The 72089-nt window shown below is 38.5% G+C and overlaps 2 protein-coding genes across 2 annotated transcripts; both read right to left on the reverse strand.

Annotated features, from left to right (window-relative positions):
- Positions 1 to 32772: 32772 nt before the first annotated feature.
- Positions 32773 to 33348, reverse strand: LOC141595347 (uncharacterized). The gene has a single exon (XM_074415311.1). It carries the CDS (start codon positions 33346 to 33348, stop codon positions 32773 to 32775), a length of 576 nt encoding a protein of 191 aa, XP_074271412.1.
- A 608-nt stretch (positions 33349 to 33956) lies between these two features.
- Positions 33957 to 48551, reverse strand: LOC141596952 (uncharacterized). Its single transcript, XM_074417234.1, has 5 exons — positions 48246 to 48551; positions 35109 to 35171; positions 34916 to 34962; positions 34555 to 34677; positions 33957 to 34239 (listed from the first exon to the last, which is right to left on the reverse strand). The coding sequence occupies exons 1-4, from the start codon at positions 48438 to 48440 to the stop codon at positions 34590 to 34592; spliced, it is 393 nt and encodes a 130-aa protein (XP_074273335.1). The 5' UTR covers positions 48441 to 48551; the 3' UTR covers positions 33957 to 34239; positions 34555 to 34589.
- Positions 48552 to 72089: the final 23538 nt, after the last annotated feature.

A 72089-nucleotide genomic window follows, 5' to 3' on the forward strand; every position in this document is an offset into this window, starting at 1 on the left:
AGGACGGAGCCGCTGGAGAGGGCTTATCCCGTGATGAGGGATTGGGTCATGTGCCGGACGAAGAGCAAGCGTTCTTCTCACAATGTCTACCGGCGGGACATGAATGCTCTTCAGCTGAGCAGCGTGAGTATCCCATTTGTATTCATTTATTCTTCTTATACTTTGCTTTTAATTGATCATAGGGATGTTCTTTGCCTTATCTTGTCACAGTGGGTGCCCAGACCTTGGGCGGAGTACGCTGGAGCGCCTCCTTTTGTCGCTGAGGTCCTTCGACCTAGGAGCCCGAGTCGAATGCTGTTGAGGACGTCGATGGGTCCTGTGTGGTACTTGGGCGAGCGGTTGGCTCGTCAGTGCTCTCGGGGCGTGTTGCGGTTCCGTCGATCCTCCCAGGACGATGTTTAGGGAGCCTTCTGAGGCTGAGAGGGAGGCGGACTTGGCTGGTGCCAGTGGCGACGACCTTCTTCTGCCTGGCGAGGACTACTCGGCGTTCCTTTACGGGAGGTTGGCGTACTGGCCGGTAGTGGTGAGTATATTTTACTTTTTCTTGATTTGATTTCGAGAATTGCGATGAAAGATCATCGATTAACGAGAGCTATTTGTCCTTGCAGGAGGTTGAGGCGGCGGGCATCGAGCCCCCAGAGTACCCCGAGACCCTCGAGTACACTGACGCGACCGGGAGGACGACGATATCCGAGTTGCGTGATTTTGATGTAGCTGTGACGGATGCTGGCCTAGATGACTGGCAGCATCTGATTCGGAGGGTAAGCCTCCCACTTGTATGATTTTTGTGTAAGAACACATTTGATTGAGTTTGCTCAATTTGCTGAGAATTTCTTTTGATAATGCAGGTCGCGCCGTCCCGGTTCGTGGCGCTATGGAGGGTGGCCAACCGGCTGCGAGCTACTGCCATCGAGGCACTCGTCGGTGGTCGAGGTCGTCAGGTATGAACCTTATTTGACTTTTGATTTTGATTTTTTTTTTTTTATTTCCAATTTTGCTTGAATTGATTGACATGAGCCAATTTGTTGCTGTTTACAGGGTGACCGCGAGCTGGAGTGAGAGTTGACCCAGTCTCGGGAGGAGACGGCTCGCTTGCTGAGGGAGCTCGAGGTTCGGGATGCCGAGATCGCTGCTCTTGTGGCGAGAGTTGCCAAGTTGGAGGGCGTCCAGCCGTAGTCTTGTGTAGTTTTGTAGACTTGTACATTTGGACATTTGATTTTGAATATTTTTTGGATTTTGCTTGGGGCGCAAGCCCCCAGTTTACTTGGACTTTTGGACTTCGTTCGGGGGGCAAGCTCCCAGTTTGCTTGTACATTTGCTTTGTTTGGTGTATATACGATGGCCTGAGTGCCTTTCTTTCTTTGGTTGTGTTGCTTGTACCTGCAGGTTAGTTCTTGAACAGGTTTGGTAGATAACGGTTTACGCCGTCATGCTGCCGAAATTTACATAGAAATCACGCAAAACATACATTTTACATACATAAGGCCTTTAATCAGCGCAAAATGAGACGCAAAAGAACACGAGAAAAGGCAAAAATTTTGCCGAAAATGTTGCCGGAAATGACCGGACGGTAGGGAGGGTTACCCCCTAAAAAAAAAAGAAAAAAAAAGAAATCTATAAGTTTAGAAAATGAAATTAAATAAAAGAAATCAATATACACAAGTCAAAATTAAAGGGAAAATTATGTTTAAAATGAAATATGCAAATGTGATATAACGGCAGAAATGTCGATGTTGCCTTAAAATGCGTGCCCGCGGATCTAGGAGGCCTGAAACATGGTAAACTTCTCGTATTTACCAAAATAAAACCCCGCAGGAATAGGAAATCATGCGTTATAGAATTAGGAAAGATCCAACGCGGAAATCACAGAAGTGAGACCGGGGAAAAGGCGCAGCAGGCGCTGCGCCTATTCCCAAGCTTGTCCGTTCTGGCGGATTTTTGGAAACAGCAATTAGTATAAATAGAAGCGCCGACGAAGCTTAAATTCACGCAAATCTTTCGTCTCTTCTTCGTGTATTCACATAAAACTCCCAAAATAAATTTTCAAAAAGAGAATTGTCATCATGAATACTTTGGAGATCCGCTTGAAGGAATGGACCAACGAGTTTTCGAATATGGAGAAGCACGACATGGGTGCTTATAACCTTGGGTCTTTGTTGAGTTTGAAACTCATTAAGGTAGTAAAACCGTTCTTGGATGCTTGCCTTGACTATTGGGACCCGAATTATCATGTTTTCGCGTTCCCGGGAGGTGATATTTGCCCATTTCCTGAAGAAATTGCTGCTATTGGTGGGTGGGACCCCGAACATCTACCTGCCATTCCTTCCACTTCGCAAGGGTATAAGAGAAGATTCAGAGACTTGCTTGGACTGACTAGACTTGAGGTGGATCGCTTAGTTACCCCGAAAGGCGTGAGAATGTTGGACTTTGTAGACCGATTCATCAACAGGGCCGACCCTACTGTTTCCCATGTTGCTAGGAGGAGGGCATTTGGCTTTTGTTTGCTACACGTGTACGTCTTCCAGGGACAAGTTGACGAAGATCTGAGAGGTGATCCCCGTCTTTTGGGTCTTATTGAGCAAATGGAGCTGCGCAGGAGCCCAGCTTGCTTATGCTTAGAAGAGATCATTTTGGGTTTGGATAATAGGAAATCCAACCGCGATTTGCCGTTCTTGGGGAGTCCCGTCATTTTGCAGGTAAAAAGACATCTTTCTTTTTTTTGTGTTTTCGTTTTTTTTTTCGTTTTTTTTTTTTTTTTTTTTTTTTTTTTTTTTTTTTTTTTTTTTTTCGTTTTTTTTTTATGTCTAATGCCTGCTTCTGGTAGGTTTGGCTTATGGAACGGCTCCGATTGATCGAGCCCCCAGTTCATGCACTTTCTTATCATGCTCGTTCGATTGCGATGAGGACGCGGTTGTACATGGTGGACTTCACCCGGGTCTGTGACTATTGGAAGAACAAGCTGAAGAATGACGATGGTCCGTTGATCAGGTGGGTTGTACCGTGGTGGCACCTCAAGTCTGTCACTGGAGTGTCTTCTTTGGATCCCACTAGGTCCGTGCGCATTCCGGGATTGGAGTTTATGGTATGCATCTTTCCGGAAAGATTGATGAGGCAAGTTGGGTGAAGCGAGAAGATCCCTAGGCTTGATACCGTCAGATCGCCATGGCGCTTACTAGAGAGTCGAAGAGAGTGGGCCATTAAATGGGCCCAAAGATACATGTGGTTCTTGAGCTTCTCCACCAATGCTTTGTGGGTGTCGGATTCTTATCTGAGGTGGAGAAAGGTGCAACTCGGGAAGAGCGAGAGGCGAGGAAACGCGAGCCTGTTGACTACAAGGTGCGCGAGGGAGAGAAAGAGAAGGAGAAGCATCTGACAGAGGGAGAAGAAGAAGCTGGGTTTCAAGTCATTCATCCTTCAAAGAAATTAAGGGCTACTCCTGTCGCAGAGGTGGTGGTTGGCAAGAACGGAAGAGTCAGGCCTCGAGAAAGACCGTTGGTGATTAGGTCTGAAGTGGTGCAAGAGCGCCCGGCTTGAGGTCGTGACGGGAAATATGACAAGAATGACAAGGGCAAGGGGAAGATGGAGGAATAGCCCGAGTCTTTATTATTATTTGACTATTATTATTATTGTTGTAATAAAAAGGAGGGATTTTTAGAATCCTAGCCTATTCTATTTTTATTATGTAACGTACTACTATTATTATTAGAAAGTGAATGAAATAAAAAAAGGTTAAATTGTTATGAAACCGTTGAGATTTTCCACTTATTATTCTTGTCGAATTTCAAATGCAATGCAAATGTCCTTCTATTTACATTTTAGATATAATGGGTTGAATCCCGTGAAGGATTGCCTACGTATTCACTTAAAAAGCGAAATCAAACCCTTGCGCGTAGTTCGAGTAAATGTAAAAGAATAATTGTTCGAAGCAAGAGCTTGTAATGAACATAGAAAATAAGCATGAGCTTTTGCTTACTCTGGAGGTGCGAATTTAGTTTATTTGATGATATGAGGATGACAAACTTGTCAAAATGCAAGAGCACAGTGACATTTAGCTTATTTCAGCTTGGTTAGGGGCCGTTTATTTAGTGCCACAAGAGCGACACATGGGTTTACGCGAGGCGCGTTTTTGTCCTATTCTAGGCTTAGTACCGTTTCAATTGGTCAAGGTTTGTGGGGTTTGAAAATTCATTCCCATCTAGGTCTGTAATTCTAACCGCACCCCCTGGGAGTATGGATTTGACTAGAAATGGGCCGGCCCAATTAGGTTTGAATTTTCCCCTTGGGTCGATAGGTAAAAGAGCTCTAACCGATTTGAGGACTAAGTCTCCTTCTTTGATGTTTCTTGGCCTAACCCTTTTGTTGAAAGCTCGTTTGATACGTGCTTGGTATGTTTGGACATTATGCAAGGCCCGTAGCCTACGTTCATCCAGGAGGATGAGTTCTTCATACCTATCCCTCTTCCAATCGGCCTCCGGGATTTGACTTTCTAGTAGAATACGCAAGGATGGTATCTCTAGCTCGACTGGTTGTACAACTTCCATTCCGTAGGTCAAATAGAAAGGAGTAGCCCCAGTGGGCGTTCTAACAGATGTACGGTACCCCCATAAGGCGAAAGGTATCTTGCTTGGCCAATCTCTGTAGTTGTCGATCATTTTCTTGAGAATCGTGACAACATTCTTGTTTGCCGCCTCTATCGCGCCGTTAGTCTGTGGTCTATAGGGCGAAGAGTGGTGATGCTTAATCTTATATTTGGCTAGCAATTGCTCGGTTTCAGCTTGGAAGTGCGACCCGTTATCGCTAATGATCTCATGTGGGCAACCATATCGACAGATGATGTTATTTTGTATGAACTTTGCCACATTTTTGGTTGTAAGACCGGTGTAGGAAGCCGCTTCTACCCATTTGGTGAAATAGTCAGTCGCCACTAGAATGAAACAGTGACCTCCTGTTCCGGCTGGGGTTATCTTTCCGATTATGTCAATTCCCCATGCGGAAAATGGCCAAGGAGATGTCATCGTGTAGAGCAACGAAGGAGGGACATGTTGTACATTCCCGAAGATTTGACAATTGTGGCAGTGTCTCACGTATTTGATGCAATCGGATTCCATTGTGGTCCAATAATATCCAAAACGTGTGATTTTCTTTGCCATCATGGGCCCACTCATGTGAGGACCGCATTCTCCGTCGTGGACTTCTTCCATCACCTTTCGTGCCTGTGAATGATCAAGGCATCGTAGGACTACACCAAGAGGTGTTCTTTTGTATAACTCTCCTTGCATCAGAATGTATTGGGAAGCTAGTAGGCGTATAGCGCGTTGTCCCCTCTTGTCCATATCTGGTGGATAGGTACCATTAAGCTTGAAATTCAGGATTGCTTGGAACCAGGGTTCCTGTGCGATTTCTTCTTCATTGGTGATTTGATGGACATAAGCCGGCTCTGACCGTCGTTCGATACACAAAGGCATTTCCATCATGTGATCTGGCATACTTATCAAAGATGCAAGTTTCGCAAGAGCGTCTGCAAATTGATTTTCCTCCCGAGGTAGGTGTAGGTATGTTACATGATCAAAGAATTGAGCGACTTGGTCTATCCTAGCCTGATAGGGTGCGAGGCTTTCGCTTCGGATTTTCCAAGATCCTGTAACTTGGTTGATGATCAGTGATGAGTCCCCATGTACTCGGAGGTTTTTGATGCCTAAGCTTACTGCCGCTTGTAGTCCAATGAGGCAAGCTTCTTATTCTGCAGCGTTGTTTGTCACCTCGAAGTCGAGTTTGACAGCAATCGGTGTATGCTCACCTTCAGGAGAAATGAGCAACACTCCTATTCCAAACCCTCTTAAGTTTGATGCTCCATCAAAGTATAGGTCCCAGGAGTCTACATCAGTTTGAAGTATGTCCTCGTCGGGAAATGACCAAGTATCTATGGTTTGTGCGTCATTGATAGGATTTTCTGCGAAGAATTCGGCGGACAGCGCGACCTTTTATAACTTTCAGTGGCACATATTTGAGGTCGAATTCTGAGAGCATCAGAGTCCATCTTGCCAGACGTCCGTTGAGGACGGGTTTCTCGAAGAGGTATTTGACTGGATCCTTTTTGGAGTATATCTTGAGGGAGTAGCTAAGCATATAATGACGTAGCTTCTTCGTTGCCCACACAAGAGCGAGGCATGTCTTTTCGAGTTGTGAGTATTCGCACTCATATTCCAAGAACTTCTTACTTAGATAGTAAATAGCTCTTTCTTCACTTCCTACGGTTTGAGCTAGCATGGCACCCATGGCGGTTTAAAATTCTTGTGAGATATAAACCAAGAGGTTGATCTCGTTGCGGTGGCATGAGCACTGGTGGTTTAGCCAATATCTCCTTGATTCGGTCAAACGCCTTTTGACAATCATCATCCCACATGGTGTGGTCTGTTTTCTTGAGTTTCTTGAAGATAGGCTCACAAATCATCGTAAGTTTTGATATGAATCGACTTATGTATTGTACTTTTCCCGGGAATCCTCGACTTTTTTTGTTTGAGGTTGTGGCATTTCAATCAGAGCTTTGATTTTTGAAGGATCTATTTCTATACCCCGTTGGCTAACGATGTATCCCAGGAGTTTCCCAGATGTTACCCCAAATGTGCATTTCTGGGGGTTGAGTCTCATGTTGTACTTTCGTAGCCTTGCGAAGAACTTGCGAAGGTTCACAATATGTCCCTCTCTTTCCTTGGATTTGACGATCATGTCATCTACATATACCTCAACTTCTTTGTGCATCATGTCGTGTAGGAGTGTAGTTGCGGTGCGTTGGTATGTAGCTCCGGCGTTGATCAGTCCGAACGGCATTACCGTATAGCAATGTTCCCCATTGGGTGACGAATGCGGTCTTGTGCATATCTTCCATGGCCATCTTGATTTGGTTATAACCCGCATACCCATCCATGAAGGATAGTAACGCGTGGTCTGCAGTATTGTCTACCAATATGTCAATGTGAGGTAGAGGGAAGTCATCTTTCGGACTCGCTTTGTTCAAGTCCCTAAAGTCAACACAAACACGGATTCTCCCATCCTTTTTGGGTACAGGTACTATGTTAGCTACCCAGTCAGAATACTCGGAAACTTTGATGAACCCGGCTTTGAATTGCTTGTCAACTTCTTCCTTAATCTTTAGAGCCCATTCCGTTCTCATTCGTCGAAGCTTCTGTTTCACAGGTTTGAAACCTGGCTTAATCGGAATCCTATGTTCGGCGATATCCCTGTCGATCCCTGGCATGTTTTTGTAGGACCAAGCGAAAACGTCTTTGAATTCATTTAGGAGGTCTATGAAGTCGGCCCTTTCGGTTGAGCTCAAGGTAGTCCCTATCCTAAGTTCTTTGGGTTCTAGTTCGGTTCCTACATTGATGGGTTCGGTATCCTCTATTACCGGTCCCCCTTCCCCTTCCTGTAGTATTTCTTTGGCTACGTAGGGAGGTATTTCGGTCAAGTCTGGCTCTTGGTCATCCTCAGTATCATCGTAAACAGAATTGCACTCAAGATAACACAAAGAGTAAGCAGAACCTGATTTATTCATATTAAGATTTGAGTAAAGTTTAAACAAAGAAGCCAACTGATCCATGGTCAGTGGCGGCAAAGGGACGATGGTGGGGCATTTCCGAACTCGTGACTACTCGAGGCTAAGCTAGGAGAAACGAAGGGAGTGGGGATGACAACAGGAGTAGACTCTCTAATGACTTCTCTAGACTCCGACTCTGACTCCGACTCGAACTCGTCGTCTTCTGGTTCTCCTTTGAACATCTCTCCTTCTCCAGTGGTGAGCTTGAAGAGTCTTCCTTGGTTGTTGGTCCATTTGATAGATTTTCTCCATCCTTTCTGCTTTGCTTGGTGTCGGTTTCGTGATCAACGCGGTGGGGTTGAAGCGATCGTCTGAAGTATCATAGTAATGATCTCATCTGCGCGGCCCTAATGAATCGATCTTCTCCAAACAATAGGCTAACAGATTGTTCGTCTAAGCAAGGTGCTTGACGGGTTTTGTGGTAGGAACCGTTTCGGAGGAATGAAGTAGCAATCGTGAAAGATCTCGATTCCGGCTAACTTCCTCTCAAGATAATGCCAAGGTTCGGGAAATCCATGAAAGAGTTCTGAACTTCCTTCTTGAACGAAGTACCCATTTAAAGTGGGGAGATATGGCCTCATTTGGACTCCTACGTGCTTGCGGTTTTGGACTTGGGCTAGCATTTCGAGAACTTCTTCTTTTGTGGGTTTGTACCCCAGTCCAAGTGGTATCCTTGTTGAGTTGCCTTCCTTGTATGGTGCGAATGTATTCTTCCGAATTGGGTTCAAAGGCATTCCAGGGAAGTATCCCTGGGATTTGAGTATGTGGTTGACCACCAAGTTGGAGTAGGGATTATAGTATAAGGGTGCCAACTCACTTTCTATGACGCTTACACTTTGGAAGCCCCCAAGTTCGTATACGGGATCCGCAAGGACTTGATAGTTTGATTGCTTCTCGATTATTGCCTTGATGGGTGACGAAGTGATCGTCACTACTTTGCCATTTAGTGGAATCTTGATCTTTTGATGAAGGGTGGATGTTACCGCTTTGGAAGCATGAATCCAAGGCCTTCCCAAAAGTATGTTGAATGAAGCTTCGATGTCCACTATTTGGAAGTTAACCTTCCGTTCGATCGGTCCCGTGGCTATGGTTAGGCTAGCAAGTCCTACCACTTTTCGTCGTGTACCGTCATATGCACGAACACCTTGATTTGTAGGAGTCCAATCCAACTCTTTCATGCCTAGTTTGTATGCCGTTTTGAGGGGTATGACGTTGACCGCGGAGCCATCATCCACCAAGGTCATTGGCACATTTTTCTTTAGACATATGACAGTGATGTATAGAGCGAGGTTGTGACTAGCGCCAAAAGGTGGCAAGTCTTCATCCGAGAAAGTAATAGGATTACTTAGCTTAGGTGATTCTTGGAAGACCAAGTTAACTACATCTTCAGGAGTGGAGTTATGTGCTACATTCAATTTGGCCAAAGCTTGCAGTAAAGCTTGGCGATGCGGAAATGAGCTTGCCACTAGTTGCGGTGAAAGATCGGCCTTGGTCTTCTGTAATTGCTTGAGCAAATGATCAGTGGGGTCATCTTCGTTGTCATTTGGTGTGATGACGTTGGTTGGACCGTTTTGAGTAGTGCTTTGATATGGGCGACCCGAACGGGTTAGGTGATCCACATCTTGGTCTTCACCATTTTGGACTATTTCTTTGACTAGGGAGTTTTCAATGAGATACTCGTCCTCATCATCATCGGCCCAAACCCCATTAATGCAGCTAGTTCCTTCATTCTCATGATGTCACCTTCTAGTCGTATGATTTGATCGACTAGTTTATCAACCACGGTGACTACTTCTTGCATAGTGGCACTTTGAGAGAAGATCAATGGTACACGTTCTTTAGGTATTGCGTTGGGATTGCGCAAGGTCGTTACCATGCTTTCTAGTTCCCACACTTGTCTATCTACACTCCTTGCCCATGTGATGAAGTCGGAAATGGTAGAGGAGATAGTAGAATAGAGCCTTTCCTTCTCAATTGCATAAATTTCACTTTCGGTGGGAGAAATGAGGTGTGAGCAATCTAAGGTAGATTCGTCACTTGTAATCACTAGAACTCCAAGAGGATTCTGAGTGTTGTTGGGCTTACCTCCTGGTGGAATTGGAAGCCGACCATCTTCAATCATATCTTGAAGTACGTGTTTCAACTTGTAGCATTTTTCTGTGTCGTGCCCTTTGCCCCTATGGTATTCACAGTATGAATTTTCATCCCAAAACTTGGACTTCTTTTCGGGTTCGGGAGTAGGTCCAATGGGTTGGAGTTTACCTTGCTTCATTAACCTTTTTAGAGCGTTGGAGTACGTATCCCCAAGGTTTGTGAATTTCCTTGGTGGAGTAGTTTTCTTAGATGGTTCGAGAAGATTAACTTCGTCGGTCTTGCTAGTAGAGCCGTATGAACGACTTGTGGACCCTTGATATCCTCGACCTACCGTTTTGGACAAGAGTCCTTTACGGATGTCATCTTCAATTCGTGTCCCTAATACGGTTAAGTCCTTGAAAGTCTTGATGTTTTGATATCTCAAATGGTTGGCATATATGGGCTTGAGATTATCCACAAACTTTTCCACAAGAGTAGCCTCATCCGGGCGTTCAACTAGTTGAGTACTAGTCTTCCTCCACCTACTTAGAAAGTCGGTGAATCCCTCTTTGTCATTTTGGGTAAGAACCTCTAGAGTACGGATGTTGACTTGGATCTCGGCATTATCCGCATATTGTTTAGAGAACTCGATTGCGGCGTCTTCCCAAGTAGCGACCTTCTTGTGATCTAAAGTGTAGAACCATTGCTTCGGGATGGTGTCAAGAGATGAAGGAAAGATCCTTAAGAACATCCCGGGTTTGATGCCTTTGATAGACATGTAATCCTTGAAGGCACGGATGTGGTTCAAAGGGTTCTCATGTCCTTTGAACTTAGGGATATCCGTCATGCTAAAGTTAGTTGGCAATTTGGAATTGACGGCTTCATACTTGCGATTGTTTTCCCTATAAATGTCATCCCCCTTAAGGTACATCAATTGCTCCTCTAGGTATTGGAGTCTTTTCTCAGCTGCAGTCGTTCCTATGATAGGATTCTCATCCCTAGACTCGTCATCGGAGTAACGTAGTACTTCACTTTTAAGGGGAGGCAACCTTCCCTCTACATCATAGATACGGCCTTCGATAAGTTCAAGGCGGTCATAGGTTTAGTTTTGGGTAATTTGCATTTGGGCTAGCGCGGCTAGGATTCGATCATTACTATGTTGAATTTGTTGGAGATTCGTTTCATCACTTGATCCGGGCATCTTGGAAACTGGATAAGAGATCGGCGACGAATCAAAACACGATCGACCATTCTATCACACTCGCTAAAAGAGGAAAAGTTTTGACTCGTGAAGTGGGTGTGTGCCACTTGTGTTGAGTGAGTTTTGAAGAAAGACAAGGTCTTTGAAAATGTGTGTCCTAGTCAACTGTAGTGTAGTTGTAGGAGTGGACTCGAAGTGAGGTTTTGAAATGGGCTTGTGGCCCGAATTTTGACACGACAAACGGACAGAGTTTTGACCGGATTTTGCGCTAATTGAAGGCCCTTTTTTTTTCGAAATTTTGTTTTGAAATTGGGTTTTGATTTTTGAAAATTCGTCATGATTTTGTTTAGAAATGGTGATCACGTAAGGTTTACACATTTATACAAGCATTATAACGGGATGCTGAGTGCATTTAGAAGGGTTTTGGTTTAAAGGATGGGTTGCCATACCGAACCATCAAACCCGAAGTCTGTGGAGAGGCTCGTGCCAAACAAGAGAAAGGCCGATTCCTAGTCCATTTCCTCAAGTAGTGAAGGCCCTTGATACAAACAAGAGTAAGCATCATGGTATGGATGACGTCAATCGCTATCCATCCTTAGGCCCAAATAAGAATTAGGACCGTTTAGACGGGACGATTGGTCGAATGGGTTGGGTTGGGTTGGGCCTAGGAAGGCCGAATTAAACGGTCTAGGAAGACCGAGTTATGAAAACCGACAATTGTCTTATACAAACTTATTCCCTAACCTTGTTCAAGTTTCACCCTTGGCTACACGTAAGTGTATTATCCCAGTGAGTCGCCAAGCGTGGACAGCGGGTCGCCCACGGGGGCGCTTGGTGAAGGTCGAAACAAGCGTTTGCATTTTGTATGGAGTCGCCACCAATTTTTATGGGAAATTGGAACCGTTCGAGTACCTCGTATCATGTCAAGACACAAAGTAGTGACATGAACACTAAGCAACCGTTACCCTTAGCATTCTATGTCTAGAATGACTCTCGTGGATGCCAATGAACACGGGTGCTCACGGAGATCTGGAGTAAGGGGTGAGGGTACGTATTAGGAAGCTCTTTTGATCGAACACCTAATCCCGCCCGCCTCGATAGCGGCCTCTACTAGTGATTAGGGAAGTTATTCGTACTTGATATATCGTCGGCTATATGCATGCAATGCAACATCCATAGATTAATCCTAGCATGTGAGAATTAACTAAGTCGGTTGACAATTAGTTTAACATACAATTAGGTCGAAGCAGGATTTAATGTTGATTTACATGTGAAAACATACAAGCAATAAAAGAAATACAATAATTATGAATTACAATAATGAAAATTACATTAATTACATTGGATTAGGCGATTTATGTCGAAAGTACCTTTAAAACGGATAATTTGAGAAAAAGGAATAAAGGAATGAAATAAATTAACGAACAGGAATTAGCGTGATATTACGGATAATAGTTAGTTAATACGTACGCTAAATAACTAAGTCAAAGCAACAACGGAGTTCAGGGACAGAAATCAACCAGGAACAGGCGCAGCAGAGCTGCGTCCCTTGGAAGAGGCGCAGCAGTTGCTGCGTCTGTTCCTTGGCTTAGTTCTGGCTGTGAAGCCGGAATTGCAAGTTGTTAATATTCGTTGGTTAAGTTAACGATGGATTTAAATTATTTACTCGGATGAAAGTGATTAATAGGTTATTTAACATATGAATGGGTCATGAAAACAGCAAAACATGGATGAGACGGAATTAAACGAATTAACATAAGATGGATTAATGATAGAAGTGAAAAATATTAACAAGCTAAACAAATTAAATCAATTAATTAGGTTAGATACGATGGATTAATGACGAATATGTGATGAACACGACAAAAGACAGATGAAAACTATATCAAAGACGAATTCCAGAAACCTAATATTGATGAATTGAATCTCTATAACCCGGATCTGAATTTAATGACGAAAACCCGCAAATATTGGATTATTAGGGATTTAAGTCGGATTTGTGATGATTAAAACATATTAATGATGATGGTTAATAATACATGTGAAATTATTATGGCATTAGGACAAAGAATTAACAGACGAACAAGCAAAAGAAAGATTTTGAATACGAATTACAGAAGACAAACGAAGAAGAAAGGAAGCAGGAACTGCGGCAGCCTCACGAAGAGGCGCAGCAGTTGCTGCGTCCTTTCTCGATGGTTATCTACTGGAAATCCGCAAAACAGGTTTTAACAAAGGGTTTTAGAGATTGGTTTTAATGGTATTTTTGACGTAAACCTTACAATTGATGATACGAAAAGTAAATACAATAAATAAATAAGGGAATTATACACCCTCAGACTTACATGTTGACGAAACGAGAAGAACTAAGATATCGATTAGTGAATGCTCGACGCGAATGCAAGGAAAGTGCCCTCGTAAGAGGAAAACGATTGATTAATTAAATTGATTGAGTGTAGTTGGTCAAATTGGTCGGTCATACAACGGAGAGGCTGGTACCCGGAAAGATCCGAGCTTACGTGGTCGAAAGTTCAAGCACGTAGGCGCCAATAAGTAAGAACAAAGTCTAGAATACAAAGGGAGAAGAGAAGGGCGGACACTCGCGTGAGAAATATGAGGAGCGAAGGCTCCTATTTATACAAATCACGTGAAGGAATTAGGGTTTCGGAGACTCTTTGGAAGTGAATCTCGGAAAAATATGAAAAAGATACGTGAAACATGTAGAGAAGGGCCTGGGAAGAGGCGCAGCAGCCACTGCGTCTCTTGGAAGAGGCGCAGCGCCTGCTGCGTCTATTCCCAGGATGTTTCCTCCTGCTGAAGAAAGATTTCCGCGTTTGAGTTATGGTAGGACGGAAATAATTCGAATATCCTTAATATCTTATATGAATATTACGGGATATTGTTTACCAAAAGATAAAATTTATGAAATATGGAATAGAAATATCCGGAACATTCCGAACATTCGACTCGGGATTTAACGATTTATCGAGAAAATGGAGACGGTTTTTGACCGGACTCGAATGTACTCTAATTGTCAAACGACCGTATCGGCGCGTAGATGACAACTAAGAGGTAGACATTTAATATTTGAGCAATCACTTGACGACAATCTTACGAACTGTCACAAATCGTTCCGCGTATCAAACATGCGGCCCAATCATCACCGGGTGGTTTGCGGGAGGTGCAGAAACGAGGTATCTACAACCATATGGTTCATAACAGACCCACCACATTTTTAAAGAGTTGGGTGGACACATAAAAACCGGAAAATATCAACCAACCATGGCTGAGTAAGGAAAATCAAGTTTCGTTACAATATTTAGTATATATATATATATATATATATATATATATATATATATATATATATATATATATATATATATATATATATATATATATATATATATATATATATAGCTAGTAAAAAAATTGTAATAGCAACAATTAAGCTTTAAATCACTTAGCACTTGTAAATTATTTTAAAAAAAATGTATACCATTAATCCTTTATGACGATATCCGGGTAGAGGACTATAGAAGGTTCAGTCAACCAAGTTTCGAACCAAGGATGACCTCCCCAACTATGTAATTACCTGGCCAAAAGTCCCGAGCGTGCACGCCCCTCAAAGAGCTTACCTCAAAGAGGAGGATCAGAAGGCGGGGTTTCGATCAACTTACCCCCACTGGACACCTGTATAGGAGTTCCTGTCCGCGGAAACATCCTACCCCTCTACCTCATGAAATCCATAAAAGAAGTAAAATTTGATTTCCAAACTTAAAGCATTTCACATATCCATCCGCTCAGAAAATAGAAATAAGCGATAAATTTTTCAAAACAATACTCTCCATTAGTTTTATCTACCACTTTAAAAATCAAAAGACAGCTCCAACTCCATTAGTAGTAGATAACTGACTTCAAACCATTTCAACATCCTTCTTTGTAAAATATTATATCAATACATAAATACGGAAAATAATCTCACAAGCACTATGTTATAGTTTTATAAAATGACAAGCATTTTTCTTACCTTATCGGAAAAAGGGAACTTCACAAAAATGACCGCAACTCCTAGAACTCCTCGGCTACAAACTCGGACTCTACACAATATATATATAAATTTCATATCAATATACATAAGCTAAATAATCCAACCTATGTGAAAACTCACGATCTCTAAACCATTTATAAATCCAACCTCCTTTTTTTACAAGAAAGTTTGTATACATTCTTTAAGAAATAAATTAACCAAAAACTTAGCTTTAAGATCCATGTTTATGTCATAGTCATATCAAGCTTACCTTCCATCAATTTTTCATAAATTTTCCTTACTAAATAACAAAGCATGAATAGATAAATCAAAGACTAATGCACACATTTTCAGCACAATTCAAATTATGTCCAGCTCTTACTAAAGCAGCTCCCCAGACCAAACGGTATATTGAAAATTTTCCAAACTTTTTGTACACGTTCTACAGTTCATTACCTAAAATTTCATCTCTAATAGTCATCCCCCAATTCTGCACCGATTAATAACTAAAAATTCATCAAAGTTACAGCAATTTCAATACCCCCAAAATTCAATCAACCATGTTCTTAGTTCATACAATAAATCCCAATTTCGACCTAATCAATCCCTACACAAAATTAACAATCATAAACAAGCAAGTATAAGACTAATTCATATTTGTTATACCTTATCTAACATTATTAACAAAATCGTCACAAAAGCCCTTTGATTGAATAGTTCATACAAATCATAACAACAATCAAAAATCAATGAAATTTTCATGCTTCAATTGACAAATACTACTCTAACTAACTACAATTAACATGTATAAGTAATAGATTATGATTAACTTACCGAATTAAAGAAGATTTAAGAGCAAAAGTGCCAACAAAAGATCAATTAATCTGATTTCCTCTTCTTTTCTAATTTTTCTTCTTCTTCTAATTAGGGTTTGTGTATTTTTGATGTCGATAATGTGTTTTTCTTCAATGATCAGTAAAGCCTATGCTAAAGACACGTTATGTGTCGATTCATTTTTTTTTTTTTTATTCTTACGGTTTCAGTTAATACAATACGGGTTACTTTGTCGATCCGAGTTAATAACTTACGTCACTTTTATTAATCAGTCAGTTTCATGTAATACTAAATTATCTCATTTTATTTATAACCGTAACTTAGACCATTACACTTACCATTAATTTACGGTTTCCTTTATTAATCATTATCAAATTATACCGGGTGTTATAAATGCATACTTACATTGGCAAATAAACAAGCCCTTAGAACCAGTGGCCACTTCAATCCCCAAGAAGTACTTAAGTCTCCAGAGGTCTTTAATTCCAAAACTTCGGTCAAGGAAGCCCTTAAGACGGTCACTATCTATGCCGTTATTACTTACCACAATCATGTCATCAATGTATACCAGTAACGCAATAAAAACTCCGTCTTTATTGTAAGTAAACAACGAATAATCGGCTATGACTGAACGAAGCCATACCTTGTCAAGGAATTAGTCAGTTTTGAAAACCAATTTCGTGAGGCTTGCTTTAAACCGTATAAAGACTTCAAAGCTTTGCAGACTTTTTTTTGGTGAACTGTGAAATATATTACAATAATGATAACATTCAGCAATTACATCAACATCACTACCATTTTATCTGACAGACGGTACGACAAAGCTTAATCTAAACAGCTAAATTGCTAGTAATTGACATGCCCAAGCTGATTTTTTCACAATCTCAATCTTGTTATTCCCTCGAAATCTTGCTTGCAGCTCTCCTTTAAGTTGATGAAGAAGGGCCCAAGGAGCTTGAAGTCGTGCCTCAACTCGACATACATTGCGAGCAAACCAAATATGGTAAATCAGACCCACAATGGCAGCAGCTATTTGTTAGAAATCTATATCTCATTATACTCAACATATTAAAATATGTTATAATTAATTTAGTCATAAAATTAATTCGTGATCTTATGCATGCAAACATAAATAGAAAGAGAAGAAATCATTTTCCTTACTATGTGATTTCGGTTTTATGGGCACCAACAAGATCTCCTTCTTGTTAGTTCTTGAGCATTCCAAATAATGGATGAACAAAGATTCAAATATAGAATCTCTCCCAAAAGTGAATACCCAAGGAAACCTCTTAAAGACTAAAATAATATGGTCTAGTATTAGGATTAGTCTTACATAAAATTTTGACACAAAATATTTTTGTTCTCTCTTGTTTTTCGGTTGAGAGAGAAGAGATTAGTGTGATTATTTCTCTAGAATTTTCACAAATTGTAGAGAGTATAATATTTTCTTACGCTAAAAAAATTATGATAAGAGTGAATGAATATATAATTGTGTAACAAAAAAAAAAACTCTTGGCATCACACTTGAGAAAACCGGGGGGGGGAGGTTTAAGCCCAATGCATGCAATAGTTGCTCTTCTCAAAAGCTATAGGGTTGCATGGCTAGTAGTTAGCTTTCATGATTGTGTTTTCCACTTAAAACAATTAACACAATTTTTCCACTAACTCCCCCAAAATTTCGGTACATATCTATAAAATGCGAGGTCCATTTCATTTTGTCATTTGTCAATTGTGACATATGTGACATGTTACTTGACATGTGAAATTGTAATGTATTTTTAACATATTAAAAATCAACATACTCATAAAATATGTCATTTACAAAATCGACTAGTAATTCGTAATCACTTGTACCAAAATGGTTTATCAAATTATAAATTATAACGTCTTGTATTTATAAAAAATTATTCATTCAATTTCAATTCCAAATTATTTCGTAAACAATAATTTTATCTAAGTAATAAAACAATTCAATTACTTAGACCGTATCTAATTTAATCGAATTACAATAAGACACGTTAACTTTACTCACAAAATCATCCGTCAATTTTAAGCAATTTAATTAACTCGTATCGGCATACGATTAATTAAATAATCAATTAAGAGTATTTCCCTATAGGTATGACCTAAGGGGATCAACTGATCACCACCGTCGCACGACAGTAATGTCAAACTCTAGTCACCCAATCATTACCGATATGTGTGGAGCAGTTGACTGTAAAATATTACATCCCACATGTATTCTTAAAATGAGATTTAAACATGTGATCATCATGATCGACAGTTGTGATCGCATTATTGTCGGAGGACAAAAATTCCAACAATCTCCCACTTGTTCTCGGCAAGTGTGCGTCACCAATTCTCTTGTCCTATTACTATCTCCCACTCAATGCAAGGTGTCTTTCAGGTCGTTCTTGCAAGTGATCATATCGAGAGTGGTTTCCTCGATCTGGAGAATAACTGATTGACCGGAGTTATCTACCATGGATACCTTCCGAGCGTGGCCACGCATTTCCAGTTCATTACTCCTCGAGTGGCCCTGAGATATTGTTATAACCCTGACAAGGGGTGGACAATTCCTATTGCACTTATTCCCTTCGACTAGCCACAGCCATCATAACCCAAAATATGCCCATTTGACCCCATTTACGAAGGTCGTAGTAACACAAATCCAAGTTAATCTGAAACTGTGCCATCTTAGGCGAACAGTGTTTAGTCAAAAGAATCTACTCATTAGAATACTATAGTAGCTCTCGCCACGACCAGGCTATATAAATTTGCCAGAACTCTATAAGCGGTCATTAGCCCGACAAGGTGTTCTTAACAGTCTGTCTATGTGATCGACTAGTCATCTCACATGACTCCATGGCACTTGAACTTGCCATCAATCGCATCACACTCTAGTCATTTCGAGACGTTACCTCATACAAGTGACTATGGGCGAATACAATGTTAATCCGGGTTCACTTTATCGGGGTTCAATATTGTCTCTACAAACCGTTTGGATGTAACAAAGTATAAAAGGAGTTTTCAGATTTTAAAAACTCGAACGATAAATGTTATTATCATATGAGTAGTCAATACTTGATTACTACTTCATATCCAATTTAGATCTTGTATGTAGTTGTTCATCTCAATTCAATTGAAATGACATGACTCATCATGTTAAGCCTATGAGAAGGCTTTGGTTAGTAGGTTTTATCAACTTCTTGTACCTTACTCAACCTTACTACATACTCGTTTTGCTTTGTAATGTATACATTTGCATTACAAAACTTTCTGAGTACGTGTTGAGATCCAATCAAGACATAGGCCCTCTAGCCTTAGAATAGCTCCCACTGTTTTCACAGTGTGCGGGACTCATCCTTCTTGGATATCCCATGATTGCAAGTGTACTCAATTTCCGTTGTAAATATTTCTCATTGTTCTTTATTGCCTAGAACGATTCTAGAAAATCTATTTCTTAAATAACATAGCCATAATGGTATCTTAACCATCCTAATGTATTTTGATTATGGTTTTGTCAGAAACCATGCACAATTCTCAATTGTCAATTGTCATTTGTGTAACACCCTTACACAAAATTGCATCAAAAACACTTTGCATTACATCCTTAATGCTTCTGCAAGTACTTACGGGTAATCTTTATGGCTTACTCAGTAACTATTACTTAAATTCGATTTGAAACAATTCATCATACTCAAAGTATATGAAGTGTTATACATCATTTCCTATTTAATTGATTCGGCAGCGGAAGCAAATGGAATAAATCAAATATGTTCAATTCGATTGAACTAGTCTTGAATCTTATCAACATAAGACTCCTTATTTGACATTAATATCATGTAGATTTATCTCCATAAATATGGATATTAAAGATGTACTATATTTCTCCAAAGTCTAAAATCATTCGCAATGATCAATATGTCATCCATATATAAGACTACTTAAAATTTCCGTAACTCCCACTAAACTCCATGTATAAACACAACTTCTCGACTTATCGAGAAAAGTTTTATAACATGATCAAAACATTTATTCCAACTCATTGATGTCCTACTTAAGACCCTCTCTTAAATTTCACATTATCTTAGGATTGCAAGAATCTACAAAACTCAAGACATGTATTGAATACATTCCTTCTAATTGAAGAAGTGGGTTTTAGATTTACTTGCTATATGTATATTATCATAATGAAACACAATCCCTAAGAAGATCCAAATAGACTTAAGCATTTCAACTAGTGCAAAACCCTTTGCAACCAATCAAGCTTTGATATTTAACAATTCACTTGGAATTTATTTCGGATTTTCATGGCTCTAAGCCTTGTATTGAGTTGTGACTTAAACACTCTCATGTAAGTCATATGTTCATTACTTTCCAGAAGTAATCAACTTGAATCAAACAATTTCTTTGTAAGTTTCAAGCTCTTTACTTTCTAAAAGTAACATTAATTCATCATCTTTAACAAGTGACGACTTTAACCTCCTAGGTTTTGAAGAAACAACGTCTTACACAAAACGTCTCATGTAGCCAAGAAAGACCAGTTTCTTGCGACATAACATTCTTTGTGGCTTTTTGAGTAATTTCTCCCACTCTGTCTTCTAGAAATAAACTTGTATTCTAGAAAGACAGCTTCACGAGCCACAAACCCGTTGTACTCGTGATTATGGTAAGGAAAAATGAGCATTTGTTTCTTTTGAAAAACTTACAAACATGGTACCCTACCATTTCATATCTCATATGACTCGTTTTAGATTTAGTGGAAAAATAATTTAGACAAAATGATAAAATCCCCAAAATAAGATCAAGTAACTTAAAGTAACTTGATTAAAGTCCAAACCATATCGAATAGCGTTTGATTTCTTATCCAACCACACATTATCCCGTAATGTGTGTTAAGAGAGATTTAACTTGTGATACTATATCACATTTCATTTGGCTTATATCAAAGTCTTCACTTTGATAATCCCATCACGACTAAATCGTGATTCCTTGAACTCTTTGAACTTCTTCAAAGATTTCTCTATTTACCTTATTAAGCGAACACATTAGTGTCAACCTAAATCGTTGGTAAAAGAAAATGATCAACCTATTTGGATTAATGATTTACAACCTCGATCTCCTTTTCAACCAAAAGACACGAGACATCTTGCTTTGAATACAAGATACGCATATACCATAAGATCTAATGGTTTCAAGAGTACTCAATAACTCTTTGCGTTCATCATTCCAGAATCTAAGGTTTAATCTTGGGTTACCAATTTGAGTCTTACATCATCTTCATGATATATCATTCTAGTTGGATTTAGAATATAATCGCCTTGATAATGGGCTAGCCATACATCAAATCATGGTGTATAGGGTCACAAAAGTGAAACCTCTTTTGTATCTTAACAAGTTTATATTCTTATTTAGAGTTTATGCACTTAATAGTCACAATTAAGTACAACTCTAAACCCAAAAATTAGATTGAGTACACAATGACTCTATCTCTCAACATCATTGTTGCTAGTCGTCATATTCTAATCATCTTATGTATCAAATACAATGATGAAAACCACCACCGGTTTCTAATATTGACGAAGTAGTACTAGCAAAATTTATGTCAATCAAATAAACATTTAAAGAAGAAGGTCCCATTAGATGTCCCACAACTAACTTGTTGATTCTTCATTAATTTGGGGTAGTTTCCTTTCTAGCGTCCAACAATTAGGACAATGGAAACTTTATCGGTTGGGATTGATAGGTTTAGTATCGTTATTCTCAATAACTTTACTTTTAACATTACCTTGTATCAATTCCATTCTAATTTTACTTCTTTGAAACCTTATCCTTTTTTTAACGGTTTAAGAGAATGCTCCCACTCAATTCAATGAATCTTTACTTTAGAAAAGCAAGGTTGAATCTTATGAAGACTACTCTTCAATTCAATCGTTTTAGTCTTAAAACTTTCATTGAAGTGGTTGCGGTATTTTGGTCAATTTTGATTTCCAACAAATCTAGTTACCAAAATGATTTAACGTTTCAAAGTACTTAACTCAATTAAGCATATGAGAAACAATTCATTGTAAGTAGATATGTTAGTCAAGAATCAAAAACCCTTTTGATCACGAATAACTGTTATCTATACTCTTCACAAGAGATCCTTACAATGGATAATACGAGGTTTTTAGAAGAAAAATTCAAATTTTGTCTTTAGTTACGATGTTTTAATGGAGATTTGAATCAAAAAACGAAATGATATCGTATATGAATTGTGGTAAAGAAATAGAACAATATGATAACGGAATAGTGGAAAACTTAACATTTATCGTTTTATTAATACTTGTAAATAACAAGTAAAGCATTTACATAGTAACCTCTACCCAACTATTATAAATGATTTCAAGATCCAAATTCATATTAACTTGGGCACGGTGTGACCGATACATCCCTTATCAATATAACTCGGTGGATTAACTCTTTAATCGATTCTACTTTTAGAACTCTTGGTCGATAAAATTACATTAACATTTATCTTTAGCCCAAAACACATCCGACAAGGGCACGGTGTAGCCGATTCATCCCTTATCAATACTTTTGTTGAATTCAACCCAAATTTCGAATAAATGTGTCCATGATCCAAATCCACATTAACTTGGGCACGGTGTAGCCGATTCATCCCTTATCAACATGAATTCGGCGGATAGACATTTATCACCCACTTCCCCTACGTAACAAGGTTTGTACCCCGGTGTGGCCGAGCGCACTCCCTTATGAAATAGATTTTCATGGTTTCTACTTTTTGGTAAGGCTAAGTCTCAATTGTTTATTTTAGCGAGAGGTCATGTCAATTTATTATCTATCACGTTTTAAGTGAACTAAAGCGGTGAACTACGATAATTGTAATTGACACGGTCGATATACTCGATTTAATGATAATACATGTTTTAGTTATGGCGATTTAGCGATGCATGCAACATATAAATAAAATGCAAAGCATAAAAATAAATCCTAGTATGGCCTTCCTAAAATAGTAAATTTAATAAACTATTACAAATTCGGAAACCAACTCCATTGGTCCCTTTAACTTCGGTCTTGACACGCATCTCGAGGTAACACCATCTTTAATGGATCGCCTTCTCGAGTGGCACCGTCTTCAAGGAGCTCCGGAATAAATAAATTACATAACAAATTACATAATTTCCTATTATACATTTGTAATTAAAAATAAAATAAATCTATTAAATTACAAAACGGTGATACGAGATCATAATAAATTACAACCGAATCGATATTCCCATACATTTCGGGTAATACCAATTAAAAACTAAGGCCATACTAAGTAAAATTACATAATTGAAAAATTACATAAAATAAAATTATGACAATCATAAATAAAATGCAGCATTATAATATGTATGAACATGCCCAATTTTATGCTAAATTGCCTTTAAGTAGCCAATATCGTATATTAATCGGTTTTTACGGATTTGCGTGATTCAACCTTTTAAAATCACAATAAATTACATAAAATCATATTTATGCACAAGTTAATTACCCTAACCAACTTAGGACTCAAAATTAGTCTCCACTAACTTATTGACAATAATTAACTTATATTTCTTAAAATTGTTCATAAATGGACTCAAAATTACAATAAAATGCCATAAACTTCAAATAAACCACAAAAATTTCAAATAAATTCAAAATTTGAAATTTTAAACTCGTGAACATTCTGGAAAATACCATGACACTCATAATATTCAAAAACTTAGGTTAAAAATTTCGAAATTTATCGAGAAAAACAATGTTGCGGTTTATCGGATTCATCAAATATTATCATAAAAATATGAGAAAAATTATATTAATTTACTTTTCACTTTTAGATCTGAAATAGGTGATAAAATGCAACATGTGACGTTTTTCCTTAGTCATGAAGTATGCTTTAGCAATTTTCACTAATTAAAGTCACTATTTATGTTATTTTTTCATCAAAAACTCATAAATCATGCATAAAGACTTCATTATAGCCAATTATTTTACACACATCTTGTAAAATTGCATGTGACAACATACTAAATTTCTATGACCAGATTCGAAATATAACTCATATTAACCTATTTTTCCATTTAAATCCGATTTTATCATGAAAAATCCATATTTCGAGCATAAAAACTCATAAAATTATGAAAAATTACAGGTCATCATAAGATAATATATGTGAAAACATATCGAAAAAACACTGGAAAAAATGAAGTTTAGCTAATTTTAGTCCAAAAATGACATTTTTATCATAAAATCACATTTTAATGCCATTATTATATAAAATGAACAATAAAAATCCATAAATTAACCAAAATATCCTAAATACATTTTAGGACCAGAAACTTTAACATGCATGATTGATTTCGTGATATATCATAATAAACACAAATTTATAAGTTTTATTTGTTAATCATATAACTCGGAAAAACTATAACCGATTTGCATGCAAACAACCTAAGGCTCATGATACCGCTTGTTAGAAATTTATATCTCATTATACTCAACATATTAAAATATGTTATAATTAATTTAGTCATAAAATTAATTCGTGATCTTATGCATGCAAACATAACTAGAAAGAGAAGAAATCATTTTCCTTACTATGTGATTTCGGTTTTATGGGCATCAACAAGATCTCCTTCTTGTTAGTTCTTGAGCATTCCAAATAATGGATGAACAAAGATTCAAGTATAGAATCTCTCCCAAAAGTGAATACCCAAGGAAACCTCTTAAAGACTAAAATAATATGGTCTAGTATTAGGATTAGTCTTACATAAAATTTTGACACAAAATATTTTTGTTCTCTCTTGTTTTTCGGTTGAGAGAGAAGAGATTAGTGAGTTTATTTCTCTAGAATTTTCACAAATTGTAGAGAGTATAATATTTTCTTACACTAGAAAAATTATGATAAGAGTGAATGAATAATTGTGTAACAAAAAAAAAACTCTTGGCATCACACTTGAGAAAACCGGTTGGGGGGGGGGGAGTTTTTTTTAAGCCCAATGCATGCAATAGTTGCTCTTTTCAAAATCTATAGGGTTGCATGGCTAGTAGTTAGCTTTCATGATTGTGTTTTCCACTTAAAACAATTAACACAATTTTTCCACTAACTCCCCCAAAATTTCGGTACATATCTATAAAATGCGAGGTCCATTTTATTTTGTCATTTGTCAATTGTGACATATGTGACATGTTACTTGACATGTGAAATTGTAATGTATTTTTAACATATTAAAAATCAATATACTCATAAAATATGTCATTTACAAAATCGACTAGTAATTCGTAATCACTTGTACCAAAACGGTTTATCAAATTATAAATTACAACGTCTTGTATTTATAATAAATTATTCATTCAATTTCAATTCCAAATTGTTTCGTAAACAATAATTTTATCTAAGTAATAAAACAATTCAATTACTTAGACCGTATCTAATTTAATCGAATTACAATAAGACACGTTAACTTTACTCAAAAAATCATTCGTCAATTTTAAGCAATTTAATAAACTCGTATCGGCATACGATTAAATAAATAATCAATTAAGAGTATTTCCCTATAGGTATGACCTAAGGGGATCAACTGATCACCACCGTCGCACGACAGTAATGTCAAACTCTAGTCAGCCAATCATTACCGATATGTGTGGACCAGTTGACTTTAAAATATTACATCCTACATGTATTCTTAAAATGCGATTTAAACATGTGATCATCATGATCGACAGTTGTGATCGCATTATTGTCGGAGGACACAAATTCCAACACTATTACCTGCTTCTTAACAATAGATTTACATCTCAATCTCCTATACCAATCACTGAGTCCAATCAGGGGGAACCGGAAACCTAACTAATCCCACAGCAATGACAACCATTTTTTACTGAATTCACACTGAAACAGCAGATGTTCATGGTCCTCCAACTAAGTAGAACAAATTTCACATTGACCATCTGTTTGAATACCAAAAACACCTAGCCTATCCTTTGTCAGCAGTCGCCCTTGTATAGCAAGCCATCCTATATAAGAATGTTTGGGAACAATTGAAGAGTTTCAGATAAGAGGGTACCAGGACACCTTAGGACACTCTCTTTGAATCCAAGTGTATCCATCTGTTACTGTGTATCTCCCCTGATTCTTGTTCCAATTCCCAGCAATGAAACCACCTCTAATTTATTCTTTGACTTGACAGATTTTCCTCCATGTCCTGTTGGTATTTGTGATAGGCTTATAATCCATCCAGACCTAGTTCTTAATATATATATATATAGATATATAGATATATATATATATATATATATATATAGATATATAGATATATATATATATATATATATATATATATATATATATATATATATATATATATATATATGATTTACGCACCAGATCCAAAGTTGATCAGCTTTATCAGTTATCCACCACACATACTTCCCAAGCATAGCTATGTTCCAATTCCTGCAATTCACCACACCTAAACCTCCACATTTTTTTCTCTCGACAGATCTTTTCCCAAGCAACTGTAGGAACTTTCAGATATTGATCAGAACCAGACCATAAATAATTCCTGCAAATCCTCTCCACCTTATCAATTACAGTTAAGGGAATTACAAAGATTCTGGTCCAGTTAGAATGTAGTAGGGTGAGAACACTCTTAACTAGTACCAATCTCCCTGCATAACTCAATTTCCTTGACCCCCAACTTCTAATTCTGCCAACAATTTTTTCAACCAGCCTAGTACAATCACCAATAGCCATCCTTTTATAAGAGATAGGCACACCAAGGTACCTGAAAGGTAAGCTCCCAATTTTGACCTCAGAAATATTGAGCACATAGTCAATTTCCTCCTGCCTCATACCATTAAAATAAATATTTGATTTTTCATAGTTCATCACAAGCCCAGATGCAGCAGAGAAAGTGGAAAAAGCCCTTAACAGTACTGTGAGTGACTGCCTATCCCCCCTACAAAACATTAAGAGGTCATCTGCAAAGCACAAATGACTCAACTTCAATGGCCTGCATAATGGGTGATAATTAAAATTCATACTTTGTGTCACCTGACATAAAACCCTGCTTAAGTATTCCATACAGATAGTAAAGAACAGAGAGGACATTGGATCCCCATGTTTTATCCCCCTCTGCCCCTGAAAATATCCAAAAGAATTTTCATCTAAACTAAGAGTAAACCAAGGGGTGGATACACAAACCATAATCCAATGCACCATTTGATCAGGAAACCCAAGGCCTTGCAGCATTTGCTTAATAAATGTCCATTCAATGGAGTCATAAGCCTTTTTAAGGTCAATCTTCATGATACTTCTAGGGGAACAAGCCTTCCTATTGTACAAACTCACTAAGTCATGACAAATAAGGATATTATCAACTATATCCCTCCCCTTAATAAACGCACTTTGATTTGCACTAATTATATCAGGGAGGCTATCAGCAAGCCTGTTACAAATAACCTTTGAGATAGTTTTATATAGGACATTGCAGCAAGCAATGGGCCTAAAGTCTGCCACACTAACAGGTCTGGTCTTCTTTGGAATCAGGGTTAGAGTAGTAGAGTTCACCTGCATTAACATCTTGCCAGATTGAAAAAATTCAAGGACAGCACCTACAATATCCTCACCAATGATATCATAAGTGTTCCTTGAAAAATTGAGAGGAAAAACCATCTGGCCCAGGAGCCTTGTTTGGAGGAACAGAAAACAAAGCCTTTTTCACCTCCTCATCAGTCAGCTCTGCACATCTCTCTACACTAAATAGGACTAAGGACCTTCCCTTTTCTAACAGTAGGGATATGAACTTGTCTTACATCCTTGATACTGCCAAGTAAGTTTTGATAATACTCAATGAAGGCTTGTTCAATTCCCTCAACAGTGGGGCAACAGTTCCCATTCATATCTTGAATACTCAACACCCTATTGGTCCTCTTCTAGCTTTTATAGTGCTGTGAAAATATTTTGTGTTATCATCTCCCTCAGCAAACCATTGAGCCTTTGCTTTTTGAACCAGAAAACTTCTTTTAGCTCCATCAAGTAATTTATAGCTCACAGCAGCATCTGTTTCACTCTACTGTAACTGAATATTGGTAGGATCAGCATGTAGCTTTTCCTGAATATGCTGCAAAAACATTTTAGCCATATTTGCAATAGCTTCAATATTAGCAAATACACTCCCATTAAGCTTCCTGAGAGGGTGCTTCAGTAGTTTGAGTTTCTTGACTATTTGAAACATTTTATATCCAGCCAGTGATTTCTCCCAAAGCTTAGTCACAACATCCCTGAACCCAGGATCAGACCCCCACATGTTGAAATATTTGAAACTCCCTTTCCTCCTTTCCACAGTATGCCTCATGGTGATAGTACATGGGCAGTGATCAAACAAACCTTCTAGATGGAACATAGTGACAGTCTCAGGGTATTGAAGTAGCCACTCATCATTAGTCATAGCTCTATCTATCCTGCTAAAGACCATAGCTCCATGTTCATGCTTATTGTTCCATGTGAAATATGCACCTGGGCTGGCAAATCAACAAGCCCACACACATCAACACACTCTTGGAATCCCCTCATTTCTGCATTAGTCACTTCAGAACCTATTCTTTCACACATTACAAGAACATTATTAAAATCTCCCATTACTACCCAGGGGCCATCAACCACAGCCTCCATGTGCACAAGAGACTCCCATAAAGAAACCCTTTCAGCCACCCTATTAAACCCATACACCACTGACATCCACCAAGTACTTCTAGTAGGCAAAAACACCACCTTAGTATGAATGACTTGAGCTTCAATACTAAGAACCTCCACCTCATAATTACTATCATCCCATAGAATCCATATTCTACCTCCATCATGAGCTTTATTATTTGTCACCACAGCCCAGTTACTACCCAAGCCTTGATGAACTTTATTAATTGCCATTTATCTAACTCCAGTCTCTACTAAACCAAATACTCCTACATTATTATTATGAAGAAACCATCTAATATCCTTCTGCTTATTCTCATTATTCTTACCCCTAAAATTCCAAAACCCTATGCTACCCATTTTCAATAATGACAGAGTTGCCCTCCATTTCATCTGCTAACACTCCCCTATACATCACTGAGTGTTCCAACACCTCCATATAAGACCCTATACCACTTCCAAAATCAATTCCTCCATGCCTAGACATCTTTATGATTATTCTAGAAGAAGAGAAAGGCTTTGAAATAGGATTATGCATTGGTGTAATCAGATCCCCTAAGCTAGGAACTCCTTCATTGAGCACAACCTGAACATGGTCAGTAGGAGCCTCAGTTACCCCAGCTTCCTCCACAGGGCCTTGAGGCTTCACTGTGGCCTTAGGCACTCATACCTTCCTTCCTGGTCTGGTGAACTTCATAGGTTGTTTCCCTCTACAATCCCTTGCCAGATGACCCATACCTTGACATTGAGTACACTTAATTGGTTTCCATTCATAATGCACAATTTGCCTATGCACCGCATCCAGTTCATAAGTTAATTCAATGACATCAGGTAGATCATATCCTACCCTCACTTCAACCATGACCCTGGCATGTCCCAGAAAAGTTTTCAATATAGTATTACTATCACTCCTTACTGGTGTCCCTACTAAACCCGCAATATTCAGTAAAGCAGGACTCCAAAATTTGAGAGGGAGACCATAAAATCTGATCCAAATAGGTATCACATCCACAGCCTCCTTCACCAATTTCACATTGGGGGACCACTCCTTAACGACAACAGGCTTGTTGTCAAAGAACACAGGTCCAGCTTGAAGTACACGCAATTTCATTTCCTCGGTTTTGAACCTTATCAAAAACACCCCATTCGACATAAAGGAGATTTTATCATAATCAGTAAACCCTCAAATCCGTTTAACGAAACCATCAATGACTTTAAAAGGAGGGTTAGCCCCTAAGACGTAACAGTATACCACAGTAGACCAATAATTCAGCTCAGACTCAACATCATCAGAAGTAAGTTGCAAAGGTCTTACCCTATCCGAAGTTTCTGAACTAGAAGAATGGCCATGATGCGATACCTCCGTCCAATCTGATGCATCCCCATCCTCTTCCTCAGTAATCACTTCCATGCCAGAATTCAAATTAAACGGACGAATGACCGACCCAGGCTCAGGGTTCCGCAAGTCAAGTACATCATCCTCTTCATTGTTAAAAACCTGGAACCTAGAATCTGGATTATTATTATTTGGTGTATTATTACTATTTTGTGATTTTTTGGTATTATTAGAAGCTACTATTCTAAGTACTCTACTATATTTAGGTTGATTTTTCCGTTGTCTTGCCATTGCTAAATACAAAAATCTCCCTAAATCACCTGAATTTTTTATCTGTTTTTTAGTCGCTTTTTTGATCGTATTTTTGATCGCTTTCTCTCTCCTCTCTCATCATCGTATTTCTGATCTTACCTCACAATAAAATATTAACAGTGTTTCTGAAATGTAATACAGTATTACATAGAACTTTGCAGACTTTATTCGACCCATTGCTTTCAAAACCCGGTGGCATCCGCCTATACACTTCTTCATCTAAATCTCCGTGTAGAAAAGCGTTATTCACATCTAATTGAGCAATCGTCCATCCCTTCGTCACTGCCACAGCTAAAAGGCAGTGTACACTTGTTATTTTTGCTACGGGAGCGAAAGTTTCATGATAATCGATCCCTTCAACCTGAGTGTAATCTTGTGCTACGAACCTTGCTTTATAACACGCTCAATTATGTCATCCGCTTTATGCTTCACCTTATAAACCCATCGAAAACCAATAGGTCTATTCCCTTTTAGTAAGTCGACTACGCGTTATGTCCCATCCGTTTCTAATGCCTCAACCTCTTTAACCATCGCTTCTCGCCATTCCTTTTTTGTGCTGCTTCCGAATAATTGCGTGGCTCTTGGACATCATCAATATTAGTCAAATAATTCATGTGATTAATAGAAAAATAATTGGTAGTGACATAATTTGCTATTGGATAAAGAGTACCTTTCTTTGCGGATGTTGATCGGACTAAACGAGCATTCGGCATGGGGTCTATAATTCGCGTTAACTTGTAAACGTAATCTTTCTTCCAATATGGCTGGAATTTTTCACGAGCGCACCACGTCCTACCTGTTCCTCTGCCCTTTCGCTTTCTTTGTTTTCTGTATCCTCAATCACGTCCCCACTCGTATTTTGGTGTACACCATCATCATTTTCCTCGTCAAATCTTTCAGCATCTGCTGGCAAGTTCACATTCTCTAGATTGGGTTCCACGTTTTCAATTATAGCAGGTGTCTCAGGTAGATTTATATGTTCGTGCTTCTCCATAGACCAATGTCGACAAAAGGAAAAATATGATCATAAAAAATAACGTCTCTTGACTCAAATAAAGTTCTTTGTTTTAGATCGTACACCTTCCAACCCTTCTTGTGGTGTGGATGCCCGACAAATATACATCACTTGCCCCTTTCATTAAACTTGTTTTTCGGTTTGACTTTGTTATGAGCGTAAGAAAGAATACCAAAGACCCTAACATTATCTAAGTCCAAATGTTTTCCATACACGACTTCATAAGGAGTTAAACCATTAAGAATACGAGTGGGTGTGCGATTTACTAAATATGCAGCGGTAAGGACACATTCTCCCCAAAAGACGATGGGCAAATTGGCTTGAAATCAAAGAGCTCTCGCTTTATCTAATATATGTATATGTTTCCGTTCCACCCTACCATTCTGTTGTGGAGTGTCAACCTGACTGGTTTGAAAAACTATTCCATTTTCGCTATAATATTCCTTCATTGTTCCCGAAAGAAATTTCGTACCATTATCACTTTGTACCACATTAACTTGTTTTCCAAATTGGATCAACGTTATTTTACAAAAAATTATCATTAATCGACTCACTTCTCCTCTATCTCGCATTAAATAAACCCACACACTTCTACATCTATCATCGACAATGGTAAGGAAATATTAAGCTCCCGATAAACTTTTCACATGGTATGGTCCCCAAATATCACAGTGTATTAGAGAAAATAAATCAGTACTTTTATTATTTGGTTTAAAAACTGACCGAGTCTGCTTAGCTCGACAACATGCATCACAAACGTCACTAGAATTCCATAATAAATTAAAATCAACTAAATTTGAAAAGAAAGGCAAAATACTGCTAGATGGATGTCCAAGTCACTTGTGCCAAAGCCTTGCATCACCATTTCCATTTGCTCGAGCAACACGCACTTGATCATTCTTCAAATAATAGACGCCATCTCGGAGCTCACCCCGTCCAATCTTCGTCTTCGTAGATTGGCCCTGTATCACGCAATGTCAGGGTAAAACGTCACAACACAATTATTTTCTTCAATTAATTGCTTTACGAAATTAAATCACAAGTCAAATTTGGAACATATAGAACGTCATTTAGAACGAAATTATCGTTAAGAAAAATTTGTCCATGTTCGTGGGCTATGATGCTTGTCCCATCTGGTAGTGTGACATTGGAATGCGCTTTTTTTCTTATGTTCGTAGGAAATGCTCTATGTTCTGTCATGTGGTGGGAGGCACCACTATCTAATAACCAACTGCTAATTACAGTATTTGTCATACCTGCAAGTTTTTTATTACCATATGAGGATTTTGCCCTAATAGGCCTCGCAACTGTGTTACCTTCTCGACAGTGAATGCTTGCTTGTATGACTCCATTTCACTCGTTGATGCTGCGTTTGCAATTTGGAATGTGTTTCCTCGACCATTGCCACCACGTCCGTATCCACGTCCACCTCGTCGCCCACGGCCTCAACCTCTACCTGGAAATAATTCGGGATATTTCTCCCAACAATTCTCCTCTGTGTGGTGTAATTTGGTGCAAAAGGTACACTAGAGCTTCCCTTGCTTCGTTGTTTGTGCCAATCCCGCGTCCTCTACCATCTCCACTGGTCATTCGAACCGCCATCGCTGCATCATCAATTTCATCTTTAGCCTTGGTCATGGCTCTATGTCATTCTTCTCTCAATACAAGCGCATAAGCCCTACTAAGAGACGTTATATCATCTTCTATCAGTAAGTTTGTTCGAATATGTCCATACAAACTTGTGTCCAGTCCCATCAGAAATTGATGGACTTTCTCTTCTTCACGCTCATTAATTAAAGTTGTTGCCGCTCCATAAGTACATTGAGGGACATGGCTATAATTTATGAGCTCGTCCCGGATTGCTTTCAGCCTTGTATAGTATTCAATGATCGACTGATCCTTTCCTTGCTTACGTTCATTCAACTCGTTTTTCAACTGATGTACACGAGGTGGATTACCAGTTGAATAACATTCTTTTAATTCCTTCCAAATTTCTACTACGGTTCCTGAAAAAATGATGCTTGGGTGGAGTCTAGGCTCGATGACGTTCCTTAACCATGCCTTTATCATGACATTGCATTGACGCCACATGACCACTTCAGGGCTCTCTTCTTCCCCTTCGGTGACAGCTGGCTTTTTCACCAATCGCTCGACGAACCCCAATTTATTCTTGCGTCGAGACCATTCGGATTGCATCTGCCCATAACTCATAATTTTCGCCATTGCAAATTGTTTGAGTTAACGTCAAACTTGGACTCTCTAACGGGTGTAGATACAATGGATGACGGAGCAATTTGTTCAGTTCATTTGCTACCGCTACTTTTCATTCCATTGCCTCCTTCTACCCCAACCATGGTTTAATGTTTTATAGAAAGAAAACGATTTTGATTTGTGGAGAAGCAAAGAATTGCTCTGATGCCATGGAAAACAAGAAACAGAGGAAACGAAGGTAATTCATCGGAATTGATTATTATTGGATGAATGCACAGCATGATACAACCCTAACATATATACTTATTCTATGGAGACTAGAACCATCCTTTCCTAATAGGTTACGTAAAGAATAGGTAACTAATAATACATTAACATGATTAACAAATTCATTATATACTACAATATATTACGATATCTCGGATATTCGCCATATCAGAATATAATCGTCTAATACAAATTTAGAACTTTGTTATTTTGAGTTCAAAAAGCATCCAATTTGACTATACGTTGTTCTATATATATATATATATATATATATATATATATATATATATATATATATATATATATATATATATATATATATATATATATATATATATATATATATATATATCTTATAGAAGTGAATTTGGAAATCAATTAAAAGAGAAAGACATTACAACAAATTGACATTTTCGCCATGAATTATGCCACGGAAATTTATAATTCGTTGCGTGATTTTACTTGGCTATGGAAAAGTGTGAAAGCCAAAGAAAATAAAGTATACCATTTGATATGCCTTAAAGCAAAGTATATGCATTGTCCTTCCATCGGACACACATCTAAAACCTCTATGTAATTGTTGTCTTGCCCAACCCGATTGCACTCTCTACCTCAAAAACGCCATGACCTCCATTACTGGAAAAAGAAAAAAAACGTATTAGTTATACTTATGCTTAATCTTTTTACTTAATAGTACTAACTACGGAGTAATAATTAGAATACGAGCTACGATACGTCCTTGCATCGTTTTCTTGTAAATAAATTTGGTTGTATGTAACGGCGAATGAGTTCGTATGTTTATCACCTATATGGTTAATTCTATAGCATTATAAAAACCTGTATATGTATCGCGTCTGATATTGAAATCACATGAAAGTTGATTTTATAATTCATGATATCAAAAAGGAAAATACGGTTTATTTGATGTACAAAGATTTTAGAGGGTCAGACCGGTGATGGGATTGTTATCTTTCCCCATGAGATAGTTATCTTTCCCCTCTTTGTTCTGGGGTTAGACCGCCCTTCCCGCATTCAGGGCAGCTCTTTAATCCAAAGCCTTGGCACTCAAAACACCTGCAATAACGAGAGTATATAATATTTGTATTTTATTAACTAGACAAATTCGTATATGAGTCAGTGTGATAGGGTTCTTTATGATCAGCGATCATTTTTTCACACTGGTATAATTTTTTATGGATTAACTTTGTGATCTTATATATTATTAGGGATCACTTGATGACTGTCAAATGATCGGTTTATTTTAATTGAGATTTAAAAAACCAAAGACGATAAAATGACGAGGATTACTCACTTCCAACGCTCAAAGATATTTCCATTCTTTTTGTTCCTTCCTGTACCCTATGTAAATGGCAATAAGAAGTCATTGTGAACAAAAAAATTGAGTTACTTACATTTTATAGATACTTTTTTATGAAACATGATAAATGTAAATGTAATTGTAACTCTAACTGATATTGTAGCTAAATCAACATTGACGTACGTACCTTGCAACCAGGGCAGTCAATAGCACCCCGACCTCTACATGTATCACAATTTTTCTTAAACGCCTTCATACAATACAACAATAATATTATTAGGTATCTCCCTTCTACATTTTTTTTAATAAGAAAAGGAAAGTAGATCAATCGAAATCGGCCCATAACATCCTCACGGATAAAAGCGGTAATCAAAAATCAGAAATTTCCGAATTACCCAAAGTAACATAAGAAAACAAGGGAATCATGGACTCTCAAAGAAAGTTGTGCACTGATATCCCAAAGAAAAGAAAAAAAAATCTCGGTCACAAAGAAAGAAAGAAAAAATGCAAGAAAGGTGAGAAAATATGCTGAAAGAATACAAGAAAGGTGATGGTCATAGGAACCAGATCTCCAATCTAACGCAAAACTTTCCGAGTTTCGGTAAACTTTAGGAAAAGATTCAGATCTTCATTTTAAGCTAATCACTTAAAATGGAGGAAAACCCAAAAAAACAAATATTCCCAACACAATTGCTAATAGAATTTAAACATAACTAAAGATCTATGACTGAAACTAACTCTTCAATGTTAAAATGGATAGTAAAAATCAGTCAAATTTTAAGAAAGGTAAAAAAGGAAACAAGAAAATAGACTAAGGAAATAATTTCTAAGTAAAAAGAGCAGAGGAGAAAGGAAGAAGAAAACTAAACTCAACTCATTTTCTAGAATTTTTGAACTTTGAGAGGATTCTCTCTCTACAAAATTTGAGGGGGGCTATCTTTTGTTAGTTACTAGTGTAACATCCGTGAAAATTCACGGGGCTATATATAATTTTTAAAAATTAAACTTATTTACTAACTTTTTAAATTAATGTGGCACAACAACAATATCTAATCATTATATGTATTTTTGGTATCTCGACTCCATTTTCAACATACCTAATGTTTACCTTTTTAATGTTAAGGTGCCTAATTCATGTCATTTACCATTTACAATACACATTGTAAGTTAAGATAAAATTTATCAACTCGATTATGAGGCACATTAGCTGCCTCCATTTTTACTTTCGTTACTTTTACTAAGCACCAAAAAAAAACTATCGTTACTTTCACTACTCATACAATTAATATTTTAAATTTTATTATACCTGTTAATGTCACTATTAGTTTCACTACTATCGTAAGTATTATTGTTATTTTGCTACATGAAAATATTAATATTAAGTTCACTACTCACGCTATTACTTCTACAAATACTTTTCTTACCCTCACTACCCTCACTGTTTTTATTATGTTTATTTCTCACATTGTTGATTATAGTTATAATGTCAATGGTAATTTCACTACTTCTGCAAGTACCGTGCTGCAAATATTAAGAATAGTTTTACTACTCGCGCTACTACTTCTACGGGCTTGCTTGGATTGAGGGTAAAAGGAGGGGAATGAATAGGGGAGTGATAGCTAAGGTGCATTTTCCAGGTTTGGCATGAGAGTTTATTCACCTCCTGAATCTATTACCCTCTTGAAGGGGTAATACATTACCCACCCTCCCCCCGGGTAATGATTAAGGGAGTAAAACATCAACTCAATAATGATTAACCTTATATGCCGAACCTATCATCCATGAACTCATTACCCAAGTAATTAACTTCCCTAGTAATTAAGACATATCTAAAATTTACCCCCAAATTATTCCATGGATTCCAAGCAAGCCCTACATGAACGTTTCTTACTCTTGATGGTAGTATTTTTATGTTTATTAGTCAAAGTGTTACTATAGTTATATTCATCATGTACCTAATTCAATAATGAACTAATTTTAAAATGTAAAAATTTTGAGCTTGAAATAGAGCTCAAATGTGCTAAAATAGTGCTCCTTCCTATCCAGCTTAATGTTCCCCTTTCTTTAATATATTTGAGGAGTATTATAATGAAAGGGGAACATTATGCTGAATAGGAGGGAGTATTTACTTTGTTGGTTGCGTTATATGTTCCAATCCCATATGTTTTCATACTAACTATACATCTTTTATATGCAGTCGAAATACGAACTTCAAGTTATTCATTCTTCAACTTTATAAAAAAAAAATTAAAATAAATACAAATTGTATGAGGCTATGGACACTTTTGTCCTTTTAATGAGAGACCTCCAAACGCATTTTTTTCTGAAATCTCCTTACGCTAATGATAAAAGGCGCTAATGACACATTGAAGATGAAATAAAACGATGGTATATCGTACCAAAATGTCATCAATCCATTGTTACATGGAACAACTATTGCAGCATACTAAATATTTTTACTCTAAACCTCATTTTGTTATTCAAAATTTCAAATTACTTTTAGTCAAGTCTAATTTTCTCTGTTAGTCATGATTATCGCTTTCTAGATGAGTAAAGTATAGGGTGAGGACCTAAAGTATGCACAAATATAGCGATAAGGACCCGAACTATTATAGTTAATCATTAAGGACCCGAACTATCACAAGTTAATCGTTAAGGACCTCATTCATCTTTCTAACTCTTTTTTTTTTTTTTTTTAATTGTGAATTATACATTTACCTTGATATTTCTAATACCACATACATAGAACAAGTGAGAAAATTATTTTTCCATTGTACTATTTTTATATAATTGATAAAAATGCATCTCTCTCTCCTATTTTTTTCATTTTCTGGTCAAGCATTAATTTGTTATAACTCATTCTTAATCCACCCACTATTTGTTTTTATAATATTTCAGGTTAAAAAAATAAAAAATAAAACAATTTGATGTATTCAATCTCAAAATATTAGTTACACACCAAAAAAAAATTGGTTCTTTTCGAAAATATTACTCCTATTAATTTGCATAATTGCATGTTAGAGTTATTTAGACTGATCCAGTTACCAATTTATGCAAAAGAATACTCCTCTGCCCGGTCAGTAATTATCATTTTTCGCTTTTAGGTGTATCAGTCAATAGTTATCATTTCTGTTTTTGGTAAAATTATCTTGCGAATTAAAAGCAAATCTAACTATATATACGCCGCTCTCGTTGATATAAGCTACAAATTAAAAGAAATTATAAGAACTTATTTTTAAAATTCTTTATTAATAATAAAAGAAATTGTAATGAAAAATGAAATAGGATAGAAACTAGAAAGAGACAAAGTAGTGGAAATGGAGAATGATACTTGGACAATAGTTTGACGAGAGGCTGAAGATTGAAGAAGGACAAATAATGAGGTGAACGGTTTTAAAATTTGCATGCATTTTTTTTATTTTAAAGAGCAAACTCGATAAAAGTTAACGGATGTACTAAAAATTTGGTCAAAGTTAACGGCAAATAGTATCTTAGGTCCTTACTGCTTAACTATTAAACATAAGGTCCTTATAGCTACATTCTTAGATACTTTAGGTCCTTGTTGTGGACTTTACTCCTTCCTAGATAGACCGGGGCCTGGACTGTCTCGATACATCTACAAAACAGATTCTTTAAATTTTGTCCCAAACAGCCAAACTTGATCAGATGAACTCTCAAACTTGAGTTTGAGCTAAGTTTGACCCAACTTAAATCGAACTTGAGTTTAGAAAAGCACCAATTTAAATAGCTCTGATCTAAATAACAAAGTAAAGGTCAGATTAAAATAGCTAAAACTCAAGGAAATAAGCTAAAACATGAAATAATAAAGTTGATTTATTTTCACATCTAAAGATGTAATTTTATTATCTTGGCAAAATCTTTAATCTTAGATTAAAATTTAGTTACCGTCATACCGTTATTCTAGTGTTGTACTGTTGTGTACCAAAGTAGCCAACATTTTGAGTTAATTTCCAAAATCCCTCTTCAATGTCGACAAATCATCAGGTTCGGCCACCCAAATAAATCTCCCCTTTCCCTCTCTCTTTCAATCCAATACAATATAGTTAATATGTATAGATCCTTAATTGCAAGTTAACATGATAATAATTAACTTCCCTCGCCCTCTCTCACAAGTCACAAACCCACCTACCATCGCCAGAGGCCAGCAACGCTGCCCACAGGATGCCTGTCTTCTGTCTTCGGTCCGTCTGGGTTTGGAGCTTGAACAGCCTTAGTCGGAGGAGACAAATCTAGACCGCACGGGGAAACCACCTAGTATGACACCATATTTGTAGGCGCAGACAAAAGCGTCTGAGAATAAACACACTAATAATTACAGGAGTATGAAGGTTTGCGTCGGTAACCATTGATCGAAAATCGTCGCTAAGAAGACCGCAAATAAGACGCCATGGTTTGATATTAATGGAGAGTAGAAATTAATTGGTGGTGATGATGTATATAGAGGAGCGTAGAATAGGTTGTTGGGTATTGGGTTTTTGTTTTAGTGATGATATGATACGATAAATTGGCATGAAAGTGTAAAAGTGACCACGCCTGTTCTTGGAAATTGAAGGTTTGTGTTGTGACTTGTGACTTATTATAATAACTCGATTTTATAAGTCTGTTACTCGGCCGAATATGGCTTACTCGGCCGATTAAGGGTGTCATGTGTTTTTGGACAGTTTATTACCCAGGAATACTCGGCCAAGTATGGGAATACTCGACCGAGTAGAGGATACTCGGCCGAGTATACTCTATACTTGGCCGAGTATACTCTATACTCGACCGAGTATCCAGTCTGAAGGGTAATATTTCCCGCGGTTTGATTTAGAAAGGATTAGAGTTATATTAAGACGCGTTTTACAGTTTCTAATCATTTTACAAAACCTAAACTACACAACATAACTCTAATCCTCTCCAAATCTCTCTCTCAATTGCGTGGATCGTTCGTGAGTCTAGTTCATATTTCCTTGCGTCGATTGTGTCGGTAAGCCTCTGATTTCATGAGTCTCATTATTTTGTCCTTTAGGGTTTTGCCCTAATTTGTGATTTAGGGGTTTAGGGTTTGGTCATCATATGTATGTTGATTGTGGATTATCGTTGTTGTAGGTGACGATGTGGTATTATTTGTTATGCATTTGTATGATTGATTGCAGTGTAACGGATTGCGAAAATGTAGGGTTTCCCTACACAGTTCCTGTTTAATTGATTTGAGATTATGTTGTTTTGCGTACGATTGTTTGTATGCTGATCATCTTGGAATGTTGATGCGGTGTTGGTGTGGTGATAGTGTTGGTGTTGTGATGATTGTGGTGGAGTCACTTGTGGGAGCGGCTTCACACTCTAGTTCGCCCTCCATGGAACCCGTCACGGGAGGGGATGTGCACATTAAGGGACAGGGATATCGCTCGTTGATGAGCGGGACTTAGGTGGGGATTGGCTACGGTCCCCCACTGGCGGCGAGGATTACCTGTTGCGATGGGTAATCTGACAGGGCTACACACTTCGGTGTGTAGTCGGTCACTGTGTGAGATCGGGAGACCGGAGGAGGAGGATGATGAGCTGGTTGCTTATTGTACCTGTCTTACTTTAATTATTCAGTAACTGACCCCGTTGTTGTTTTGTAAAATCTGTGGTGATCCATTCGGGGATGGTAAGCAGATTATGACAGGTGATGCAGTCGTTTAGCTTTGGGGCAGTCATGGGGAGCCACCACGCAAGCTTAGCTTCCACTGTCAAGAGTTCTAGTTGTCATTTTGTAGTTATTTGTTTTTGGATAGTTCTTTACTGTCGGATTTTGAGACTATGTAAACTTTAAATCTTTTGTACTTTAGTAAATGTGTTTTGAGTTGTTGCTTTTGATATACTAACCTCGGGCAACCGAGATGGTAACAGCCTTTTATGCTAGGGTAGTCCTTGGTATGGTACGTTGATATGAGGGGGTGTTAGAAAGTGGTATCAGAGACGACGATTCTGACACCTAAAACTAATGAACCCAATGAACTTAGGGAGTCTAAATAAAATGAACCCGGGGAGAGTTGTTTAGAGTTACCGCAAAGACTTGGGAGACGTCCCGAAGTCGCATTACGGCCCTTACGATCTCAAGCCGGTCACATGGGAGAACTTTTGTGTGTCGAGTCATGTGTGTGTAGTACTTGTGGCATGAGTCTTGTGCATGGTTGAATGAAATGACGAAGGAAGTGGAACGTGATAGTAGTTGAAAGATGTATCGAAAATTTGTTGATGTTAAACTTTGAGCATGGAATATGTTGGCATGTTAAGTGTTTATTATGTGGCTTTCAAAAGAGTAGTGGTACATGTGTATATGATCATGATGATATTAATATTTGGTTTGTTGGTAGTAGCATGTGATTAAGGTCATGCGTCTATATATATGAATGACGTGTTTAATTTTCATGTGGTTATGATAAAAGTTCAATTATGTACTGGTTTTTAGAAGTATTGAGTTGTTATTGTTGCCTTATGCATGTTTAAGTTGTTTTGTTTAAAAAAATTTGATTTGTATGAAGACCGATTATGGAAGGGTTGTCTTAAAACTGTCATAAGTCAAGTTCTAGAAATCATATTGCTGTAATTCGAATTGGAGGTGATAGCTTGTCCTCTTACGATTCTAACGATAGGTCACACGCCCACAATGACCAAGTAAAGAGTGAGATATGACTGTTTTACGAAAACTGGACGTTGTTGAGAACTGTGTCGGTACTCGACCGAGTAAAGTAATACTCGACCGAGTAAAGGCTACTCGGCCGAGTATTCCCAATACTCGACCGAGTAATCCTCTAGGACAATTGCGTTTGCTTCTGGAGTGGAAAACTCGGCCAAGTAGTATAGTTACTCGACCGAGTATCTTGTACTCGACCTAGTATGCCAGGTACTCGACCGAGTGCCTCTTGGGGGCGGTCATTTTGAGTCGGTGGCTATATTCTTATATTTGTTATGAGTCGTAGGGTACGTGCACATGTTTATTATGGGTTTTAAAGCATTCTTTTACATATGTGACGGTCTTGATACGTAAGTTACCAGATGCTATGATGTGGAGAATGCTCGCTTACGAGGAATATGTGTTGATTAGGAAGGACATGAGTTATATGTGGTTGTGAGGAATAGTGGAAAAAGGAAATAGGAGATTGATGAGCTTATAGAGGCAGGGAGCATGTTTTGTGAGATGTGATGAGTGATATAGTCGCGTATCGAGTAATATAAAGTGCATATGGACAAGGGGGATGTAAGTGTAAATAAATGTAAGAATGCAAAGGTTGAGATGAGCGATGCGGATAGTGTTAAATTGGGATGTGTAAGGCTTTATGGAGGGAGACGGTTAGGATTATGTTGGTTAAGGATGTATGTGATGAAAGGTCGTTATAGAGGGATGGAAACGAATGGTGTATAGTGAGATCGAGTTATGCCGCGATGGGTAGATAGTGGTCGAGTTTGGGAATTTGGAATATCAAGAGGTGAGTCTAGTGTGTAATTCTTTGGGCAAATAACGGTATGAGGTGAATTTTTAATTTTCTAGAGATACGAAAGGGAGATACGACTAATTGAAGAGTAACCGTTATTGTGTGGACTTGATGGTGACAAGGGTGAGTGAGAAGCAAGATGAGAGAGGATAAGTGATAAGAAAGAATGAGAAGATATTGATACGAATTAATGGAATTTGAGTTGTGGAGTAAGGAGAAGGTAAACGGATTACTAAAGAGTTAGGTATAAGGAGGAAGGAAATGAATTATTAATTGGTATTATTGAGTGAAAGGGGTAAAGAGGGATGGAAGTAAGCTGAGAGAACGTTGACCGGGGTTAAGGAGCTTGAAAGTAGGAAATCATGGAATTGTACGATAGCATCATGAGACGGTGTGAGTTAATGGTTATATAGGAGAACAGAACGACATGTTAGCCGTGAGTTTCGAGGTATTAAGGGAATAAGAAGCTTGTAGAGTGTTTGCACGATCTGAGATTTTGGTGGAGAGTTAGGTGACGATACGATAAAGGATATAATTGGAAATAATGTGGAGGTAAATTTTGTTGGTGGATTTGATATTCGTTATTGGGATGACAACCAAAGAGAGGAAACGATTGTTACATTAAGAAGTGATAGTAAGAGAGTAGTTACATGAACAATGGTGGTGTTGTGGTGTTGTCACTAGTGGTTAAGGGTGATGATAAACAGGAAAGATAGTCATTCTAAAGAGGTTGATTTTTGTAGAGGCTGGATTGATATGTATGGTTGTGAGGGGGTATGAAATATGGTTATAGGAGGCGGGTGTTAGTAGTTGAGTATTAACGGTATGGTTACATTTGTCAGGAAGTGGTAGTTATGTGAATGGGAGAATGAGATAGGAGAGGTATACGAGTTAAGCACGGGCGAGAGATAACCTTTATCAGGTAGTAATTTATGTAATCAGGATTGGCTAGTTACATTAGATTATGGGTCCACGATATGTGTAAATGTTGGTGTGAGGTTCTAACCTCATGAGTCATGGTATGGATAATATTCGTAAGGTTGGTATATGTGATTCCGGGTAATAGGTTGCGTCGTGACCTAGTAGAGCGGTTTTAAGAAAGTCATCTGGTCAAGGAAGTTGTACTGGGTCAGTGTTATGAGATTGTAAAAGTTGCGATGACTGTTGATGTGGTTGTTGTGTACTGGGCACGGTAATTCGTGTTGTGATACGAGTATTTCCGTGTTGTCATAGATTGTTGTTTGTTTACTGCTGTTTCTTGTCAGTGTCGGTCGGGGCATATAGACCGTTGTTTTGTTTCCCGATGTTTCTTACTAGTGTCGGCTTGGGAGTGAGAATAGAGTATGATATGAAAGAGAGTTGGGTATGGTTTTGTTGTTGTCATGGTATAGTAATATTCTGTTAATGGGACACAGTTGTGAGAGGTTGTTAGAGTACTTTTAATCTTGTTTTAGATAAGGCGTTGGTGGACATAGTTGTGGCAAGATAATTGTGGAACATGTGTGGTATTGAACTGGAACTATAGGTGGTTTATAACCTCTTTTATTGGGACTTAGTATCATGTTACGTTATGGGTGAGGTTTGTGGTAATAAAAGAAATAAACTTGAGAAGCTTATGTGAGTGTGTGTAAGTAACAGTGATGGATCGTGAGTTATGATCGTGGAGATGAGTGTGTGTATATATATATATATATATATATATATATATATATATATATATATATATATATATATATATATATATATATATATATATATATATATATATATATATATATAAAAGTATGTCGTTTTAATGCAATGTTGAAGAGTTGGGGTAGTGGTTATCTTTGAGGATTTTATGGTATAGGGTATATGGAGTACATAATGAATTGAGGTATGAGGACTGTTAGAGAAAGGGAGCCCCGGATATAGGAATGGTTGTAGGTGTTGAGGTTATAGTGGGTTATTGTTGTTATGCGGTAGTAATGAGGATTATGCGAGGTATAGCAAACGACCTAGTATTAGTGAGTTACGAGGACGTAACATTTATCTTAGGAGGAGTAGGATGCGCCAAGAGAGTTTGATGGTCATACAGATTGCAATTGGAAGTTTGAGTGTTGGTGTAGAATAAGGATGGATTTGGGTGATGGTCGATTTTATTACAGGCAATGGCAGTGCTCCTAGTAGTATGATGTATAGGAGTGTGAGTAAACTTCGATAATGTTAACGGATTGCGTGATGATGTTTATGTGCGTGAGTAAAGTTTGAGCACGAAGTTCGTTTTAAGGGTGGTAGAATGTAACATTACGTTTTGATGGTTGATCTTGTCCGGTGGATTGTCTTGGTATTAAGTGTGCTAGTGAGCGTTACGGAAGTAAGACAGAGTTGGCAACACTTATGTTGTGGGTATCCGATAGTACTATGGAGTTCACATTGAGAGATTATGTCGTAGTTGAGACGATATCGTGAGCCATATTGTGGAAGTAAGCGTGGTTGGTGGAGTTAGTGTAAGGTGTCCATGTTTTATAGGTTGGGTTGGAACTTCGTCGACGAAGTTATTTTTAAGGAGGGAAGACTGTAATACCTCGGTTTTCTAAGTCTGTTACTCGACCGAATATGGCTTACTCGGCCGAGTAAGGGTGTCGTGTGTTTCTGGACAGTTTCGCTTGGGAATACTCGACCCAGTAATATGGGAATACTCGGTAGGAGTAGAGGATACTCGGCCGAGTATACTCTATACTCGACCGAGTATCCAGTCTGATGGGTAATATTTCCCGCGGTTTGATTTAGAAAGGATTAGAGTTATATTAAAACGCGTTTTACAGTTTCTGATCATTTTACAAAACCTAAACTACACAACGTAACTCTAATCCTCTCCAAATCTCTCTCTCAATTGCGTGGATCGTTCGTTAGTCTAGTTCATCTTTCCTTGCGTCGATTGTATCGGTAAGCCTCTGATTTCATGAGTCTCATTAATTTGTCTTTTAGGGTTTTGCCCTAATTTGTGATTTGGGGGTTTAGGGTTTGGTCATCATATGTATGTTGATTGTGGATTATCGTTGTTGTAGGTGACGATGTGGTATTTGTTATGCTTTTGTATGATTGATTGCAGCGTAACGGATTGCGAAAAGGTAGGGTTTCCCTACTCGGTTCCTGTTTAATTGATTTGCGATTATGTTGTTTTGCGTACGATTGTTTGTCTGTTGATCATCGTTGGAATGTTGGTGCGGTGTTGGTGTGGTGATAGTGTTGGTGTTGTGATGATTGTGGTGGAGTCACTTGTGGGAGTGGCTTCACACCCTAGTTCGCCCTCCATGGAACCCGTCACGGGAGGGGATGTGCACATTAAGGGACAGGGATATCGCTCGTTGATGAGAGGGACTTAGGTGGGGATTGGCTGCGGTCCCCCACTGGCGGCGAGGATTATCTGTTGCGATGGGTAATCTGGCAGGGCTACACACTTCGGTGTGTAGTCGGTTACTGTGTGAGATCGGGAGACCGGAGGAGGAGGATGATCAGCTGGTTGCTTATTATACTTGTCTTACTTTAATTATTCATTAACTGACCCCGTTGTTGTTTTGTAAAATCTATGGTGATCCATTCAGGGATGGTGAGAAGATTGTGACAGGTGATGCAGTCGTTTAGCTTTGGGGCAGTCATGGGGAGTCACCACGCAAGCTTAGCTTCCACTGTCAAGAGTTCTAGTTTTCATTTTGTAGTTATTGGTTTTTGGATAGTTGTTTATTGTCGGATTTTGAGACTATGTAAACTTTAAATCTTTCGTAGTTTAATAAATGTGTTTTGAGTTTCTGCTTTTGATATACTAACCTCGGGCAACCGAGATGGTAACAGCCTTTCATGCTAGGATAGTCCTTGGTAAGGTACCTTGGTATGAGGGCCGGGTGTTACACTTATAACTTATTGTATACAAATTTAAAAGGACTGTTCTACCCTTTATTTTGTACTTAAAACTTAAATCACATAAGTGTAAGGACACTTTTGTCTAATTAATGAGAGAGCATGAAATCAAGTTTTCTGAAATCACATATGCCACATCAGCTAGGAAGGGGTCTTCTTTAAATAATATAATGATTCCATTTGAGGGATCTCCCTTCTACATACTCCATCGTATTCACTCATTGTTTTCCCCTTATTTTTTTCCCACAAGAAATAAGGAAATAAATTTGGCATAGAACCCACAAATAGCAACTACAATTGGACCACACAAAACACACATCCCGACATGCAAAAAAGGAAAAAGGAAAGAAAATCCGAATAACCAATAAGAAAATAGGGAATAAATGAGTAAATAGAAGAGAGTAATAGTTATTCGATAACTTTTAGAAGGAATATTTGTACAAAATGTGATAAAACTGTGGTACACAAAAGAGCTCCAAGCAAAGGTCGGGCATAACATAAAATAGGTGAATTTAAATGTATAAAGTTTGAATTCATAGGGAGGATGTGTGTATGAGATTCCAAAGGGTCGGAATGGAGTTAGAATCCATTAGGTATCTAACTCTATTCCAAAATGCTCCAACCAAATATTGGAATGGACTAAATCCATTCCAATGATACCAACCAAACACCCTCTTAAATATGCAACCTATTATTCATAGTATGTACTTCTCGTTTAACTTATGACTAGTTTAGATCCCGCGCAATGAATGCGCGGCATTTATAGAGTTACTAATATAGACCCGTGCAATATTGCACGGTATTTATTGAGTTTTACTTTAATGGAATTTAAATTGACAATTCACTTATTTTTCATGTTTCTACTTAATGTATTTTTATTAAAGAAATAAATAAAAAATTAAATCATAAGAAGTGATAAAATGAGTATTTTTTTGAATTTTTTTTTCGTTTTTTTACCGAGAAATTAATGATGTAATTTACAAATATTTACGAATAACATATTTTTTAGCTATAAATTTTTATCATAAAAAGTAAATGAATTTTAACAAATATTTTCTAATACCATATTTTTTAGCCGTAATTTCTTATCATAAAAAGTCAATAAATTTTTATCAGTAAGTTCCTTAAAAAAGAATTTTTTATCCTAAAAAGATCGGAGATAAATTTATATAGAATGTGAAAGCCTAAATGTTATAAATATTTAAATATAAAAGATTATATTTATTTATAACTTATCATGTCCACACTTATAGTATATGCTATAAATACCCAGCATTATTCTAAAAATTATGTTTTAGGGGGAAAAGTTGGAGTTTCGCCTCTTTATTTAGTAAATAGGGAATTCGTATAATACCTGTTCGATAAGCCAATTAAAAATGGGAAAAACATATGCAAATTAGATTTATGCTTGCTGCAAAACATAATTAAGTCTCATAAGTAATACTCCCTCCTAGTCAGAGTGTTGGTTCCTTTTCTTTTGGACACCAAAATTACGGAAATGAATTTGGACCACACAAAACACCCTGCCCCACATGGAATTGAATTTATACCACACAAAACTTACCAAAAAAGAAAAGAGAAACCAACACCCAACTAGTATGAAAATGAAAAGGGGAACCAACACTCAAACTAGGAGGGAGTAGCATGAAATATGGAGCAGCTAGTTCACCTAATATAAATATACTCCCTATGTATAGTTTACCACAAAATTTCATTATAAACGCCACATATCCGTCTATAACTAAAGACGGACCAAATACAATACCACATTTCTAATAGGACAAGCAACAAGTGGGGTGGTGGAGGCCAAAAATGTCACCACTATTAAACTATTTGGCCCATCTTTAGCTATAGACGGATATACCCGTCTATAGCAAGACGAGCTGATAGTTTACGCTTGTTTTCCTATTGACTGAGGGAGTAGTAAGTGGCAGAGTACATACAGAATTCAGAGGAAATCCCCCACCAGATTTGGCATCAGAAGTAATGAATCTGCCAAGCTGATTCCTCCTCGGACCAATAGTAGAATTTTCTAAATTTGTTTGGTGGAATAACTTGTTATTGTTGTTGTTATTGAGAGAACAATGGAATGAAGGTTTGGGAATAACGTAAGAAAGATCCACCATAACTTTGGTCATCTCGTATGATTCTAGTGCTTGTCCACCACCCAACTTATTTCTTTATGAGGTTCGTACCAACTAAGGAACGAGGGAGGCTATAACTTTGGATAATGTTATCGTGGTGTTGCACATGTGGTACAAATTTTGGGATTTTCACGCTTATACATAAACCTGTTAAATGGGTTGGGCGGTCGGAAAAAAACAAACATATATTGGATGTACTAATTTATACTTTAGGGCTTATTTGGATTGAGGGTAAAAGGAGGGGAATGAATATGGGAGTAATAGTTAAGGTGCATTTTCCATGTTTGGCATAAGAGTAATTATTCACCTCCTGAATCTATTACCCTCATAAAAGGGTAATACATTACTCACCCTCCCCCCGGGTAATGATTAAGGGAGTAAAACATCTACTCAATAATCATTACTCTTATGCCAAACCTATCATCAATTAACTCATTACCCAAGTAATTAACTTCTCCCGTAATTATCACCCAATTAAAATTTACCCCCGAATTATTCCAGGCAAGCCCTTATTTGTTTTTGAGTTTATATGCATTTTTTTTAGCTTATTAAAGTTTATAAATTAGATTTTAATTTTTTTTTTCCGTCAAACTCAAATTTAACTAAGCTTATGTAATGTTTTTGAGTTATATTGTAAATTTTTGAGCTTAGTTTAAATAAATGAACTCAATAACTTTATTATAATGCTCAAAATCTATATAACTGTTGGTAGTACATCGGATGTATAATCTACTTACTGTGGCAGTCGTGTTTCGGATCGAATTATATGAGATGGATCAGAATATAAGTCACGGGTGAGTTTAGGGTCAAAAATTAGTTTCTACACTTTTACCATTTTATAAATCGAATTTTTTTAAATATTAACATTTTAATCATATTCAATGTTTATGTTAGTTATAATGAAACAACAACAACATTTGAAACTTAATGGGTTTGATTTCACAATTGGACAGAGTTAAGGAGGCTAATTACCACTTCCCCATGATTTAAAGTACTAAAATTTTAACTTTTTAATTATTTTTTCAAATATAATATATAAAAATTAAACTCTTGATTTATCTTTGACCCGTTTGGGTCGAGTTTCGCTTCTAAATTAGCGGGTCATTTCAGGTTTGGGTCGAACAGGTCATGGGTCGAGATTTTAGGGTGTTGACCCTTGGAAAACGGATCGAGTTTACGGGTTAAGTCAGAATTTGACAGGTCCACTTTTACTAAGACCTGGCAAATGGGTCAACTGAATCAGGTTCGGGTCGGGCCAGGTCAATTTCGGGTTTGCAAGAGTCTGGGTCAGGTCAGGTTATTTCAGGTTCGGGTCATTTTCGGGTAAACTATTATCAAGTTATTTATAAATAAAAAGCAATGTGTAACAATAAACATTGTGGTCGGTTATATTGGGTTGGGTTAAGCTCGGGTATTAAGTTCGGGTATCGGACCGGCTAAATCTTGCCTGGTCTACTTGTACCCCTCCATTCTTTCCTTTTCTAAGGCGTACCCTTCTTTGTTAGGGAAAAAACCCTAATTTAGAACGAATAAACTTAGATTGACCATAACTCCCATAGCTAGACCTGTCAAACAGATTGAACGGGCGAGTTATGGATCGGTAGTTTGGGGTTCGGATAAAATATGGGTAAGGTGTATTAAGGGTCGGGTAAAATACGGGTAAAGGCTATACGGATTTCGGGTCGGGTTTATCTAAAATAACGAGTCGATCAACAACATTTTTTGGCATTTTTAAAAACTTCTTTTATGACGTAGTTCATACCATCTATATGTTTTGTCTCCTCCTGCTCATCTTAGTTATCTTAATCATCGATCACCATTCGCACCATCACCATCAACATCTTCATTACATTCAATAACTCGCAAAGTACAAAAGTGAGGCTCAAATTAGATGACAGTGATAACGTGGCATGCAGTTTGACGTGATAAGGTGGCAGTGTGCTTGACCCACGATTCAAAGTCACTAAGTGGCAATGTTAACATAGCAAGGGGTTCAAGCTTATGTCGTGTCAATGTTGACTTAGATAGCACGTGATCCGAGGTGATGAGGTGGCAGTACTGATGTGGAATACGGTTCGGCGTAATACGGTGAAAATGATGGCATGACACGCACTTTAAAGTGATGACGTGGCATGTTGTTCAAGGTGATAACGTGTCATTGTAGATATCCAGTATCTGCACCTTCCAAAAACCACCAGATGATGATCGGACTATAACGTGTTTTTGATATACGTGTGTGGATTGGCTATACTTTGACGGTTTAATGCATTACTCGGATATGAAAAATGATTTAAAAAATGGCTTTCCAACTTCATTTGCATTAAAATTACACTATTTAGAGTTAAAACCGTCTTCGGGCCCAAAACCGACTCAGAAACCCGCAACACGAGTCAATCTGAGTCAACCCGAGTCTCAGTGTTGAAAATAATGTCATGAATGGTTTTATCCTGTCACTTGTATTAAATGACACTAATTAGAGTCTAAACCGACATCGGGCCAAAAACCGACTCAAAATTCAAATCCCGACTCAACACGGATAAAACCCGAGTCAAGCACAAAATACCTACCATTAGCAACACCCAAAATCATCTTATTAGATGACCATATTGTTACACGACATCCTATTTGGATACCACAAATACAATCAACCAAACAATAGATGGAGCAATGGCCACGCCTAAATTGAAAAGGACAAGACATCTCATTGGGGCACTAGGTGGCTCGCGCCTCAATAGGCCTCTTTTTGGCCAGCAAGCAAATTCAACTGACCTACCACCCCACATTTCTCTATAAACACCAACCTTCACACACCATAATATTTACGCGAGAGTCCGCCCCCTCACATCTCTCTTAAACTTCTATACTCGACTTCTTAAGTCAAAAAATCGACACGTGTTTTCGACCTACCGATCGAAAACACAAGCCTTACACATTTTTTTTGGTACCGTCGTCGTGCATTCGACCGACCTATTCGACCAACTCAATATCAATCAATATGTTTTTCAACAACATATTTTCAACACATTTTTAAAACAAAATCCTTTTTTAAGGCACTCTTTTAAACTTCTTTGATCGTGAGTAGTCGCATACAAGAAAACCGTCTCTAAAGTCGTCTACCTCGCAAACATCATAATACGTAAGTTTGAGGGTGTAAAAAACTCATTTATTTCATGTCTTTACTGTATTTATGAGTTTATAAGCATGAACAATGCATAACACGGTTCAAATATAGGTTAGATGAGCCAAAACCGAGTTTTGGCCTGAGACAGAAGCTCTTTGCTATACAAAGAGGCTTGCGCCTCTTGTGGCTTCTCGGGTCAGACTCAAACGTGTTTGAGTTCATCTTCCTTCAACACTTTCTTTTATTTTTACTTCTTTTCTATTACGGTTTTTGCCATTTTAATTCATTTTTATGACAAATATTTCGACCATTACTGAAATCATCCTTAGTTCCATATACCATGACGGTTCATTCCGTGACTCGATGATATTATTGGTTAATTACAAATTAATGGGTATTTTAACCCCCTTTTCTTTTACTTAACATTTTTCTCATTTATTTACACTTGCAAACATATTAGTCATAATTTATAATCATCCTTGGTTCTTTATACCATGTCGGTTTAATCAGAGTACGATGACAAACTTGACTAATTACAAATAAATGAACTTAACATAATTAGTTCAAATCAAACATTTTCCTTTCACTTTCCTTTCATTTTATTTCATCTTTGTCTTAACCATATCATATGTCATCCTTGGATAATATATATGCCATGTCGATTTAATTCGAGTACGTTGGCGAAACAGTTAATCATACACATTTTACTATACTTTTCAAACTTGCAAATCCGACAACGAATATTACTAACATAATAGTAATTATTCCGAGTCATGCAAATCATACTTGCAAATCATACATCATAAATACGGTTTTAAATAACCTTTTAAACAACCAGGAGACGCCCCTTGGGTCGGCTCATGGCTCGCGCCCCAAGAGGTCGTCTGTTTTCATATTTCAAAACCTGGACAGACTCTGTTCCCTCGCCTAATGGCTCGCGCCCCAATGGGACTGCCTGACACTATTCTGTCTCGTTTTGGTACTTGTCTAGGACGATCCCGATTACGGTTAACCCGAATATATGGCGGATCAGATGACAAGTTTACGTTTTTACACTTTGTTATTTGACACCCTTTTTCAAATAAATGGATCGTGTTAAGCATCATAATCCGAATTTGGTAAATGGATGTTTAATTTCCTTTCACATGCAAATCAATCTAAATCCAACTCGACATCATTTTATTGATATTTGGATAAACAAACCGACTTAGGTAATTCTCACATGGTAGGTTAAACTTTTGGATGCGCATTCATGCATTTAAACCATTTTATCAACTTTTGCACTTAAACAACCATGATCGATCAGTAGAGGCCGCTAACGCGGGCGAGATTGGGTGTTCGATTAAAGGGCTTCCTAATACTTACCCCCACCCCTTACTCAGAACCTTTGGATAGTGGATGGCCTTATTTAGGGCGTACGAGAGTCATTTTAGCAATAAGATGCTAAAGGAGGACGAGTCCTTATCTTTAGTACCTATGGCAAACACCGCTTTTTACCTTGATTGACCTAGGTATAAAGTAGATTCGAACGATTTCCAAGCATCCCATAATTGCTTGGTGGCGACTCTGAACATCTTTGTATCGTTTCGAGACCTTAACCGAGACGAAACCTACCGATCTAAAACGATCCGGTCGAAAGCATTTCTACGTCACCAACCGTGGATTTCAAAAGACCGTTGCATGTCCACAGATTGGCTTGGCGTGCAGGTGACCCATGTCTACATACCAGCAGGTGGCCCGTGTCCACAGACAGGTATGCGGCCTATGTCCACAGTCATATATAGATACTTTTCCTCAAAATTTTACAAGTCAATAACAATTTTACATTGTGTATTTTAAGAAATATATATTGTTTTGAGTCAATGGTCAAACTGCTACGAGTCGGTTTTGACCTTCTGTTTACGATTCAAAACGAGTTCGAGTATTTTTCGGATTCATGTTAAAAAAAACAGGGTTATTTGCGGGTTGGTTTAGGATCCGTTTTCGGACCGTGTCAGGTTTTGAGAGGTCTACTCCTAGCTATGGGTTCAAAGAAAGTATGAGAAATGCTAGAGCGAGTAGTTACGGACTTACGGTCCTACCAACAAAATTGTCGACGATTTAAAATCCAACCTGCTAACGTCGTCGAAAAATTATATAATAAATATCGTCGACATTATTTAATGACTTTTCTAATCTACCCCCACCCTAAACCCCTTCCATATATTAACATCATAATTTCAAAAACTCATTATTCTCACTAAAAATCTCTAAAAAAACTGTCTCACAAAAAAACAAAACAAAAACACTTTCATCTACGAGATTTCCGTCACCGCCGCTTCTACATTGACATTTCCGTCATCTTTTTAAAACAATCTTTAAGGCATGTAATCTTTCTTTTCTAGTTTAATTTTTTTAAAATTTTGCTATCAATTAGTTGATTTAGGATGAATTAGGATAGAAGCGGTATTGGTAGAACGGATTTAAGACGAAAATTAGCTTACCCTTCCCTGCACCTAAAACAAAATTAAGACGGAAATTAGTTATTTTTTAAAATATAAAAAAAATACACAAAGTAGGTCGAGACGAAAAAAATTTCGTCCAGGCCTAGGTCCAGACGAAAAACAATTTCCTCCAGACGAAAAAGTTTTTCGTCCAGACCTAGGTTGGGACGAAAAAATTGTTCGTCCAGGCCATATTTCGTATTTTTTTTAAAAGAAAAAAATTTCTGTCTTACAAAATGTTGTTAAATATATTAATTAAATATTACTAATTAACCTTAATTACAATAACTAAGAGTTAAATATACGTAATTTCCATTATTAAATAGAATTTAACGTTATTAAATATCGTTAACAGAATATTAAGAAACGATATTTATTGGCGTTAGGATATCGTATTTCGAAGTTAAATATTGTTAATAAATTATTATTATTTTCAATAATTAACGTAATTAAATATCATTATTAATTTCATTATATTTTATATCGGTTTAACTAATTAATGTTTATTTATTTTGTGATTAGATCGCTGGTAGAGGAAAAAAGCCTTTAGGTCGAGTTCATAACCGAAATGTCACATCATCAGCACGAGCTCGGTGGGTGACCTAGATTCGAAGTAATGTAGCACCGGTGGTTGGAGAAGGGAGTACCCATTCATGGACTGAGCAGGACGTGGCGCGTTTGGTTGTGAGTCCCCGAGTTGTTGAGGAGGAGACAACAGACTAGTAAGAAGGTGGCCGAGGAGGAGGGGTAATGCGTGTAATTTATATAAGGTTTTTACCTCATTTTTACACGCATTTCTGTACTATTTATGTAGCATCTAGCTGCAAATCTCCCCGAATAGACTACTTTGGTTTGTCTTGTGTAAATTGCAGGTACAGACCAGAAAGAAGATAAATCGAGCCTAAACTTATCTCATTTTCATGCATTTGTGGAGAATAAGGAATTGGAGCTTGGAATCTATCACTTAAAAGACACGTGAGCTGACCTCGGAAGGTGTCAAGGAATCCTACGTGCTAATATAGCTCGATCGACCACTTATTAGTCGATCGAATGCTTTATCCTTTGAAGATTCACTCGATCGAGTTGTTTTGATACTCGATCGAGAAGGCTGATATAAGAAGTCCTTGTTCGAATGGTTTTTCTGTTCGATCGAGAGGATTGCTGGTTATGTCCTCGATCGAGTGGTTTCATTACACTCGATCAAGAGGTTTCACCTTGCACGTGTGTTTTGCCTTATTTCGTGTTGGGCTTTGTAATTAGTTTTAAAATTAGGTTAAGTACTGCGTGTTACTACTTCTTCATCATCCCTGAGACTACGATACTCTCTCTTCCTCTCTACTCTCTCATACTCTCACTTTAGAACTATTGCTTGGATTAAATCTTGTAATCGGTATCTCTTTCTTTTATCTTAATCTTAATCTTTTGCTTCTCTTTAATTCTTTCTCTCTTTATTTGTGATTGTTAACTTTAATCTTCTTTTGCTTATTATCATGTTCAATCCCTCTTGTTTATGTTAGCAACAGATAATGCATAGCTAATTTCCCTTGCTAGGACATAGGGGAGCCATGATTTTAAGGGAATTGTAAATCGAATTACTAGGTTTAATGTTAGTTTAGTTTATGTTGTTAATCGCTACAATTAATTGTTTCTGCCTAATTGAGTCGACGCAATTAGTCATTAAACCGCAATAAACCCTGACCTAGATCGGAAGATTAGAAAGGGTGAGACCTGTAGCGAATATTAGGGCACGTTGTGAGGGCGGAAGCTAAGCTATCTGTGATTTAGGGCGAATTAAGACCGGAAGGAGATATTCACTGCCCCATAGACCATACTTGCATTGACCTGAGACCTAGATTGCATGACTGAAGAATCATGGTGAACCGACTGTCTTAGCTGTTTTCTCTCTATTTGCTTAACCTTTATTCCTTTGTTTTTCCTCTCTTTCTTGATCTTTTTAGATTAGAGCAAACAATTAAAACCCCCAGAACTGTTACCTAGACGGACTTAATTAAGTTGACATTTTCCCATCTCCCTGTGGAGATCGACCCTACTTGCTGCTAACTTCTGTTAGTTGTATCTAGGTATTTATTTTTGGTACCTGACGACGGTATCAAATTTTAGCGCCGTTGCCGGGGAGGTGGCGTAATTTTGTTGCTTGTATTAAGTTTGTCTCTCATCTCAAGGAAATTATTCCTTGAGATTGATCTCATATGTTTTTGTTAGTTCTTGATAACTTTTGCAGGATATCCGTTCTAGAAGAGAACATTGTCGTACCTGCTTCACTGTAAATTCTATCTGCCAGGATGCCGAATATAGCCAATCATTCAAAGCCTACGATGGATTCTCTTCCAAAAGGTTTCCTATTACCCATTACTGATTCGGGGACCTTTGAAATCAACCCCTCTTACATATAACTGGTCGAGAGAAATCTCTTCAGAGGGTACCTGAAGAAGATCCGTGCAAGCATATAGAATTATTTACAGAATACTGTTCCACCATTCCTCTTGCTGCTGGGTTGACACGAGACAGAGTGAAGGGAGTCCTTTTCTCCTTCTCTTTGACTGATGATGCCCGGGAATGGTCGAGAGATTTAGACAGGGAAGCTGTCGGTGTAACCGACTGGAATTCCCTTGCCTTGGCCTTTTACGGGCGATATGTTCCACCACAGCGTACTAATGCGTTGAGAGCTCAAATTACTGCATTTGAGCAACTACCTACTGAAGACTTGAATGGGGCTTGGACTAGGTTCAAGAAGCTCGTCCGTTCTGTGCCTCATCACGGTTTCAAGGGCTGGTTCTGATGCGTGTCTTTTATATGATGTTTTACATCCCATTTTACACGCATTTCAGAGCTCATTCATGTAGTTTACGCTACATTTCTCCCTATTTCCGTCTACTTCCGTATTTTCGTACATTATTGCAGAAATGTAAAGAATCCAGCGGAAATCGAGCTAAATCCGTCCCCGAGTATCCTGCATTTCGTGTGACGTGAAGCATTCACCCGAGGAACGAGCTTGGTGCGCATTTCAAGGCCCAAAAGACAAGTCCACGAGTTTAAAGAAGGCAAGTAGCGATTCAAGCGATCGATCGACCACTACCTTGGTCGATCGACCAACCATCGGTTCGAAGCTCTTTCATTTATCGAAGACGATCGATCGACCACCATGATCAGTCGATCGACCAAATTGTTATTCCAGACGAGAATTAAAAGACTGAGGAAGCATAAGCCCATTAAGTTTTAGGTTTTGATAATAATTGTTACGTATGTTTGCTATATAACGTAACATAAACATTCAGTTTAGGTATCTCGATTTAGACAAAAGTTTCCATACGATAATATTTAGTTTTGGAATTAGGGTTTGGATTATTGTTAAGCATTGGATCTTTGGTTCTTATTCCTAATCTTTCCTCTGCAAATTCGGTATTCATGTCCTAATTTCGTTTATTGTTTTATTTCATCATTAGTATAGAATTGCTAGCTAGATTCCCGCAACCAATTCATTGTTTATGTTAATTGTTTACTTTATCGTTTCAAGCATGAATTCAGTAGTTAGTTTTATCATCGTTATTATTGTTTTTACCCTTAGCATGAGTAGCTAAATAGTTTGTGCTAGGATGTAGGCGAATTATAGCGTAGGCGGCAAAGTATTGAACACGGCCTGATTCGCGTGTCAGTCGATCGACTGACATTCTCGGTCGATCGACTGACCTCGCAAGGTTACCCTTCGTTTTATTTGATTTTAATGTTGTATTTAACAAATCGAATGCATGCGACCAGTTAGATGCTTAATTTATGACTGACCCATTAGATCGAAAGATAGGGAAAGTTATTTGATCACCAATTAAGATGACTAAACTGTGCTGAGAGCGAAAGATAGGTATAGTTTAGACCGTTAGTCACTTTTCAGGACGAGAGTTAGTATTAGTGATATTAGGGACCTATAGCGAGATCGAAAGATGCTATTTGTTAAGAGTGGACCGAGAGGACCTCTTGTTTCCCGCCTCATTTGTGTTCGATTTAGACCTGTTTAGTATGTTGCCGCCGAAGCTTTAATGAACCGACCATCCTAGTACCCCTTCTTTATCTGTTTAATCCGTCTTTCTAGTTTATTATTTACTCTTAGCTGTAGACCAATTCAAATCAAACCCCCCCCACTTTATCGTTACCTTAGACTAGAATTAGACAACTAGAATTTACATCTGCCTCTCTGTGGTTCGACCCGACTGCCGCTAGCTATAGTTGTAGTTTAAAATTATAAATCTTATTTTTGACACCTCACGACGGGTATCAAATTTTGGCGCCGTTGCCGGGGAGGCAATAGTTCTAATTTTTAGTTGTTTTATTTTTAGTATTTCTTAGTTTAAGGGACTTCTGTTCCTTAAACTTTTCTTATATTCTTTTTGTAGTTTCTTCTTATGCGCAGGTCACAGGGTGGTGAACTAGTACCATTTGATCCTGAGATAGAGAAATCTTTGCGCGAGTTGAGACGAACACAAAGGGTATTACCAACAGAGGAAGAGCTGAGTACTCTGTCAAGCTATCACGAGAACGAGTACATTCGAGGAAGACCCACATCTTCACCCGTCTCCACTTCTTCACCGAGACAGTCACTTCTCGAGAGATTCTAGTCATGGCCGAGGAAGCGAGTATAGCTAGTCATTCGAGCCGACATTTTGCAAATTTATATAAGGGGTTCGAATTACCAGGAGATGCCAGGAAGTTCGAACCAAAGCCTTCATACATTAATATGGTTGAGAGAAACGATTCGGGAAGCTGCAAATGAAGATACTGACTAAGCACATGGAAACATTTATTGACTCATCATTGTTCCATACCCCCACCAAACCGGTGTGACCCAAGACCGGATCAAGGAGACCATGTTTATCTTCTACCTTCGTGATCTTGCAAGGGAGTGGTATAGAGATCGGATCGAGCCGCTCATGGGATCACCGATCGAAATTCCTTGGCATTGGCATTCTACAAGAAGTATTTTTTACGCTTCTAAGACGATTGCTATTAGAGCCCAAATCACAAGTTTCAAACAAGGGTCGGATGAGAACTTCCACGAGGCATGGGTCCGATTTAAGAAGTCGGAAAGTGCGAACCATATCGCACCATGGTTTCGAAAAATGGAGCTTGTGCAATCATTTCTATAATGGGTGTATGACGATCGAGGGCTATTTTAGATCTTTGCGGCCAATGGCCGATTTGTTTGAGAACTTGGGAGAGACCAAGGGGTGGAAGATAATCGACGATCTAACCACCCACAAGGCTGAATATGGGAATTCGGAGGGAACCAGAGGAGAGTGCTGAATCTTCCTCTGTTTTCGCACTTGAAGCTCTCACTGCGAGATTTGACAAATATGAATTGGGAGGAGCTTCTAAAGGTGGGATGTACCAAGTGAATCTTTGTGTCGGATGGTCCTTTCGTCCCGTGAAAGGTGTGGAGCCGAGGGACACGTTTCAAGAATTGCCCTAGTCCTTTTGAGTCTTGTCCGCCTTTCAACACTATAGGCGGACAAACACCTACTATGAGCCCAATGTTCATCCCAACCCGAGGTGGGGTAGCCGAATGTCCTAAATCCAACTCCACCTCCACAAAGAAACAACCCTATGTGCCCCCTCATCAAAAGCAACAACAATATCAAAAACCGCCTTATGTAAAGCCGCAAAGAAAGAACAACAATCCCGAGTTCTTATTTTCTTGAGTTTAAGAACTTGTTGATGAAGAAGTCCGAAGCAAGAGAGGCCGGGATGAAGCTACTAGAGAGCCAAATTGCTCAATTGGCTAGTAAGAGTACCTCTCGAGCTCCCGGACACTTACCGACTCAAACCGACCAAAAGGAGACCCTAAACGCCATCACGTTGAGGAGTGGGTCCACCCCGGGAGGGGCTGCCATGGTCGAGGATCCGTTGAAAAGAATAAGGCGATCCGAGTCAAAAGAAAGTCGAAACGAATAATTCAAAGAAAAAGGCGTCTACCGGGTATATCGGTCGATCGATCGATACCGTGGCCGATCGATCGATATACGGGTTCTGCTTCGAAGGCTGTACACCTTGGTCGATCGATCGAGGATAGTGGTCGATCGACCAAGATTATCTGCGATAGCGAGATTGTTCGTCCTCCGATGCCCGATAACTCGAGGGACTATTTGTTTCGGGGCACGATGACTCCGAAAGTTTTAGGGCCGGACCGAGTCTTTGATGGGTTCGTCCCAATTCCGAAGTTCGATCCGATGACGGTTAATGGCTCACATTTGAGATGGCTGAGGAGGATTCGAGCTTTAACAAGGAGAAAGCAGTGGACTTCCAACCTAAGTCCACAATGCGGCATGCGCAACTTAGAGGAGAGGGCTAAGGTACTTCTTCTTGACCCCATATCCGGAGAGACTAGTGCCAACAAAGGAACAGGTATCTTTCAATAAATTTGAAAAAGTTATTCGTAGCTTGAATGTACAGGTACCCTTCCTTGAGTTAGTTAACCAAGTGCCAGCATACACTAAATTCATGAAACAACTCATGTCAAAGAAAAAGTCGCTTGAACATGTCCACACTGTCGCATTAACTAAAGAGTCATGCTCTTACTTGTCTCACACTGCACCCCATAAGCTAGAGGACCGGGTAGCTTTTTACATTTCCTTCGCAATATAGGTACCTTCTCTATTGAGAAGGCATTATGTGACTTAGGAGCTAGTATAAGTGTCATGCCTTTGAGTCTAGCTAGAAAGCTCAAGTTGACTAGGTTCGCAGATGTGAGATATGACAAGATTCGAGATGGTGACCGATCGCGGTCCGGCGAATAGGGGTCTTAGAGGACATCCTGTCCAAATAGGGAAGTTCTTCTTCCCGTCGACTTTGTTGTACTTGACATGCCCGAGGATGCTCATATACCCATTATTTTGGGTAGGCCATTTCGCACACACTTTGGTGCGAGTCATAGATGTCGGTCTAGGAACCTTGACTTTCAAAGTGGGAAAGCATTCTATTGTCTTTGCCCAACCTGCTAAGAAAAAGGACCCCATGTGGCCTGTGACTTGTAATACGGTTTCTGAAAAGAAATCGTACTTTGTGCTTCCTGAATTGCCTGTCTCTATTATCACTCATGTGTTAACCCCTCCGCCCCAGATTGGGAGCAAAAAGGAGGAAGAATCTGTTGTTTTAGATGTTGCGGTTTGGTTTGGGAAGGAAGTCTTTGCAAGTTGTTCCAGTGTAAAGAAGCCGATCATTCAAAGAGGAGGTCTTGGTTGCACGAGCTATGGAATCGATGAGGTAGTTGATGATGAGCGGTCAAAGCCGAGAAAGTCGATTTGGATTCGACAAGCCCGAAGAGATCCTTGACCGGGGAGATGATGAGAATGTTGATCCGTTGAGCTATACGGACGTGGAAGCTAAGAAGGGTGCGGTTGCTCAGATAAGCACCATTGAGGCTACCTCTAGTAGCCAGAAGCCGACGAAGTGGGCCATACCGTGGTCTTTCTTGATCAACTATTAGTTGATCGAGCTCTTTATAAACTTTAATTTATTTGCTTTTGTTAGACAATTTTTATTGCTTTTGTGTGCGCGAAAACTACGCATTTTATTTTGCTTGCTTAGGATTTTATACGTTTGAGACTTTACTTTGGGTTTTGCGCAATTTTGGGCGCGTATTATTGTGCACTTGCAGGTTTTTAGACCTCATTAGCTCAAGTAATTGAGCAAATACGAAGAAATAAGGAGTACAGCAGTATTTTCAGTCGATCGACAGGCTACAATGGTCGATCGACTGAGTTGCATTTTCCAGGAGCTACTGTTCCTGACACATTGGTCGATCGGCTGCCATCCTTGGTCGATCGACCGAGGACGCTGCTGTACCTATTCACGACCTCTCCCCTGTTGTGTTTGGTCGATATGCGGACTTAAGGGAGTTTTCTACTCCATTTTATCTTCCGTCCATTTCTTTATTTCTTCTATTGTCTCATTTGTGCACAATTTTACCACTTCAAAATTGTCTTCTCGATTTTATGCGCGGGTTTTATTTGTCTTCTCAGGTACTTATTAGTAGCACTGCTGGCTACTGAAACCTCCTAGCTCACGCTGGTTTGGGGAGGTTTCCTTTGCTGCGCTTAAAGTCTTGTAAGTTCCCAATTTCCACTTCACGTCATGTTTATTTATTTCAATTTACGCAAATTCCCATTTCTCTTTTCTTCATTACATGATTTTGCACAATGGGGACATTGTGTGATTTGGTTTGGGGAAGGGTTTTGCGTCGCATATCATTTGCTTGCATTCACGTTTACATTTTGTCTTGCATTGTTGTTTATTTCTTCATATACATCAAAAATCAAAATATCAAAAAAATTGAAAATTTTCAAAAATTTCAAAAAAATGCACGTTTATTTTAGCATATAGGTCGAGTCGGAACGGTAGTATTTCAAGGATGAAAAAGCATTTTGCACCTGTTTTGCCCGAGCCTTGCTTGATTGACATGTTATTAGTAGAATCATATAAGTGCATATCCACGAGTTTTCGTTAATTATTTGCTGAACTTAAGACTTGACTTTGAAAATTGGCAAACTACATCATATTTCTGAGATTTAGAGCCTATAACTGGTGACATCTATGACCGGTTTTTTTAGGAATGTGAGTAGTAGTACTCCTTATGAGACATGTCACTTAAATGTGCATAAATATGAAGTTAATCTGCTTAATACCTGTATGCATTCGGTTTGTGGTTAGTTGACACATGTGGTAGAGGTTTCCCTTTATTCGTTTTACCCATAAACTCTACACTGCCAAAATAATCCTTTTTGTCCCATTTACTACATCCTACACTTAGCCTGCCTTGGTCAAGCTAGTAGTCTGTGTTCTTGGGGTTGTTACTCATTTTTGGTGGCATATGCTCTGTTCGAGATAATATTGGGAAGATGAAAAGAAGGAAAGAAAAAAAAAAAAAAGAAATGAAGAAAAATGATTCGAAAAAAGAAAAAAAAAAGAGAGTTCTATACTGTTTAAGCAGTCGATCGACTGCCCTTATAGTTCGATCGACCGAGGTTCGAGAAAGAGAAAGAATCAATTCGCATAATTCAATCCTTTATCTTTTGGCGATTTTTGCTCCCATGTATTATTCATATTTTATGGGGAGTTAGTTGATTACTTTTATCTCTGGAAATTGTGAGATTAGTGCTTGTTATAGCACCGTTCCATTTGTTTATGAGCAAGAAGTTGGATATTGCCATTTGGTTCCGTTTTGGTACTAGCTTGATCACCTGTACCTCCACTTTACCATAAATGTTTTGCCTCTTCTTACCCATACCTCACATATCCACATTTATACCTCGGCATGTGTCATGGTCTCCTGTTGGTTGGAATGCGTATGTACGGTTGTAGAGATTATTTTCATATTAGACTGCAGGCATGTTCTTATAGGTCGTAGTTAGGTGAGCGTCATTACATTTACTTCTTTCTATCTTACATATATTCACCTGTACTTATTGAGTGATTTGAGCGACCCGTGAGAGTCTAATTTGATAAGTCTCTACAGTTGACGGTTCAGTAGTTTTAACAACTCCATAACTCGTTTGCATGATTCATTTTCTAATTGATTGTTGGTTATGCATTAAATTGTTTTAGGCTTAACAGTCTGCATTTCGCTCTGAGATTGAACTCGTTCCATTAGGTCATTAGATCGAGTCTAGTTCTTGCTTGAGGACAAGCAAGGGTTTGGTTTGGGGAAGTTTGATGCGTGTCTTTTATATGATGTTTTACATCCCATTTTACACGCATTTCAGAGCTCATTCATGTAGTTTACGCTACATTTCTCCCTATTTCCGTCTACTTCCGTATTTTCGTACATTATTGCAGAAATGTGAAGAATCCAGCGGAAATCGAGCTAAATCCGTCCCCGAGTATCCTGCATTTCGTGTGACGTGAAGCATTCACCCGAGGAACGAGCTTGGTGCGCATTTCAAGGCCCAAAAGACAAGTCCACGAGTTTAAAGAAGGCAAGTAGCAGCTCAAGCAGTCGATCGACCACTACCTTCGGTCGATCGACCAACCATCGGGTTCCAGAAGCTACTGTTTACTGAAGACCAGTCGATCGACCACCATGATCAGTCGATCGACCAAATTGCTATTCCAGACGAGAATTAAAAGACTGAGGAAGCATAAGCCCATTAAGTTTTAGGTTTTGATAATAATTGTTACGTATGTTTGCTATATAACGTAACATAAACATTCAGTTTAAGTATCTCGATTTAGACAAAAGTTTCCATACGATAGTATTTAGTTTTGGAATTAGGGTTTGGATTATTGTTAAGCATTGGATCTTTGGTTCTTATTCCTAATCTTTCCTCTGCAAATTCGGTATTCATCTGTCCTAATTTCTGTTTATTGTTTTATTTCATCATTAGTATAGAATTGCTAGCTAGATTCCCGCAACCAATTCATTGTTTATGTTAATTGTTTACTTTATCGTTTCAAGCATGAATTCAGTAGTTAGTTTTATCATCGTTATTATTGTTTTTACCCTTAGCATGAGTAGCTAAATAGTTTGTGCTAGGATGTAGGCGAATTATAGCGTAGGCGGCAAAGTATTGAACACGGCCTGATTCGCGTGTCAGTCGATCGACTGACATTCTCGGTCGATCGACTGACCTCGTAAGGTTACCCTTCGTTTTAATTGATTTTATTGTTGTATTTAACGAATCGAATGCATGCGACCAGTTAGATGCTTAATTTATGACTGACCCATTAGATCGAAAGATAGGGAAAGTTATTTGATCACCAATTAAGATGACTAAACTGTGCTGAGAGCAAAAGATAGGTATAGTTTAGACCGTTAGTCACTTTTCAGGACGAGAGTTAGTATTAGTGATATTAGGGACCTATAGCGAGATCGAAAGATGCTATTTGTTTAGAGTGGACCGAGAGGACCTCTTGTTTCCCGCCTCACTTGTGTTCGATTTAGACCTGTTTAGTATGCTGCCGCCGAAGCTTTAATGAACCGACCATCCTAGTACCCCTTCTTTATCTGTTTAATCCGTGTTTCTAGTTTATTATTTACTCTTAGCTGTAGACCAATTCAAATCAAACCCCCCCACTTTATCGTTACCTTAGACTAGAATTAGACAACTAGAATTTACATCTGCCTCTCTGTGGTTCGACCCGACTGCCGCTAGCTATAGTTGTAGTTGGAAATTATAAATCTTATTTTTGACACCTCACGACGGGTATCAGGTTCTTATGTACCCAATTCTATAATGGGTTGTATCCGGACCAGAGGGTTGTTCTTGATAATGCGGCCAAAGGGAGATTTCAGAAGAACGTAGAGGATGAGCAAGGGTGGCATCTTATTGAGGAGATGGTCATCCATGTTGCCGAGTATGGAAATCCCCGAGGAAGTAGACATGTGAACGAGTTGGTAATAGCTGAGGTGGAGAGTCCTAGAGGAAGTCTAGGTAGTCCGGAGATTATACAGACTACGGGTGAGCATTCACAAGTTTTTGCTATTATTGAGCATGAGATAATATGTGGTAGATGCGGTATGGAGGGTCATTACCTTATCGGTTGTATGGCAAATGTAGAGTGTGTCCTTGCTTATAAAAAATTCAAGCAAGGAGTTCCTTTTTCCAAATTATATGAAGACTTGACCTCAACGAGTGCTTCTACTTCTCCTACAGCAACGCCGCAACTGGAATCCCCCTTTCTAAATGGGGACTTAGCCGAATTGAAATCCTTGGTACTGAACCTAATGCAACAGCTTGGGGAGAAATGCAACAAGGATAATACCGCTATTGTGGATCTAAGAGAGCAAGTTGCGCAATTAAAACTCGCGCAAAACCAAGCGAACCAACCACCCTCATGTGACCCAATCAATGTCATTAATCTCCGAAGTGGTCTTGCTTATGATGGACCAAAAATGTTGGAAAATGGGGTTGTGACAGCTGATGATACCCCGGATGACGAATTAGAAGAGCTGATGGACGATATCCCTGCTGAATACCGTCTTGCTACTCGATCGAATAAAATCTCTGTTCGATCGAGTGAAATATCCCATCCAGTTACTCGATCGAGTATAAATCCAACTCGATCGAGAGGTTCCCAATTAACAGACTTCGATCGAGGAGTTTATTCCTCTTGATCGAACACTTTGGCAGAAAAAGTTACTCGATCGAGTGATTTTGGGACTCGATCGAGAGAACCTGAAATTCAAGAACTCTATCGAGAGGTTCAATTGCCTCGATCGAGTATTTCTCATGATAAAACCACTCGATCGAGTGAACAAACTGTCGATCGAGTGCCAGAACCAGCGGAGCTTCAATTTTAATATCTAATTCCGCCACCGTGTCATCTTTCCCTGTTGTGAAGGTGTCACGTGTTGATAAAGGTAAAGAGAAAGTCACGGGTCCACTCGTTGCTACAAAAGTGCCCTATCCAGGACGTCTGAAGGACGCTAAAGTTGAGCGACAGTACGGTAAGTTTGTGGACGTTGTCAAGAACCTCCAGGTAACTGTCCCTTTTTACCGAACTTATTACCCAGGTACCTACTTACGCTAAATTTATGAAAGATATTGTGACGCGTAAGAGAGAGCTAAGTGAATTTGAGACTGTTGCTTTCATGGAAGAGTCTAGTAATTTACTTTTAAATAAAGCTCCACCAAAAATGAAAGACTCGGGTAGTTTCTCTATTACCTGTATTATAGACAATGAAGTAATAGATAAGGCTCTTTGTGATTTAGGAGCCAGTGTCAGTGTCATGCCTCTGTCAATCTGCAAGAAATTGAAAATGGGTCACCTTAAAATGACTAATATTACATTACAGATGGCTGATAGATCTGTAAGACGACCCTTGGGTATCTTAGAGGACGTGCCTGTGAAAGTAGGCAAGTTCTTTATACCAGTAGACTTTATCGTTTTAGATATAGCTAAGGATACCCGGACCCCAATTATACTAGAAAGACCATTCTTATGTACAGCTGGGGCTATAATTGATGTCAAACAAGGGCGTTTGACTCTTGCAGTAGGGGACGACGCGATTACTTTCAGTCTGCCTAGTACTTTGGCTCGGCCAATGATAGAGGATACATGTTATTCTGTTGATATTGTTGACGAGTCTGTCTATGACTTTTGGTCGGGTTCTTTTATAAAGGACCCACAAGAAGCCCTAATGCTTTTGGATGAGTGTGCAGATAACCCAGATAACAATGACGCTGTGTTGGAATTGCTTGAAGCTGCTTTAGATGAGCGTGAACTCACCGACGCTGAGGGAGAGAAAGTGGAACAGATGATCAGTACTCTTTGCGCCGTTGAGGTAAAGGTACCTGAGCGTAAGCCTCTTCCCTCTCATCTAAAATATGCTTTCTTAGATGATACCGAGCAATATCCAGTCATTGTTAGTGCTAAACTTGATGATGATCAGCTGACTGCTTTGTTAGCTATGCTTAAGAAAAACAGGAAAGCTATGGGTTATTCTTTGGATGACATCAAGGGGATTAGTCCCGATATTTGTATGCACAGGATTGAGCTGGAGGAAGATCACAAGCCTTGTAGACAGGGTCAGCGCCGGCTGAACCAAAAGATGCAAGATGTTGTGATGGCTGAGGTAATGAAGCTGCTTGATGTAGGTATTATCTATTCCGTTGGTCATTCTAAGTGGGTGAGTCCAGTTCAGGTAGTTCCTAAGAAATGAGGGACTAATGTGGTCAAGAATGACAAAAACGAGTTAATACCTACTAGAGTAGTGACTGGCTGGCGGATGTGTATAGACTACAGACAGTTGAATGCCGCTACCAAGAAAGATCACTTTCCCCTTCCTTTGATTGATCAAATGGTAGAAAAGTTAGCTTCCCACAATTTTTTCTGTTATCTGGACGGATACTTAGGGTTCTTTCAGATCCCTATTCATCCGGATGATCAGGCTAAGACTACTTTTACTTGTCCTCAAGGCGTTTTTGCTTATCGCAGGATGTCCTTCGGTTTGTGTAATGCCTCTGCCACCTTTGAAAGGTGCATGATGGGGATATTTTCAGAGTACATTGAGTTTATGGACGACTTTAATGTTTATGGAAGTGATTTTTCTAACTGTCTGTCTAACCTTGATAAAGTGTTGCAGCGCTGCATTGAGGTTAATCTTGTGCTTAACTGGGAGAAGTGTCATTTCATGGTCAACGAGGGAGTTGTCTTAGGGCACTTAGTTTCTGATAGGGGTATAGAAGTTGACAAAGCAAAAGTGGAAGTGATTCAGCAATTACCTGCTCCTGTTAATGTTAAAGAAGTGAGGAGCTTCCTTGGTCATGCTGGTTTTTATCGCCGGTTTATCAAGGATTTTTCAAAAATTGCTAAACCACTTACACAGCTGCTGCTTAAGGACGCCTTTGTATTCTTGATGAGTGTCTTTCTGCATTTAAAAGGTTAAAGCAGGCCTTGGTATCTGCGCCGATCATACAGCCTCCCGACTGGGATTTGCCGTTTGAGATTATGTGTGATGATAGTGATTATGCACTAGGAGCAGTGTTAGGCCAAAGGAAAGACAAAGCTTTAAATACAATCTACTATGAGAGCCGAACTCTGGATGAGGCTCAAGTGAAGTACACCACTACTGAGAAAGAGCTGTTAGCTGTGGTTTATGCTTTAGAAAAATTTCGTTCTTATCTGATAGGGTCAGAAGTTACTGTTTTTACTGACCATTCAGCGCTGAGACACCATATTGCTAAGAAGGAAGCTAAACCACAGCTATTGAGATGGATACTCCTTCTTCAGGAGTTTGATTTGCAGATAAAAGATAAGAAAGGTGCTGAGAATGTTGTAGCTGATCATTTGTCGAGACTGTCACATCAAGAGGGAGAAGATTCTTTACCTATTGATGATTCTTTTCCTGATGACTCTTTGTTTGCTGTTTTGTCTTCTATTATTAACCAAGATCCTTGGTATACAGATTTATCTAATTACGTTGTCAGTGGCACGCTGCCGCCTGACCTTTCTCATCAGCAGAGGAAGCGTTTTCTGTATAACGCTAAGCACTACTTCTGGGATTATCCTTATTTTTTTAAGGAGTGTGCAGACGGTCTCTACAGACGGTGTATTCCGCAGTGGGAGACCAAAGTGATATTGGAAGGCTGTCACTCATCCGCTTATGGTGGTCACCACGGTGCCATCGCGTACCGTGGCTAAGGTACTTCAGTCTGGTTTCTACTGGCCTACTTTGTTTGCTGATGCTAAAGCTTTTATTTCAGCTTGTGATGCCTACCAACGATCAGGGAACATTTCAAAGAGACACGAGATGCCACAAAATGGTATCTTGGAGGTTGAGGTTTTCTATGTCTGGGGCATCGATTTCCAAGGACCATTCCCGTCTAGTAAAGGTAACAGGTATATCTTAGTAGCTGTTGATTATGTGTCTAAGTGGGTGGAGGCAATTGCTTCACCCCATTGTGATGCCAAGACCGTGATTAAGATGTTTAAAAAGATTATATTTCCCCGATTTGGTGTCCCTAGGGTCGTCATTAGTGATGGGGGAATGCACTTTAAGGAAAAGAAACTAACTTCCATCTTGTCTAAGGTTGGTGTTCAACACCGGCGTGGTTTGGGGTATCATCCCCAAACTAGTGGTCAAGTTGAGGTATCTAATCGCGAGATTAAAGAGATCTTAGCTAAAGTAGTTTCTAAATCACGAAAGGACTGGAGTCTTAAACTGGAGGACACGTTATGGGCTTATAGGACTGCCTTTAAGACGCCGATTGGTGCATCACCTTATCAGTTAGTTTATGGGAAGTCATGTCATTTACCTGTCGAACTAGAATGTAAGGCTTAGTGGGCAATTCGTGAACTTAAATTTGATCCTAAGTTGTGTGGCCAGAACCCTCTATTGCAGCTAGATGAACTGGAGGAGTTTAGGATCAACGCCTATGATAGCTCACGCATCTACAAGGAGAAGACGAAAAGTGACAGGGCTGTCGTATACCTATCAAAAATAACTAACTAAACTAACTATATAGCTAGGAAAGTCAGGTCGATCACCTCAGGGAGGCAAGATATCTGTAAGAGTCCGTCTATTTGGTCACAAAATGGGGAGTGTTTAAATTGGTTTTCTAATCTAAAAGGTTTAAAGGAAGAGAAGCAGAGAAAAGAGCAATAAAGACAGAAAAAGATGATAAACTATCAATAGAGAAGGGACATATCAGGATTTCGGTTCACTACGGTAGTCCAGTGACTCAACTGTAAACAACTTAGATATATTACTGCGAGACGGATATGGAAAGGTCCTTCCGATCCACTTTTTATCCTAAACTTCCACTAACTTAACTTCCGTCCTCGTCAGGGTAGTCTACTGTTCATAGCAGGTCTATTTAGTCCAATCTTCCGATCTAGGATTAAATTTAACCAGATTAAAAAGGTGACTCAGAAGCGTGCACTCAACTAAGTCGGTAAATACAGTTATATTGCTATGGTGATAGAATCTCACAATTAATTCATCTAACTTATTCACTACATCGTCACATTTCTACCGTAGATCCCCTAATCCCAACATGAATTAGATTTAGCTACTCATATCGCTATTGATACTATCAAAACTAACAGCAGATAAATAACCAGCATTCAACATATTAAAACGATAATTAAATTGCATAAAAAGATAATTAGGGCAGAAATTAAATGAAGTAAAACGAAAAATTAAAGCAGATGAAAGAGAGATTATTATTAAGAAAGGAGAAAGAGATTACAATCGTGAGAATCCGGCGTAAAGAACGACAAAATTCGAGCGAAATAACCTCGAAAATAAAGTTACAGTGAAGTATGAAAGCAACGCAGTCTTGGAAAAATGATAGATAATGAATTAGATGAAAGATTAGATGCTAATGACCTAGTAAAGTTGCGTTTAAATAGAAAATAAACTAAGTTCAAAAGCTAAAACAAGTTCACGGGCTAAATAAAGCCCACGAAAGCCTAAACCACTCGATCAAGCAGTTTGAAACCACTCGATCGAGTAAAACTCCAGATAAGTTACTCGATCGAACATAAATGTTACTCGATCGAGTAACTCCACTTTCCAGCACTTCTTGATCGAGTAATAATCCACTCGATCGATCAACCAGGGCGACAGAAACCACTCGATCGAGCGATAAAACCTCTTGATCGAGTATTCTTCCTTCAAATCAGCCCAATCTCGTACCCGACTGCCTCGTAAACCATGCCTTCACGCTTCCCAATGCAGGAACTCACTCCGGAAAATCCCGTCTCCTCAAAATGCATGCAAAAAGGACGAAAAATGGTACGATTCCACTACTTTCGCGTTCATTTCTACAAAACGGACAAAACGAACCAAAGTAGCCAATTCGGGGGCAAAATGCAATATAAACAGTATGAAAGTGCATAGAAATACGTGCAAAAATAGGCTAAAAAGACTATACAAATTGCACGTATCAAATCTCCCCAAACCGAACCTTTACTCGTCCTCAAGTAAACTAAAATGCAACTAATGGAACGGAAACGAAAACTCAGAGCTAGCTTAACTTGTCTACTTGAACCAATTTAATGCAACGAAAATTAACAGTCATAGCTAAGTAGTCAATACGCAAACGAGTTATAAGCTGTTTAGAAATATAGCCAACCTATCGACCTTGCAAGGCCAATAAAATCGGACTCTCTCGTGGTCACTATTCTCTCATGAAGCAAAGGGTGAATGTTATATGTGAAAGAGAGAAGGAAGAACAGTCACTCACCTAACTGCGACCTACATAGCATGCATGCAACAAAAATGAAAGACGATTCAAGTACTAATGCACACACTCCAACCAATAATGTCCGTCACAACCGAGGGCTTACAAATGATATGGGAATAGTGAGGTTCAGGTGGGAAAAGGCAAAACAAGTTATGGTAATGTGGAGATAAAAGCGTCAAGCTAGTTCCTAACAGGACCATATAAAACCATCCGAATCTCAACTGACTGAAAAATAAAGTACAAGTGCCCTTCATTTGGCACACAGCTCACTAATCTCATACACAATCTCCTCAAAACTATGGAATAAGAGTGGAGGAGTTAGACGGTCACAAACTTTCCTTTT

This window comes from Silene latifolia, chromosome 8, assembly GCF_048544455.1.
Source record: "Silene latifolia isolate original U9 population chromosome 8, ASM4854445v1, whole genome shotgun sequence".
Lineage (NCBI taxonomy): Eukaryota > Viridiplantae > Streptophyta > Magnoliopsida > Caryophyllales > Caryophyllaceae > Silene > Silene latifolia.

What these genes read in the sequence shown, in the direction of transcription:
- LOC141595347 (XM_074415311.1), bottom strand. Translation starts at nt 33,348, where the DNA reads ATGGCGAAAATTATGAGTTATGGGCAGATGCAATCCGAATGGTCTCGA.
- LOC141596952 (XM_074417234.1), bottom strand. Translation starts at nt 48,440, where the DNA reads ATGACCAAAGTTATGGTGGATCTTTCTTACGTTATTCCCAAACCTTCA. An exon ending in GGGGATTTCCTCTGAATTCT is followed by an intron (nt 35,172 to 48,245) that starts GTATGTACTCTG and finishes TATTGTATGAAG; the next exon opens with GCGTTTAAGAAAAATTGTGA. An exon ending in AATATCTTTGAGCGTTGGAA is followed by an intron (nt 34,678 to 34,915) that starts GTGAGTAATCCT and finishes TCGTTATTGCAG; the next exon opens with GTGTTTTGAGTGCCAAGGCT.